The 72,089-nt window shown below is 34.6% G+C and overlaps 5 protein-coding genes across 10 annotated transcripts in view; 2 read left to right on the top strand and 3 right to left on the bottom strand.

Annotated features, from left to right (window-relative positions):
• Window positions 1-19,754: 19,754 nt before the first annotated feature.
• On the bottom strand, window positions 19,755-22,822 carry LOC149375528 (uncharacterized). Its single transcript, XM_089598717.1, has 4 exons — window positions 22,730-22,822; window positions 22,023-22,278; window positions 21,077-21,479; window positions 19,755-20,734 (listed from the first exon to the last, which is right to left on the bottom strand). Exons 1-4 carry the CDS (start codon window positions 22,820-22,822, stop codon window positions 20,236-20,238), a joined length of 1,251 nt encoding a protein of 416 aa, XP_089454843.1. The 3' UTR covers window positions 19,755-20,235.
• A 5,958-nt stretch (window positions 22,823-28,780) lies between these two features.
• Mcad (Medium-chain acyl-CoA dehydrogenase) lies at window positions 28,781-41,812 on the top strand. The gene is made up of 9 exons (XM_089598334.1): window positions 28,781-28,847; window positions 29,380-29,447; window positions 31,149-31,316; window positions 31,492-31,592; window positions 31,911-31,991; window positions 32,077-32,316; window positions 32,610-32,750; window positions 37,314-37,589; window positions 41,408-41,812. Exons 1-9 carry the CDS (start codon window positions 28,834-28,836, stop codon window positions 41,558-41,560), a joined length of 1,242 nt encoding a protein of 413 aa, XP_089454460.1. The 5' UTR covers window positions 28,781-28,833; the 3' UTR covers window positions 41,561-41,812.
• Window positions 41,813-44,649: 2,837 nt separating this feature from the next.
• Usp47 (ubiquitin specific protease 47) lies at window positions 44,650-57,625 on the top strand. 5 transcript variants are annotated; one of them, XM_023392443.2, is made up of 18 exons: window positions 44,650-45,348; window positions 47,899-48,114; window positions 48,257-48,538; window positions 48,665-48,866; window positions 49,368-49,540; window positions 49,608-49,779; window positions 49,839-49,960; window positions 50,035-50,228; window positions 50,622-50,833; window positions 51,474-51,679; window positions 51,800-51,970; window positions 52,105-52,503; window positions 52,669-53,017; window positions 53,104-53,547; window positions 54,402-54,646; window positions 54,732-55,088; window positions 55,169-55,320; window positions 55,643-57,625. In XM_023392443.2, exons 1-18 carry the CDS (start codon window positions 45,052-45,054, stop codon window positions 55,776-55,778), a joined length of 4,329 nt encoding a protein of 1,442 aa, XP_023248211.2. In that variant the 5' UTR covers window positions 44,650-45,051; the 3' UTR covers window positions 55,779-57,625. The 5 variants fall into 5 exon arrangements, with proteins under 5 accessions (XP_023248211.2, XP_023248210.2, XP_089454315.1 ...); XM_023392442.2 differs by having other exon boundaries at window positions 44,652-45,348; window positions 50,622-50,839; XM_089598189.1 differs by lacking the exon at window positions 44,650-45,348 and adding an exon at window positions 45,909-45,973 and having other exon boundaries at window positions 50,622-50,839.
• Window positions 57,626-62,342: 4,717 nt separating this feature from the next.
• Window positions 62,343-69,534, bottom strand: ppl (glycine cleavage system H protein, mitochondrial). Of its 2 annotated transcripts, none has more exons than XM_014354601.2 (3): window positions 69,009-69,534; window positions 65,348-65,491; window positions 62,343-63,068 (listed from the first exon to the last, which is right to left on the bottom strand). In XM_014354601.2, the coding sequence occupies exons 1-3, from the start codon at window positions 69,160-69,162 to the stop codon at window positions 62,839-62,841; spliced, it is 528 nt and encodes a 175-aa protein (XP_014210087.1). In that variant the 5' UTR covers window positions 69,163-69,534; the 3' UTR covers window positions 62,343-62,838. The 2 variants fall into 2 exon arrangements, with proteins under 2 accessions (XP_014210087.1, XP_023248208.1); XM_023392440.2 differs by having other exon boundaries at window positions 69,012-69,534.
• A 2,017-nt stretch (window positions 69,535-71,551) lies between these two features.
• Window positions 71,552-72,089, bottom strand: part of csul (protein arginine N-methyltransferase 5) — a 4,472-nt gene continuing 3,934 nt past the window's right edge. The window contains exon 12 of the mRNA XM_014354595.3: window positions 71,552-72,089. This exon is cut by the window's right edge and continues 142 nt beyond it. Coding sequence (XP_014210081.2) covers window positions 72,079-72,089 — 11 coding nt within the window. The 3' untranslated portion in view covers window positions 71,552-72,078.

Raw genomic sequence — 72,089 nt, 5'->3', positions numbered from 1 at the left:
CATATTAATAACGATAATAATTGTTGTGATAAAGATGATGTTAACTATGATGATAATTACGCCCAATAAAAAAAACCATATGGATTGATATGGATTTTTAGTATCGGGTAATGGTTATCATGGCGATTAGAACAATAATACTATTGATAATTTCTATAATTATAATTACAATCATCGCAATCATAAACATTATCATAGTCATTGTACGCCCGGACGTGTATGTGTGTGCATTTCAGTCTTAATAAATATTGTAATAGACATAACATATATTTCAATCATAAACACAATCATCATTATCATGTGATTCATTCAATTGCATTCATCTCATTCATAAGAATAACTATTATTACTATAAAAAAATCATAGTAATTAGTATCTTCATAATTTTATAATTATTATAATCGTTATTATCATTATCATACTCATTTCAATCATAAAAAGAATGAGCATGTTCATCATCATCATAACTTTTGTTACCACCGTCTAAACTGTAAAAATCATTATAATAATTATTATTATTACTATTATTATTTTGTTATTATTATAAATATTATTATTATCACAATAATTAAAAAATCAGAATAATCATAATTATCACATAATTATTTTAATGATGATTATAGTCTTAATTACGTACATGTATCTTAATAACCCTGGTTTTGAACGGTAATAATTGTATTTACAAGTAAAATCGTACTTATCTTAGTCATGATAATCATTATCATAATTTTGATAATTGTAATACTTATTACAATATAATATTTTTCTTACGTCAATTTGAAGAAAATCACGTGATTTATCACGTGACTTTTTGCTCGAAAATATCATGCTATGCATCGTGTGATTGATCACAGTTTAAATCACGAGATTTTTTACGTGACAATTCACGTGATGTTCGTACCATATTAATTAATTATATAATTATCCTTAAAATAATGTAAGACGCTGTAATATATTATTTTTAAATATTATATATAGAATTTAATTAACTTAAACTGAAGTGTATGATTATTTTGTACTTTTACATTTGTTATGACACAAAAAACCCAAAAAAGACACTCTGGAATATAGAAACATCATTTTTAACATGTATTAACTAGATTTTTAAACTACACACAACATGTAATTCATAGTACATTATATTACAAGGGACAACTTCTCCGCTCCGGCGGCGAAGTTGTCCCCCGAGGCGAAGCCGAGGGGTAAACCGCCGGAACGCATTATTAAGTAACGTTCCGTGTAATGTACACTGTTTTTCCTGCAGCTTCGGCCGAAAATTTGTGGTTCATTAACAATCAGAAAATAATTAGCTTCAGTAGTGGTAGGTTATGTTTAGGGCAAAATTAAAGAGCCTGTATCATCAAATAACATTTACGACCCAAGTGAAGCGAGGGTTGTTGGTAAGTGGATGTTAACAGGCCCGAAATGCGAAAAAGTCGGTCAAAACAATTTAATTTAATTCAAAATTCTTTAAATTTTATAAGGTACTAAATGATATCGTATAAACATTATTTTTGCTTATCAACAGTATTCAATCATTTATACGCTAATATGATTATTTCTTCGACTCTCGGCATTGGTTGCTGCAAAAGTCAAGAGTTAAATTTTGATGAGATTTTTTAACAATCATCTTATGATCGTTTCTATATTCAGATTTGTGTTAGAAATTTACTACGTTACACATTACCGAAAGAATTAACATGTATTGCACAACAAATTTATAATCACACTCGAGTTCGACACGTGCTCCAAATTTTCTCACAGCTTAAAAAAAAATTATTAAACGCTGCGTAGGTAAATACTTAATACTAATGAACATTTGCACTGCTGCTCACTCTCTCTACCTCTCTCTCACGCAAAGAAAAGTAAGGAGCAGGGAGCTTTTCTCCCGACCCCTTTATGCGATATAAATGTCGCATCGATAGGGAAGGGATATCGGCTTTCGTCCCTATTTACAGCCACCGAAACTCGAACTTTCGGGGGAGGTAGTAAGAAAAATATTTATTGTGATTAATAAACTGATTGCAGCTTCTGAATATAAAATAGAGATAACCTCATTTTCTATGTTTGTTTGTCGTATCCGATATTCTCAAAAATAGAAAAAAACCATGTGGTTTTACCACGTACAAAACCTTGTGGTAAACTACGTAGTTTTATATCATAAACCACGTGGTTTTGTCTAAAAATACCACATGGTTTTTAAAAAATCACATAGTCGTAATAAAACCACGTGATTTATGGAACCCTGTGTTAATTTGAAACAAAACCACGTGATTTACGATGTAAAACCACGTGGCTTACCACATGGTTTTTCCACGTAGTAAAACCACGTGATTTTTTTCAATAGAGGAACAGAAATCGCTTAGAAAACTGTAAAAGTATTTATTACAATAGTATATAACAAGACAAGAAAAAAATTCATCAATAGAACTAGGAAGAAGAAGGTAATATTTGTGAAAACTATTGAGCTTCTTAGTGAAAAAACCACGTGGTATTACAAAACCACCTGGTTTTATAAACCATGTGGCATTTTGAGACAAAAACTACGTGGTAAACCACGTGGTAAAACTATGTGGTTTACCACGTGGTAAGACCACAGAGTTATTTTCAATAGAGATATTGAGTTTCGTTCGCGTAAATAATAAACCTCGAGCCTCTAATGGATATGGCGCATCGCTTATACTATGCATATATACTTATGTCTTCCTTATATTATATGAAAATCAGAGGCATAGCCTGTAAGGAAAAGGCCAAAGTAAGAGTTGCAACCGTCGATGTTTACCTTGGCCATCAGTAGTTTCCTTGCGTGTCCCCTTTTTCCTCTCGCCCCGGGCTCCACTGTGGCTACGCTTTTTGACCCCGCATCCATCCATCCATACCCAGATATTTATCTTAGGTTTTCCTCTTGGATACGTCGAGTTGAAAATTCGAGACTTTCGATATGATATATCTCCTTCGGTGGTCAGCAAACAACCGCTGCAGGAAAAGCTGTGCCCTTCGGCTAAAGTACGATCGCGCTTATTTCGTTATTTCTGCCGCGAGTATGGGTATACCCCATGGAAAATGTAGGTAAATCAATTCGATCGCGAGGGTAAATGTACGTATTAGATGGTGAAGTTCCTTTTCTCACTGAAATATGTACAAGTGACGATCATTATAAAAGCCCCGTCGAGGAAAAATGCCTGAGGAATCGGTTAACAAGAACCCTCGGAGAGCCTCGAACGCTGTATATACATATATAGAAGTATAATTATAACGTACCATTCAAGAATATCGGAAGAGGAAACGAAGAAAACGAAAGAAGCTCAGAAGCTGGTCGCATCGAGTCAAGTCAATGTTCGTTTTTTCTCTCTTTTCTAATAAGTTTTCAGCTAATAGCCGTAGCTTGCCTGACTGCCTGTGCAGGACCTGCACAGACAAAATAGGCATTTTATGCACATGTGAGTTCAGGCTGTGCACAGTTCCTGAACAGGTCCGGTGCTCTTGCCTGAACTGACATAAACTGTCTGCTACTACAGTATAATCTTAACCTTTTTTTTAATTAAGTTACTCATTGCCATCACTTTTTTGCCAAATATAAAAATTATTTATCAAATGAACTCATCAAAAGCTGGGCTTTTTATTGGTGTCACTTGCTCCCAACATAAATAATTTATTTCTTAACTGAGCTAATAAATAGCTAAACTATAAACTGCCATCGCTTGCTCGCCTAAGAAGTTATAAATTTATAAAATAAGCTAATTAATTTACTTATTGCCACTACTTTTACTCGCCTAAGAAATAATTTGTTTATTGCATGAATTAATAAAAAGCTGGGCTATTTACCACCGACGATTTCTCGCCAAAGAATAAGTTTAACAATAAAAGGGATTCATGAAAAGCTGAGCTATTTATTGCTACTGCTTGCTCGCCAAAGAAATATTGTATTTATTAAATAATCTATTGAAAATCAGAGTTACTCATTGCCGTCGCTTTCTTACAAAAAAAATGCTTTATTTAATAAATGAATTCATAAATAGCTAATCAAGTAGTTGCCGTCACTCGCTCACCGAAGAAAAAATGTAGTTTCCAAATAAAATAATGATAAGCTCAGCTTTTTGTTTGCAGCTGCTTGCTTGCTAGAAAAATGATTTATTTAATAAATAAATTAATGAATAGCTGAGCTTCTCATTAACGTCGCATTCCCGCTATAGAGATATATTTATTTTTAGATTTTGTTTTATCTATTTAATAAATTAATAAGTAGCTAAGCTACTTTTTGCCGTCTCTTGCTGATCAAATAAATATTTTATCTATTTAATGAACTTTCAAAATGCTAAGCTTTTTCTTGCCATCGCTTGCCTGCCAAAGAATCATCTGAGTTATTGCATAAACTAATAAATAGCTGAGCTATTTATTGCCACTGCTTGCTCGCCAAAGGAATAGTTTATCTATCATATCAACTAATAAATCGCTGAATTTCTTACTGCCGTAGTTTGCTTGCCAAAGAAATAATATATTCATCAAGTAAATTAATAAATAGTAGAGCTACTCATCGTCGTCGCTTACTCGCCGAAGAAAGAATTGATTCATTTAAAAAAGTAATAAATAGCTGAGCTACTCGTTGATGTCGCTTGCTCACTAAAAAGTTAATTAGTTTATTAAACTAATAAACAGCTGAGCTTCTTATTGCCATCACTTGCTTGCTAAAGAAATTATATATTTATTAAACAAATTAATAAATAGCTGAGCTACTCTTTGCTTTCGCTTGCTCAGCAAAAAAATAATTTATTCATTAAACTTAGAAATAGCTGGGCTTGTTATTGGCATTTCTTGCTCCCCAACTGAATAATTTATTTCTTAACTGAACTAATGAATAGCTGAGCTATGAACTGCCATCGCTTGCTCGCCAAAGAAGTTATAAATTTATTAAATAAACTAATTAACAGCTAATTTACTTATTGCCACTACTTGCTCACCAAGGAATAAATTTATTAACTAAATAATCCATCAAAAAGCTGAGCTACTTGTTGTTGTCGCTTGCTTGTCAAAAAAAAAGTTTATCCATCAAATGAGCTAATAAATCGCCAAACTTATTGTTGGTACCGCTTGCTTGCCAATGAAATAATATATTTATTAAGTAAATTAATAAATGGTAAAGCTACTTATCGCCGTCACTTGCTCGCCGAAGGAATAATTTATTCATTAAATGAATTAATTAATGACTGGGCTAGTTATCACCACCGCTTGCTTACATAAGAATTATTCTACTTACTGTTAAAATCTCCGAAACAGCAAGGCTTTTTTAACGGGCGCTTTCTTTCCCAGTAAATAATTTAATTATTATTTAGAATGTTCTTGTAATTATATATTAATATATTTATGTAAATCTTGAGCAAATCTTACCTGGTGTATACATAATATTCATTTAACAGTTACCTGATTTTTTATTAAGCTATTGTTGAGTCCAACTTTTGCATATTCATTACCAGGTGCAGTTTTAATAGAGAAAGATTTACTGTGAAAAATGTGACGAAAAAAAAAAATTGTTTCCTAAATTAAAATCATTAAATAGAAAAAAAAAAAAAAAAAAAAAAAAAAAAAAAAAAAAATTGATTAATAACTGATTTATGGTAAATTAACGAATATACAATTTAATAACTCGACTAAACCTCTTATTCATCTCTACATTTACCTCTCTATTTTTTATTTACTCTTTAAATAATCTTGTCTTTGACTTTACATCATTTCTATAGGTGTAGATTTTGCAATTTTCTTTTGATATTTAACGTTGTGTATGATTAATGTTTTCTCTATTAATGAGCTCAAAGAAAAATTTAATCCAATAGAGAATATCGTGAAAAAAGGATAATGGAAAATAAGAGTAAGGACAGATCCAGGTGTAATAAAATGTTTGTTATTTCTAAAAAAAAATTAGAGTTTAATTTGTAAAAATGTTGAAATGTAACTAATACTTAAATTTTTGAAAGTAGTATCTCTTTAAACAATTTGGTCAATTGCAAATGCTTACTTTTTTCTAGTAGAGCTACATAAATTACGAGAACAGCAGTTGGAAGCGTTTTTAATTACAATTATTGAAGTAGTTGGAATTTATCAGTATGATCATGAATTTCAGGTGTATAGTCTGACTTAATTAGTATATTATTTGGTTCGGGTACTAATTTATTTTTGTTTCCAACTCTCATTGTTAGTTGAATAAAAGGTATAACTTCAACTATGGTATTATTCGCATAGTTAGCTACCATTAAACCAGAGACTGGGGACTCTACAGCATTATTTTCATAATATACTTCTGTTTGCATCATCGGTGAGATTTGTGGGAATGGGTCCATGCCAGGAAATAAATCAACATTTTATTTAACGTTTCAGCAGATCAATGGTTAGCTCCACCTTACAGAGAGTGTACTATTGCCTGGCCATAATATGAAGTAGTACTCACAACCGAGCAAGCTCTTCTAGGACACTAAGATACATTTAAGTTTCCATGATTTGTTTGAGCCAATTAGCCAACAATATCAGCACCCTTAAATAAGATTTGTAATGAAAAATAAGCATCACACAATAAAAAAACAGAGTTGCGAGAAAAATGTAACTGCTACGTACTGGAATATCGAAATTAGGATTCCAAGAGAGAATTCTATTGTCTTTTGCATAACTGAAAAGATCAGAATAATAAGGATTCCAGGCAATTGATATTACTTTCCTTCGATGGTTTTGGATTGTTTTTACGGTGTGGTTGCAAATCTCAAATCCCACAGTTCAATAATTGGATTTTAATCCTCTTCTGAAGCAAGAGACAGCTGTGTGACTATATATAAGGATGTCAGTGTACTGATTTCCATCTCACTTATATTTCAATAATGATGAAGAATTATTATGTTACAATTCCTGATGACAATGCTTATAGAGGCTCTTGAATTGGCATCGGTGAGTATTACCATGGCTTAATTCTTCTTCAAATGACACAACGCTGTGAAAATGTTAAAGCAAGAATGTGTTGCACAGTAAACAACAAAATGCTCTAATGTCAATTATGAATGTGTAAAAAAAAATGTTGCCAAGTAAGGTACCTCGTGTATTCCATGATTCATCTAGTACATCCTCAGGTGGTAAATTTTTTTGGAACTAGGAGACATAGGCTCATTTGTCCAATTAATATATAAAGTATAAATGTCACTATCTGTCGCACCAGTAGCTAGAAAATGAGACTGAAATGGATTAAAGTCCAGTGCTCTCACAGGACCTTTGTGTTTGTCGGGACTGCTAATCAAACAGTTGCTGTCGTTCTCAAACATCTTGTCAGCAAAGTGAATCATTATTTTTCCACAATCATAGCAACTCACAATAATGCCAGCTGGATTCGTTCCGCCAGCTTCCCAAATTATTTTGTAAAATCTTGATGGTAATTATAATTATCATACTAAATTTTTCAACACTACGAATATTTTAGGTACACATGAATAAAAAAAAGGACAAAACCTTTGATCACTTGGCACACTGATCTTGATGTACGTATCATACAGCCTGGCTGCTCCAGGTCAAGAGAATACACATCCAAACTGGCATTACGATACTAAAACTGGTATCCAACTGCTGAGCAACTGTTACTGCAGCCAGCAAAATTGGAAAGTTGGTGGGCTGCTGGACTGGAGGTGACCAGGTCACATCTACAGCTTCATGAAATTTCTTAACCTTCATAATTTACTTCATTTGAATAATTGTAAAGACCATCTGCCACAACTGTACTTTATGTTTGGAATATGATGAGCTGCGCACTTGTTAACTTTGAGCAAGTCTGAACTTCATTTTTAATATTAACTGTGCTATTAGCATCACATGGCACCAAGTTTTCATGAGAGCGTTGAGTGACTTTTCTCTGTACCTCCATTGTGAACAATAATTATTAAAAAACTTTTTACTACAGCCTCTAAAGCAACTGGAATTCACAGCCATTCGATGACTTCAGAGATTCAGGCACATTTTCTTGTCAAACTTCATCAGCCCTTGATTTTTCTTATTATCCTCCAAAATTGTGCTTGATAAAACTAAATTTTAACCTCTTGCTTCTTGATAAGTTTTTTTTTTGTTTTGGTTGATTTGATTGCAGGAAAAGTAAATCACAACTTTGTGACTGGAAACTTGTGGGAATTACTCATTTGTTAGCAATCCTACGTTAAAGTCCTGCTTGATTTATATACAAATTTAAGAGAGACAAAAAAATATACAAAAAGAGAATAAAAAAACAAGCACTGCAACTCACCAAACACTGTTGGGCTTATAACTGAAATATGCAGTTTACTTGTCAGATCTGCTTAGCAGCTACTTGTCAAACTGCTAGCACTAACAGTAGTATCTTTGCTCACCTCATTGTTTGACTTGGTGAAAAAGGCCACAGTTGGTTGAAGAGAAGTCAAGGTCAAGCCATTGGTCAGTACTTATAAGTACCAGCATTAACGTTGGCTTGGCTCTTGGTATCTCAGTTATCAGCACCGGTACAGGAGACAGGAATGACAGAACAGACAACACAGAGCACTTAACCACTATATAGCGCAACAATCAGCTGGTATAAATTATATACACACATGTATATATATAGCTACATCATACATGACTATAGTGACTAGTATTTGAGAACCGCTGTCGTAACAGACGACGCTCTTGGCTGTCGCGCAGCCGCGACCAAAAAGCAGTCCCCCTACCACTCTTCTTAGACGGGAGAGTAGTGGGGGGACCACTTTTTGCCATCTTGAAGCCAACACTGAGTCCCGGCTGTTGTTTCACTTACAGGTGTTTGCGTGCACTGTTGTATACAAAGTATGGCCGTAGCTAACTCGCCTTGTCAAATGCACGAGGGAAAAAGTGCGGGCGAGGGAACGAGCGGTAATTAAAAATTTCCGTCCTGGCGTTGGCAGGAGGAGTAAGGGTAAAAAGTGTTTGGCTCTGTTATTTATTCGTAAAGAGCTGTTGCCGGTCCCGTTTACTCGAAGAGCTGGTAAAAACAGTGTTTCTTGTCACGTGCATGCCTATACGAGCCTGTACAATACATCGTTTGTCCCGTCGGGTAATTTGGGGGAGTTATTGGTATGCACGTTTACAGCCTCGGTGTTTATTCTTTTGGAGGACGAGTTTTATTTGCTAGTTGGGTGACGAGCCGTGCACCAAAGTGCTCCGTAGCGCCGATTTTGTTTGTATTTTACTCGCTTAAAACAGAAAAGAAAATGAAGGAAAACGTTATTGTCCTACGCGTTCAAAAGTGGCCACCGTTTTTCCTCATTCCCGATTTCCAAGTTGCTACTTTTTTTTCCCCCCAAGGCAAAAACAAATTTTTTCACTTTGCGAAAAATCGTAACGAGTGTTATTTTGATATTATTGTACATCCCACGCCGATTTTCTTTGAAGAGATATCATTTTTACCTGAATTTTTATTGACTAGAAAATTTGCGATGTATATGATTAAAGCGGGGGGAAAAAGAACAATTAAAACGATATAGGTCGATATTTCTATAATTGTTATTATTTTTTTACAAAATTTTTAACAAATTAATATGTATATACACGTGTATATATTTTTACAAAAATCCGCATGGCACGAAAAACTATTTGTTCCCTCGCAATGTTTTATCACAATAACTCTCTCAGTTTTTACACACACTTGTATCGTAAAAAGCCTTTTCGTAACACAAGTAACAGTAAGGACATTTTACACTTGTTGTTGTTTATGAACTTCTGTATATGTACCCAAACAATCACCATTTGCGCGTGCAATGACACATCAAAGTATCAAAATATATTTCTCTTCTTCCTCGCGATACCTCGTGTCCGCCCCCAAAGTATAGAGGTAATGGCACACATGTAAGTGACCGTAATTCACCGCAACCTCGTAAGCCGTGGATCCAGCATAATTTTCCTGATTCCAATCACAGTTCTTGTTTTGCGCCAAGAGGTGAACGAACCGCAGCGTGCCATCCTCGGCTGCCAAATGCAAGGCCGCCTTGCCGGTGAGGTTTTCCGTCGTATTGACGTCCGCACCGGACTCCAACAGATGATGCACCACCGCTTCGTTTCTATTCCTCACAGCCAAGTGCAGGCAAGTTTTTCCTACGGAATAGAAAATGCACGGTTGGACGTGAAAGTGACCATGGGGGCCCGAGCAATTTTGCGGGTCTTGGAGAAAAATCAAGAGCTTGGAGGTAACGGTACCGACCTTGGCCATTTTTCGCCTCCAAGTTGACACTCGGTCTCGGCTGGTTTTCCACGCTCCCCTGCAGCGCGGCCAGCTCTTCCGGAGCAAAGGGCAACGTCAGGGCTTTCAGGCAGTCGAGGTCGTTGCTCATGCAAGCCAAGTGCAGAGGAGTGTTGCCGTCCTCGGTTATCAGCTTGGCGTTTGCACCGGAGAGCACGAGTTTTCGGGTGAGGGTGGCGCTGCCCAGCATGACGGCTAGGTGCAAGGCCGTGTGCACGTCCGAGTTGTACAGGTCCAGGAGATCGCTCCTCCCGCCTATGGCCTCGATGAGCCACACGCCGGCGCTTTCGAGACCCTGCCGTACGACCCTCGTCAGTTCACTGATGCAGAAAGTAAAATTATTGTTACTTCATTGTGGTGTTCATTTTAACAAATATAGTTTGGTCGTGATTTGAATGAATCGAGTAAATGTGAAAAGTACGTGAAGGCAAAAAAAAAAAAAAAAAAAAAAAAAAAAAAAAAAAAAAAAAAAATGAATCTGAAAGCAAAACGAGGACTATGCTCGATGCCAACGGTACTTGTAAATCACAAACGCAGGGGCGATTCATTTTGAACGAAATGCAAAACTGAGGAAAAATTTTAATTTTAAAAGAGCCCGAACGTCCCAATAAAGTTCAATAACTGAGCGAGGAAAATGTACTCACGTATCGGCGTTTTTGTCCTGCTTGAAAAATTCCTCAATGGACACTCCATTCGCGCGTATTTTACGGATCCACTTCCAAATTTTTTTGTTACTCGCGTCGACCACCAACTCGCCGACATCCATCTGACGTTGCACGGGAGCAACCTCCACGTTGTCTATTTCCATGTTATTTTCGTTCGGCACTTTGGGACTCTTGGTCAAGCTGCTCGGAGCTGCGTCATTGGTAGCACTTGGATAACTGATACCCATTTCTCCCAAAGCCTTGTAGGTATGCTTGTCGATCAGCGACGCACAAAACTCGACTCGACTGCGTGAGTTACCTGCCGCACTTTGATGGTAGCGAAGGAGACCGGGGAACTGCTCGGTGTTCAGCTGGAGAGAGTCGAGAGTGAACTGTGCTCCAACTGGAGGACCGGGTATACTTCCGGGCGTTTGGGACAGTAGGACGGCAATGGGGGGAGACCGTATGCGAAGCCGCACGAAAAAAGGCGAGGGCTACCGAGGCGCCCTGTCGGAACGTACATGACTCAACCTCTCGAGTACAATACTTACTGCGACTTTTTTCATAATTGCTTGAATAGGAACTCCTACGCCAGGGAATCCTACGCAAGTGGTCCAGCAGGTATTCAACGGTTGACTTTTATTTTAGTGTAATGTACCTTGAACAATCGCAAGATGTACGTTAAATAGGTGCATGGATGAAAAATATTGAAAAAAAAAAAAAATGGAAAAGAAAAGACAAAACACAAATTAAAAGCAGTACAAGTTACGAGATCGGAATAATATTAAGTTTCGTTCGCGTAAATAATAAACCTCGAGCCTCTAATGGATATGGCGCATCGCTTATACTATGCATATATACTTATGTCTTCCTTATATTATATGAAAATCAGAGGCATAGCCTGTAAGGAAAAGGCCAAAGTAAGAGTTGCAACCGTCGATGTTTACCTTGGCCATCAGTAGTTCCCTTGCGTGTCCCCTTTTTCCTCTCGCCCCGGGCTCCACTGTGGCTACGCTTTTTGACCCCGCATCCATCCATCCATACCCAGATATTTATCTTAGGTTTTCCTCTTGGATACGTCGAGTTGAAAATTCGAGACTTTCGATATGATATATCTCCTTCGGTGGTCAGCAAACAACCGCTGCGGGAAAAGCTGTGCCCTTCGGCTAAAGTACGATCGCGCTTATTTCGTTTGAGCAAATTCTGCCGCGAGTATGGGTATACCCCATGGAAAATGTAGGTAAATCAATTCGATCGCGAGGGTAAATGTGCGGCGTCTCACATCTCTCGCGCTTCAGGCTCTACTCGCCAGGTGGCCAAGCCCCTAATAGCCCGTTCCCGTCAAGCGGCGAAATTCCCGCACGATTACTATATAAGCGCGATCAGAGTCAATCTGAGCCCACACCTCTCCTGTGTCTAAGGCAGAGAGCACGTCATCAGCCTTACTGATGAGTCCTGGCGTGCTCTTGGGACGAAACACCTTTTTCTCTCTCAAGTAGGCGATAACTAATCGCTACAGTGGTGACCCCGACAACGAACAAGCAAAAATGCAACCTTCTGATATACTATCACGCATCTCCGCATCTTTCACGCTGGGTACACGCAACGCAGCTAATCCCACACACTTTGCTCAACGACGCACACATTATCGCACATCGCACAACTCGTGCACGCTCGGCAACATGCCCCGCATCTCTCGCAACGGAGCGTGGATGACCCGGAGATCCAACGAAGAACTTCTTAACATCTTTCTCCCTCTCATGCCTTCACACCCTCGACACTAATATCGTCACTTCCTCCCGTCGTGACTGGGCGGGGAGTGATGTGGCGTCTCACATCTCTCGCGCTTCAGGCTCTACTCGCCAGGTGGCCAAGCCCCTATTAGCCCGTTCCCGTCAAGCGGCGAAATTCCCGCACGATTACTATATAAGCGCGATCAGAGTCAATCTGAGCCCACACCTCTCCTGTGTCTAAGGCAGGGAGCACGTCATCAGCCTTACTGATAAGTCCTGGCGTGCTCTCGGGACAAAACACCTTTTTCTCTCTCAAGTAGGCGATAACTAATCGCTACAAATGTACGTATTAGATGGTGGAGTTCCTTTTCTCACTGAAATATGTACAAGTGACGATCATTATAAAAGCTCCGTCGAGGAAAAATGCCTGAGGAATCGGTTGACAAGAACCCTCGGAGAGCCTCGAACGCTGTATATACATATATAGAAGTATAATTATAACGTACCATTCAAGAATATCGGAAGAGGAAACGAAGAAAACGAAAGAAGCTCAGAAGCTGGTCGCATCGAGTCAAGTCAATGTTCGTTTTTTCTCTCTTTTCTAATAAGTTTTCAGCTAATAGCCGTAGCTTGCCTGACTGCCTGTGCAGGACCTGCACAGACAAAATAGGCATTTTATGCACATGTGAGTTCAGGCTGTGCACAGTTCCTGAACAGGTCCGGTGCTCTTGCCTGAACTGACATAAACTGTCTGCTACTACAGTATAATCTTAACCTTTTTTTTAATTAAGTTACTCATTGCCATCACTTTTTTGCCAAATATAAAAATTATTTATCAAATGAACTCATCAAAAGCTGGGCTTTTTATTGGTGTCACTTGCTCCCAACATAAATAATTTATTTCTTAACTGAGCTAATAAATAGCTAAACTATAAACTGCCATCGCTTGCTCGCCTAAGAAGTTATAAATTTATAAAATAAGCTATAATTAACAGCTAATTTACTTATTACCACTACTTACTCACCAAGTAATAATTTCATTAACTCAATAATCTATCAAAAAGCTGAGCTACTCGTTGTCGTTGCTTGCTTGTCAAAAAAAAAGTTTATCTATAGGCTAGCAGTAAAAAAGCATCATAAGCGTAGCGTTATTGGCTGACTCGTGATTCCCTGGTCGAATACGCACCAGGTGAAACCCGATTTTTCCTAACAAATAAATTGCTGAATTTCTCATTACCGACACTTGCTTGCCATAAAAATAATTCATTTGACGAATGAACTAATATATAGCTAATTTACTTATTGCCACTACTTTTACTCGCCTAAGAAATAATTTGTTTATTGCATGAATTAATAAAAAGCTGGGCTATTTACCACCGACGATTTCTCGCCAAAGAATAAGTTTAACAATAAAAGGGATTCATGAAAAGCTGAGCTATTTATTGCTACTGCTTGCTCGCCAAAGAAATATTGTATTTATTAAATAATCTATTGAAAATCAGAGTTACTCATTGCCGTCGCTTTCTTACAAAAAAAATGCTTTATTTAATAAATGAATTCATAAATAGCTAATCAAGTAGTTGCCGTCACTCGCTCACCGAAGAAAAAATGTAGTTTCCAAATAAAATAATGATAAGCTCAGCTTTTTGTTTGCAGCTGCTTGCTTGCTAGAAAAATGATTTATTTAATAAATAAATTAATGAATAGCTGAGCTTCTCATTAACGTCGCATTCCCGCTATAGAGATATATTTATTTTTAGATTTTGTTTTATCTATTTAATAAATTAATAAGTAGCTAAGCTACTTTTTGCCGTCTCTTGCTGATCAAATAAATATTTTATCTATTTAATGAACTTTCAAAATGCTAAGCTTTTTCTTGCCATCGCTTGCCTGCCAAAGAATCATCTGAGTTATTGCATAAACTAATAAATAGCTGAGCTATTTATTGCCACTGCTTGCTCGCCAAAGGAATAGTTTATCTATCATATCAACTAATAAATCGCTGAATTTCTTACTGCCGTAGTTTGCTTGCCAAAGAAATAATATATTCATCAAGTAAATTAATAAATAGTAGAGCTACTCATCGTCGTCGCTTACTCGCCGAAGAAAGAATTGATTCATTTAAAAAAGTAATAAATAGCTGAGCTACTCGTTGATGTCGCTTGCTCACTAAAAAGTTAATTAGTTTATTAAACTAATAAACAGCTGAGCTTCTTATTGCCATCACTTGCTTGCTAAAGAAATTATATATTTATTAAACAAATTAATAAATAGCTGAGCTACTCTTTGCTTTCGCTTGCTCAGCAAAAAAATAATTTATTCATTAAACTTAGAAATAGCTGGGCTTGTTATTGGCATTTCTTGCTCCCCAACTGAATAATTTATTTCTTAACTGAACTAATGAATAGCTGAGCTATGAACTGCCATCGCTTGCTCGCCAAAGAAGTTATAAATTTATTAAATAAACTAATTAACAGCTAATTTACTTATTGCCACTACTTGCTCACCAAGGAATAAATTTATTAACTAAATAATCCATCAAAAAGCTGAGCTACTTGTTGTTGTCGCTTGCTTGTCAAAAAAAAAGTTTATCCATCAAATGAGCTAATAAATCGCCAAACTTATTGTTGGTACCGCTTGCTTGCCAATGAAATAATATATTTATTAAGTAAATTAATAAATGGTAAAGCTACTTATCGCCGTCACTTGCTCGCCGAAGGAATAATTTATTCATTAAATGAATTAATTAATGACTGGGCTAGTTATCACCACCGCTTGCTTACATAAGAATTATTCTACTTACTGTTAAAATCTCCGAAACAGCAAGGCTTTTTTAACGGGCGCTTTCTTTCCCAGTAAATAATTTAATTATTATTTAGAATGTTCTTGTAATTATATATTAATATATTTATGTAAATCTTGAGCAAATCTTACCTGGTGTATACATAATATTCATTTAACAGTTACCTGATTTTTTATTAAGCTATTGTTGAGTCCAACTTTTGCATATTCATTACCAGGTGCAGTTTTAATAGAGAAAGATTTACTGTGAAAAATGTGACGAAAAAAAAAAATTGTTTCCTAAATTAAAATCATTAAATAGAAGAAAAAAAAAAAAAAAAAAAAAAAAAAAAAAAAAAAATTGATTAATAACTGATTTATGGTAAATTAACGAATATACAATTTAATAACTCGACTAAACCTCTTATTCATCTCTACATTTACCTCTCTATTTTTTATTTACTCTTTAAATAATCTTGTCTTTGACTTTACATCATTTCTATAGGTGTAGATTTTGCAATTTTCTTTTGATATTTAACGTTGTGTATGATTAATGTTTTCTCTATTAATGAGCTCAAAGAAAAATTTAATCCAATAGAGAATATCGTGAAAAAAGGATAATGGAAAATAAGAGTAAGGACAGATCCAGGTGTAATAAAATGTTTGTTATTTCTAAAAAAAAATTAGAGTTTAATTTGTAAAAATGTTGAAATGTAACTAATACTTAAATTTTTGAAAGTAGTATCTCTTTAAACAATTTGGTCAATTGCAAATGCTTACTTTTTTCTAGTAGAGCTACATAAATTACGAGAACAGCAGTTGGAAGCGTTTTTAATTACAATTATTGAAGTAGTTGGAATTTATCAGTATGATCATGAATTTCAGGTGTATAGTCTGACTTAATTAGTATATTATTTGGTTCGGGTACTAATTTATTTTTGTTTCCAACTCTCATTGTTAGTTGAATAAAAGGTATAACTTCAACTATGGTATTATTCGCATAGTTAGCTACCATTAAACCAGAGACTGGGGACTCTACAGCATTATTTTCATAATATACTTCTGTTTGCATCATCGGTGAGATTTGTGGGAATGGGTCCATGCCAGGAAATAAATCAACATTTTATTTAACGTTTCAGCAGATCAATGGTTAGCTCCACCTTACAGAGAGTGTACTATTGCCTGGCCATAATATGAAGTAGTACTCACAACCGAGCAAGCTCTTCTAGGACACTAAGATACATTTAAGTTTCCATGATTTGTTTGAGCCAATTAGCCAACAATATCAGCACCCTTAAATAAGATTTGTAATGAAAAATAAGCATCACACAATAAAAAAACAGAGTTGCGAGAAAAATGTAACTGCTACGTACTGGAATATCGAAATTAGGATTCCAAGAGAGAATTCTATTGTCTTTTGCATAACTGAAAAGATCAGAATAATAAGGATTCCAGGCAATTGATATTACTTTCCTTCGATGGTTTTGGATTGTTTTTACGGTGTGGTTGCAAATCTCAAATCCCACAGTTCAATAATTGGATTTTAATCCTCTTCTGAAGCAAGAGACAGCTGTGTGACTATATATAAGGATGTCAGTGTACTGATTTCCATCTCACTTATATTTCAATAATGATGAAGAATTATTATGTTACAATTCCTGATGACAATGCTTATAGAGGCTCTTGAATTGGCATCGGTGAGTATTACCATGGCTTAATTCTTCTTCAAATGACACAACGCTGTGAAAATGTTGAAGCAAGAATGTGTTGCACAGTAAACAACAAAATGCTCTAATGTCAATTATGAATGTGTAAAAAAAAATGTTGCCAAGTAAGGTACCTCGTGTATTCCATGATTCATCTAGTACATCCTCAGGTGGTAAATTTTTTTGGAACTAGGAGACATAGGCTCATTTGTCCAATTAATATATAAAGTATAAATGTCACTATCTGTCGCACCAGTAGCTAGAAAATGAGACTGAAATGGATGAAAGTCCAGTGCTCTCACAGGACCTTTGTGTTTGTCGGGACTGCTAATCAAACAGTTGCTGTCGTTCTCAAACATCTTGTCAGCAAAGTGAATCATTATTTTTCCACAATCATAGCAACTCACAATAATGCCAGCTGGATTCGTTCCGCCAGCTTCCCAAATTATTTTGTAAAATCTTGATGGTAATTATAATTATCATACTAAATTTTTCAACACTACGAATATTTTAGGTACACATGAATAAAAAAAAGGACAAAACCTTTGATCACTTGGCACACTGATCTTGATGTACGTATCATACAGCCTGGCTGCTCCAGGTCGAGAGAATACACATCCAAACTGGCATTACGATACTAAAACTGGTATCCAACTGCTGAGCAACTGTTACTGCAGCCAGCAAAATTGGAAAGTTGGAGGGCTGCTGGACTGGAGGTGACCAGGTCACATCTACAGCTTCATGAAATTTCTTAACCTTCATAATTTACTTCATTTGAATAATTGTAAAGACCATCTGCCACAACTGTACTTTATGTTTGGAATATGATGAGCTGCGCACTTGTTAACTTTGAGCAAGTCTGAACTTCATTTTTATTATTAACTGGGCTATTAGCATCACATGGCACCAAGTTTTCATGAGAGCGTTGAGTGACTTTTCTCTGTACCTCCATTGTGAACAATAATTATTAAAAAACTTTTTACTACAGCCTCTAAAGCAACTAGAATTCACAGCCATTCGATGATTTCAGAGATTCAGGCACATTTTCTTGTCAAACTTCATCAGCCCTTGGTTTTTCTTATTATCCTCCAAAATTGTGCTTGATAAAACTAAATTTTAACCTCTTGCTTCTTGATAAGTTTTTTTTTTGTTTTGGTTGATTTGATTGCAGGAAAAGTAAATCACAACTTTGTGACTGGAAACTTGTGGGAATTACTCATTTGTTAGCAATCCTACGTTAAAGTCCTGCTTGATTTATATACAAATTTAAGAGAGACAAAAAAATATACAAAAAGAGAATAAAAAAACAAGCACTGCAACTCACCAAACACTGTTGGGCTTATAACTGAAATATGCAGTTTACTTGTCAGATCTGCTTAGCAGCTACTTGTCAAACTGCTAGCACTAACAGTAGTATCTTTGCTCACCTCATTGTTTGACTTGGTGAAAAAGGCCACAGTTGGTTGAAGAGAAGTCAAGGTCAAGCCATTGGTCAGTACTTATAAGTACCAGCATTAACGTTCGCTTGGCTCTTGGTATCTCAGTTATCAGCACCGGTACAGGAGACAGGAATGACAGAACAGACAACACAGAGCACTTAACCACTATATAGCGCAACAATCAGCTGGTATAAATTATATACACACATGTATATATATAGCTACATCATACATGACTATAGTGACTAGTATTTGAGAACCGCTGTCGTAACAGACGACGCTTTTGGCTGTCGCGCAGCCGCGACCAAAAAGCAGTCCCCCTACCACTCTTCTTAGACGGGAGAGTGGTGGGGGGACCACTTTTCGCCATCTTGAAGCCAACACTGAGTCCCGGCTGTTGTTTCACTTACAGGTGTTTGCGTGCACTGTTGTATACAAAGTATGGCCGTAGCTAACTCGCCTTGTCAAATGCACGAGGGAAAAAGTGCGGGCGAGGGAACGAGCGGTAATTAAAAATTTCCGTCCTGGCGTTGGCAGGAGGAGGAAGGGTAAAAAGTGTTTGGCTCTGTTATTTATTCGTAAAGAGCTGTTGCCGGTCCCGCTTACTCGAAGAGCTGGTAAAAACAGTGTTTCTTGTCGCGTGCATGCCTATACGAGCCTGTACAATACATCGTTTATCCCGTCGGGTAATTTGGGAGAGTTATTGGTATGCACGTTTACAGCCTCGGTGTTTATTCTTTTGGAGGACGAGTTTTTTTTGCTAGTTGGGTGACGAGCCGTGCACCAAAGTGCTCCGTAGCACCGATTTTGTTTGTATTTTACTCGCTTAAAACAGAAAAGAAAATGAAGGAAAACGTTATTGTCCTACGCGTTCAAAAGTGGCCACCGTTTTTCCTCATTCCCGATTTCCAAGTTGCTACTTTTTTTTCCCCCCAAGGCAAAAACAAATTTTTTCACTTTGCGGAAAATCGTAACGAGTGTTATTTTGATATTATTGTACATCCCACGCCGATTTTCTTTGAAGAGATATCATTTTTACCTGAATTTTTATTGACTAGAAAATTTGCGATGTATATGATTAAAGCGGGGGGAAAAAGAACAATTAAAACGATATAGGTCGATATTTCTATAATTGTTATTATTTTTTTCCAAAATTTTTAACAAATTAATATGTATATACACGTGTATATATTTTTACAAAAATCCGCATGGCACGAAAAACTATTTGTTCCCTCGCAATGTTTTATCACAATAACTCTCTCAGTTTTTACACACACTTGTATCGTAAAAAGCCTTTTCGTAACACAAGTAACAGTAAGGACATTTTACACTTGTTGTTGTTTATGAACTTCTGTATATGTACCCAAACAATCACCATTTGCGCGTGCAATGACACATCAAAGTATCAAAATATATTTCTCTTCTTCCTCGCGATACCTCGTGTCCGCCCCCAAAGTATAGAGGTAATGGCACACATGTAAGTGACCGTAATTCACCGCAACCTCGTAAGCCGTGGATCCAGCATAATTTTCCTGATTCCAATCACAGTTCTTGTTTTGCGCCAAGAGGTGAACGAACCGCAGCGTGCCATCCTCGGCTGCCAAATGCAAGGCCGCCTTGCCGGTGAGGTTTTCCGTCGTATTGACGTCCGCACCGGACTCCAACAGATGATGCACCACCGCTTCGTTTCTATTCCTCACAGCCAAGTGCAGGCAAGTTTTTCCTACGGAATAGAAAATGCACGGTTGGACGTGAAAGTGACCATGGGGGCCCGAGCAATTTTGCGGGTCTTGGAGAAAAATCAAGAGCTTGGAGGTAACGGTACCGACCTTGGCCATTTTTCGCCTCCAAGTTGACACTCGGTCTCGGCTGGTTTTCCACGCTCCCCTGCAGCGCGGCCAGCTCTTCCGGAGCAAAGGGCAACGTCAGGGCTTTCAGGCAGTCGAGGTCGTTGCTCATGCAAGCCAAGTGCAGAGGAGTGTTGCCGTCCTCGGTTATCAGCTTGGCGTTTGCACCGGAGAGCACGAGTTTTCGGGTGAGGGTGGCGCTGCCCAGCATGACGGCTAGGTGCAAGGCCGTGTGCACGTCCGAGTTGTACAGGTCCAGGAGATCGCTCCTCCCGCCTATGGCCTCGATGAGCCACACGCCGGCGCTTTCGAGACCCTGTCGTACGACCCTCGTCAGTTCACTGATGCAGAAAGTAAAATTATTGTTACTTCATTGTGGTGTTCATTTTAACAAATATAGTTTGGTCGTGATTTGAATGAATCAAGTAAATGTGAAAAGTACGTGAAGGCAAAAAAAAAAAAAAAAAAAAAAAAAAAAAAAAAAAAAAAAAAAAAAAAAAAAAAAAAAAAAATGAATCTGAAAGCAAAACGAGGACTATGCTCGATGCCAACGGTACTCGTAAATCACAAACGCAGGGGCGATTAATTTTGAACGAAATGCAAAACTGAGGAAAAATTTTAATTTTAAAAGAGCCTGAACGTCCCAATAAAGTTCAATAACTGAGCGAGGAAAATGTACTCACGTATCGGCGTTTTTGTCCTGCTTGAAAAATTCCTCAATGGACACTCCATTCGCGCGTATTTTACGGATCCACTTCCAAATTTTTTTGTTACTCGCGTCGACCACCAACTCGCCGACATCCATCTGACGTTGCACGGGAGCAACCTCCACGTTGTCTATTTCCATGTTATTTTCGTTCGGCACTTTGGGACTCTTGGTCAAGCTGCTCGGAGCTGCGTCATTGGTAGCACTTGGATAACTGATACCCATTTCTCCCAAAGCCTTGTAGGTATGCTTGTCGATCAGCGACGCACAAAACTCGACTCGACTGCGTGAGTTACCTGCCGCACTTTGATGGTAGCGAAGGAGACCGGGGAACTGCTCGGTGTTCAGCTGGAGAGAGTCGAGAGTGAACTGTGCTCCAACTGGAGGACCGGGTATACTTCCGGGCGTTTGGGACAGTAGGACGGCAATGGGGGGAGACCGTATGCGAAGCCGCACGAAAAAAGGCGAGGGCTACCGAGGCGCCCTGTCGGAACGTACATGACTCAACCTCTCGAGTACAATACTTACTGCGACTTTTTTCATAATTGCTTGAATAGGAACTCCTACGCCAGGGAATCCTACGCAAGTGGTCCAGCAGGTATTCAACGGTTGACTTTTATTTTAGTGTAATGTACCTTGAACAATCGCAAGATGTACGTTAAATAGGTGCATGGATGGAAAATATTGAAAAAAAAAAAAATGGAAAAGAAAAGACAAAACACAAATTAAAAGCAGTACAAGTTACGAGATCGGAATAATATTAAGTTTCGTTCGCGTAAATAATAAACCTCGAGCCTCTAATGGATATGGCGCATCGCTTATACTATGCATATATACTTATGTCTTCCTTATATTATATGAAAATCAGAGGCATAGCCTGTAAGGAAAAGGCCAAAGTAAGAGTTGCAACCGTCGATGTTTACCTTGGCCATCAGTAGTTCCCTTGCGTGTCCCCTTTTTCCTCTCGCCCCGGGCTCCACTGTGGCTACGCTTTTTGACCCCGCATCCATCCATCCATACCCAGATATTTATCTTAGGTTTTCCTCTTGGATACGTCGAGTTGAAAATTCGAGACTTTCGATATGATATATCTCCTTCGGTGGTCAGCAAACAACCGCTGCGGGAAAAGCTGTGCCCTTCGGCTAAAGTACGATCGCGCTTATTTCGTTTGAGCAAATTCTGCCGCGAGTATGGGTATACCCCATGGAAAATGTAGGTAAATCAATTCGATCGCGAGGGTAAATGTGCGGCGTCTCACATCTCTCGCGCTTCAGGCTCTACTCGCCAGGTGGCCAAGCCCCTAATAGCCCGTTCCCGTCAAGCGGCGAAATTCCCGCACGATTACTATATAAGCGCGATCAGAGTCAATCTGAGCCCACACCTCTCCTGTGTCTAAGGCAGAGAGCACGTCATCAGCCTTACTGATGAGTCCTGGCGTGCTCTTGGGACGAAACACCTTTTTCTCTCTCAAGTAGGCGATAACTAATCGCTACAGTGGTGACCCCGACAACGAACAAGCAAAAATGCAACCTTCTGATATACTATCACGCATCTCCGCATCTTTCACGCTGGGTACACGCAACGCAGCTAATCCCACACACTTTGCTCAACGACGCACACATTATCGCACATCGCACAACTCGTGCACGCTCGGCAACATCCCCCGCATCTCTCGCAACGGAGCGTGGATGACCCGGAGATCCAACGAAGAACTTCTTAACATCTTTCTCCCTCTCATGCCTTCACACCCTCGACACTAATATCGTCACTTCCTCCCGTCGTGACTGGGCGGGGAGTGATGTGGCGTCTCACATCTCTCGCGCTTCAGGCTCTACTCGCCAGGTGGCCAAGCCCCTATTAGCCCGTTCCCGTCAAGCGGCGAAATTCCCGCACGATTACTATATAAGCGCGATCAGAGTCAATCTGAGCCCACACCTCTCCTGTGTCTAAGGCAGGGAGCACGTCATCAGCCTTACTGATAAGTCCTGGCGTGCTCTCGGGACAAAACACCTTTTTCTCTCTCAAGTAGGCGATAACTAATCGCTACAAATGTACGTATTAGATGGTGGAGTTCCTTTTCTCACTGAAATATGTACAAGTGACGATCATTATAAAAGCTCCGTCGAGGAAAAATGCCTGAGGAATCGGTTGACAAGAACCCTCGGAGAGCCTCGAACGCTGTATATACATATATAGAAGTATAATTATAACGTACCATTCAAAAATATCGGAAGAGGAAACGAAGAAAACGAAAGAAGCTCAGAAGCTGGTCGCATCGAGTCAAGTCAATGTTCGTTTTTTCTTTCTTTTCTAATAAGTTTTCAGCTAATAGCCGTAGCTTGCCTGACTGCCTGTGCAGGACCTGCACAGACAAGATAGCAGAAGATAGGCATTTTATGCACATGTGAGTTCAGGCTGTGCACAGTTCCTGAACAGGTCCGGTGCTCTTGCCTGAACTGACATAAACTGTCTGCTACTACAGTATAATCTTAACCTTTTTTTCAATTAATCTAAAATGGAGCAAAACCATTATTCTCGACGAAAGACGCGAAATAAATATAGAATGCAAATTATTCGTAAAAAAAAATTTCTGAAAAAAGAAAACCATACAGATGTAATGGAAATAATGAAAAAAAAAGCTAAACTTACCGATAATATTAGTGAAAACTTAGCTGTACAGTTTAATAAGCAAGAAATTTAGAGCGATATTCAGCAAGAAATTTTTTAAGAATTAAACACAACTAATGACAGTGCGTAAGAAAAAAAAAACAAACAAACAAACAAGTGTCAATATTGATGAAGTTCGTGATTTGTATGTACAACTTCGGAAATGGAAAAGAGTGTTTTATTGCAAATAGCCACATAGATAAAATTTTAAAAATATTGCAATATCACATTCCCAGCTTATCTGTATCCCATAAAACTTTACTGAAATCAACTTCTTTGTTTAAAAACATTTTTTTTTTATGTAACATAACCTTACTATTTAATTGTGTAAAAGTCAGTTTAGGACTAGATTATATTTGTCCAGGTTGCCTGTGCAAGTGTGCAGGAGCCTGAGCAGGTCCTGTGCACATCGTTGGATAAAATGCCATTAATGCCTTAGCAGGTCCTGCGCAGGCAGCTCAGGCACCTGTTCAGGACCTGTTCAGCGCCTGAACTCAATTTCTGTTCGGGCTATGGTCGCAACTAAGTATGTGTTGACTGACAGAGAACACAGTATAGATCTGCTCAGTCTGTTCACTCAATTTGAGTTTAGCGGAACAGTGGAACCCCTTTTTAAATATGAACGTTCACATTGTGTTAAGCAAAAAATGTCTATGTGAACAGCTCCTTTGCTTATTTCATTGTGAACGTTCACATTGAAAAGGGGGTTCCACTGTTCCGCTAAACTCAAAGTGAGTGAACAGACTGAACAGACCTATACCTCTTTTTCCATCAGGCAACAAACTTTGTCAGCTGCTGCTGCTGCTGCGCCACTGCTGCTGATGCTCAGAGGTAAACAAACAGCTCAAAGTAGGGTTAAACGGCACTCCGTATACGTTCAAAACGTTGTTTCAACCTTCATGAACGAATTCATCAAAGGAAAAAAATAACCACGTAACTCTCATTATGTCAGTAACATGGAATTAACAACTTTTTTAAGCTCAATATCATTTTAAGTGCAAAAAAAAATAAAAACAAGATTCCTCCCATAAGACCTGTGTTATTTCTCCTCTATATTAGTCATTTATATACTGAGGTCACGTGGTAGAGGCATAATCTCAATACACAAAGCGATGCATTTTTATACATGGGATAATAATGAACATAACAGAAAAGTGTTCGTTCTTTTGATCGTATAAGATGATGCAGAAAAAGATAAAGTTAAACTGCTTCAATTTACATCGAAAAATACAGAGAAATAAGTAACTTAGCACATTCGAAAATTTTAATCCGCAGTAATTGGGTTATTTATACCCTTAGAAATTTAAACTAAATGCTAAAGATAAGCGAATTCAAGGAATACTTTAGGCCAACTGTTGTCTCCATCTTTGTTTGCTTAATTTATATATGATACTAATAAGTAAGGTCTCCTTTATGCCCTTCTTCCTAGATCTTCGCATTGTATACATGTTAAAGTTGTTAGAACACGTATATGTTGAAGAAAAAAGTTAACTCCAAAGAAAAAATTAACAATACCTACGACTCTTACGAGTAACAAGAGTCTTTCACAGCCGAAATATCCAAAATACGCGTCCAAAATAGTCAAAGTGTCTTTTTTTACTCATAACCAACGGATACTGACCTAATTTTAGTTCCATCATGATTGGGCTGAAACATGATTAATACATTGTTTTAGCGCTCAACCCATTAAGCTTATTCGCAATGTAATTAATTATTTGTGTATTAATTTTAAATCACAATGGATGTTGATTTTTTTTACAATTTTGTACATAAATAGATTTCGATAATCTTAAAAGTATTTAGCCAAGGAGAAGTAGTATTATGATTTCACGTATAGGTACCCATCGCAGGGTTTTTACGTATCTTATGTCCCTAATCATTACCTCTCTTGTTTTTTTTTTCCATAATTACCCTCCTTTGCGCAGCGATTGTCTCAAGTACACCCCAGCTATTATAAAGATTAATAGAAAGATATTTTTCCAATAAACCATCCAATTCGCTGTCCCAACCTCTATAAAACCGATAGTGACTTTACCCAATGAGCTGGTCAGGTGTTGGCTTTCTTTCGAAAAGGAAGCCCCTGGAGGTATAAACATCACTAGAAAAATCGGCTATTTGTTTTAAAAATCGGATAAGTGGTGTTTCGGCATCGTGGGTACTCATTCCATCGAAAAAGCCCGAGAAAAATATCTCGATAATTTTTTATTGAATTAGAACCCATGATCCCTCGAGTATCTCCGGCTAGGAGGCTAGCACGCTAACCACTAAGCCATCGAAACTCTTCATTTAGCCAAGTAAAAAGTATGTTAAGTTATCAAAACTCAGCCTCAATAAAAGTTGAAATGAAACCCTATCGATTAAAGTAGCATGGTGTCCACCGTACCTGGAAAACCTGGAAAACCGGGAAATCTCAGGGAATTAATTTTGCTCTGGAAAAACCTGGAAATCTCAGGGAATTTTCAAATATTTCTGGAAATTTTATATAGAGTTTTTTACTTTACAATTAATACAAATTATCCATAACATTATATGATAGATTACTTAAATTACATATTAATATTTTAGAAAGAATAGTTAAGCCAGAGTACACATGCGAACCCAAAAATATCATGAAAATAAATTTACTAAATGAAAGTATTTTATTGACAGCAGATAAAATAAAAATTGGTTACGCAACTAAAAAATGCATTAAAAAAATTAAAAAATATTTCAGAGTTAGATATTTTGAGATTTAAAAATGATATTCGTACTATCATAAAATTTTTTGTTGACAAAACTTTTCTTAAATCCCCTTTGAAGTACCCGTTTGTTAGAGGTTTATCTTGTTTTGATCCATCTTTTACGTTAAACAAGAGCCTTGCACGAAAACGTTTATCAATAGTTTTAGAAAAACTAGTCGAATGTAGTATTGTACCAGCTATTACAGCTGAAATAATTGAGAGAGAATTCAAAGAAATTATATCGCTTGAAACAACTAAAAAATTATTAAAAAGTTATAAATCAGAAGACAGACTAGACGAGTTCTGGGTGAAAATAATAAATATTCACGGAGCTAGTAAATATAGTAATTTATTTGACTTAATAAAAATTATTATGATTTTTTCATACGGTAATTCTGAGCTTGAAAGAGGGTTTTCTATTAACAAGGACTGTATTGTGGAAAATCAAAAGGAAAAATCATTAATAGCTCAAAGAATGATTTACGATGCAATTAAATTGAGTCAAAAACCTTTGCATGAATTTGAAATAAGCAAAAAGTTAATTTCTAGTGTTCGCATGTCATCATCTTTATACAAAGAAGATTTAACCAAAGAAAAGAAAAAATGTGATCAAGAACTAGAAGAGAAAAATGCAAAAAAAAAGAAAAATATTAGCTTTAAAAGAATTAGACACTAAAAAGAAAAAAATAATGGATGACGCATTAAAAGAAAGCGCTGTAGTAGAGAAAGAAATATTAAATTTGAAACAGATATAAGTTTGGTTTGTTAAACAGATAAATATTCTTTACGTAATACATGTTTTATACGTTTATTATAAAAAAAAAATTGTTATTAGATAATGATTGACTGACAAATAAAAATTATAACTCATATTTGACAAACTTTTATTATTAAACAACTCCTGGAATTTTAAAAATTAGGCTCTGGAAAACCTGGAAATCTCAGGGAATTTTTTTCAGCAGATGCGGTGGACACCATGAGTAGATATTTGTTTAATTTATATCACAAGTTACAGCAGTTTTGAGATAAATGGATTTTTTATAAAAATCTTTGAAGTCTCACTTTTAATGACTCCTGTTCTTGTTTTAAACTACTGTTATATATATATAATTCCAAATAGAGGCTACCTCAACATTCCTTGTACACCACCAGACCAGACCACCTGTGTTGGTGTAGTATAGCGATGTAATATATAGGTATATGGTATATATATATATGTCGTGAACTAGTACGTCTGCTACCCACGTGACCTCCTGACCTCTTGGACACTATTTATTTATTTCCATCACAAATATCTCGCTAAAATGGTCCTTTATCCACAATTTTTAATACAGCATATTACAGAGGAAGACTTCATCTACAAAACGTATATATTCAGTCTGCTGGGACTTTTAATTTAGGTTTATTATAAACGAAAACAAATTGTTTTTCACGCTGCCCCATAGGAACACGTGCTAATAGTTACAATTTTTTTTTTTTAATTGAAAAAGTTTCCCTTAATCTTCAATTGAGGCTAAATCAGAACATTTAAAATTAAAAAGTATCTTATCAAATACACCTCAGTGATAAAAGTATTTTTTTTCGGATACTTACTAAAATTGACCATTTCAAAATGTTCTATATTTTTCAACAATAAAACTTAGAAGTAAAATATATTCTTAATTACTTGGTATGGAAATCATTTTTATTTTTTAAACACATTTTCAGACCGGTTCAGCAGAATCAGTCACATATAGTATACATTATGTATGTGTTGCTGCGAGAGAGAAAGGAATCATTAGCATACGAGTCATTCCACGAAAACTTCGTTCTCCCTTGTTTAAATTGTTTAAGTAATCGCATTGAACTTTTTTATACGGAATAGGTTTAAATACCAAGGAATACTTAAAATAAACTAATTATTTCTGACTGTATGTTTCTACATAAGATCGAAATAATAAATGGCACTAGCATGAAATGGTAAAACCAGATACGTTAGTACCAAAAACTTGTTCATCATAGTGTAGTTTTAAACTATCACGTCAACTTATTCAGTTTTAAATCATTTTGTTGTGGCCTTAGAATCGTAATTGCCGTGGTGAATTTTAACACAGAGTTTCTGAAGTAGCAACAGAGACTAGCCCAATAGTTTTCAGCTTATTTAAGTTCTACATAGTTTTAAATAATGCAAAAAGTGGAAACACTAATTTAAGAAATATTTTCTCACGTATAAAAAAATTGCACTTTTTGTGAAATGGCCCATGTACATAAAATTTGCAAAGTCACTGTACTCGATTGATTCGCAAGATCACATCTCGCTCGCTTTCGCCTGCCTTCCACAGTCAACCTTTGGTCATCCAACGGCAACATGCTTCGAAAGATAAGTACCTACTGATATTATGTGCGGTTGAAAAATTTTTAATTAAAGTGTACTTATGTACCTGAACTCCGAATACATTGGGTGTAAAATCAACTTGCACTTTCGATCATTATTGGTTTATTAGTTGGAAACATGTGTGATCAACAAGCGATAATTTTTCTTTTTTCTTTTAAACTGTCAACCAAGTCAAGATACTCAAGATCGCTCTCTTGCATTTATTTATTTATTTATTATCGTCATTAATTTGTAAAACAACCTTCGGTTCATTGAGAATTATTTGCTTGCACAGCAATGAGAATTGAAGCTTACGGGGATACTTATTCAAATTATGAAATCCCCATTCATGTAATCTCATATAAAAATTGAAGTCACAAATCCTGCTCGTTGACCGGGAATTTACATTATGAACTTTCGAGTAAACAAACCCAACTAAATGTCACAGCCTGAAACCATTGATCACTTTTCTATCATAATGGGACTTTTGTATTTTAGAAATTTTTTACTTTATTATATTTTTGTTTTGTATTCTTAGATCGCGCCACTGCTCCGATCTGCCAAGGAGTCCTTTTCGACGACCGCCGCCTCAAAGAACATTTCTTTTGGTTAGTATACACTTCACATTTTTCTCTATGATTAGCAGGTATTAACTTATAGAATATTGATAAATAAAGAGGAAAATTTAAATCTCAAAAATAATAGATAAAAACACAACTTTTTCTCATCTTATAACCTTGCATAATTTTGCGGAATCACGTAATCAATGTTAAAATCATATCCGCCTAAATTTTCAAATTGTGTACTTTCGTATTTATGTATACATGTCATTCCACCAAAAACAGTCTATTCAGTCGATTACAATGTCGTGTAAGAAGAAATCGATCTGAAAGTAGTTTTCCTAATGAATGAAGCATAAAATTTAGATCATAAAAAAAGTATTGATCTAGTTTGAGGTGGAAAACAGGGGCTAAATTAGCTTTGTGGCTAATGTTTCACTAAAAAATTTAGTTTTGACGACGCGGACGCCTGGGAGCTACGGGTTTTTATTTTTTCGGCGGTATAGAATCAAAGTTAGTTACGTAAACAACATTTACATACACTTTTGAGAACCAAAATAATCGTATCGAAAACGGGATGCTGTTGTACTCGCCAAAAATGCTCTCACAAATGAACGAAATTTAGTTTGGTTTCTCCAATTCGAACATTTTATATTTTACAGATAAGATTGCATGTGTTGCAGAAATTTTTTCCGATTTTTCCATCACAATTGGCCAATACTATAGGCTCCCAAATTCGTATGGTCAGGCATCCCCCGCCACTAAAAAAAACTAAGAACCCGTAACGCTGAAAAATGTCATGTACATATTCGCAAAGTATTCGGTTATTGACTCGGAAGGTGATAGATTAAAATCTAGCTAATACATGCATGCAACACAAGTGCAAGAACGAAGTTAATTTTTATTGGGTGCGTCGAAATCTCAATTTTACGATTATTTTATAAGAGCTCGTAACGCTCTTTTTTATCATGAGCCCGTAATAAAAGCTGACATTGAAAAATTATTTTCCAGCGCACCCCAAAAAATGATGTTTGTCCTGTTTGGGTTAGTAACAATACCAAGAAAGTATGAGGAAAATTAAAAACCCTTTTTTGTCTTTGTCCATTTCAGCCTTTGAAATAATCTATTTTTTGCAGAGTAATCCATGTATACATAATTAATAATTATAAGGATAGATTTTTATTTTAAACATTTTGTCTGCTTAAGGAGGTTCGATACAATCTTTCAGAGGGGAGGCGAAGTGGGGTCAGGGGTGTGGGAAGCTTATACAGTTTATTCCATACATGACATACATGCATCAGTCTTATAAACCTAAGCAAAGTTTTTATTTTTATTTTAAAAAATCTTTAATTTTCTCTCTAATTAGTATGGATACTGATGAAAATCAGAGCATCTTATAAATCCTCAATATTTGAAGTATCGAAATATATATTTTTTTCGATTTTTTACTATAGAAAATTCGTTATTAGAAAAAATAGTGTTCGATACACAAATGTCACCCAATCGGGGCCACCTTACAGACCCTCGGACCGCAAAATAGCCTCGGCGGCAATAGCACTTCTATGCCAATTATGCCAAAAATTTAATAGAATTAGTTTCCTTTTTTAAGTTCTTATAGAATTTTTTTATTCCTTATAAAACCAACATTATATGTTATATTTTTTCATAGGATTTTTCCAGCATCTCAATAGGATATAAAAATAACCATCCTAATTATTTAAGTTAAAAAAAATTATTTTTTTTTTTTAGAATTGAACGACACTCAGAAAGACTTCCAAGAGCTTGCAACGAAATTTACCAGAGAAGAAATCATTCCAGTGGCTGCAGAATACGATCGTACTGGAAATTACCCCTGGGACATTATTAAAAAAGCTTGGGGACTTGGTCTTTTGAATCAGCATATTCCCCAGAGCGTTGGTAAATCTCTGTACTATTTTTATTTTCAATATTACTAATGTTGCTCCAGCATCAAAGTAATACAAATATGACAAAAATAATCAATTATTATTTTGTGATTATTATAAATATATTGAAGGTTTTTAAGTCATAATGACTCAATCATCATATTGTACTGATAAATTTTTTTTTTCAGGTGGACTTGAATTGAGTTTATTTGATTGTTGCATTGTCAGCGAAGCTATTGCTTATGGTTGTACAGGTATAGAAACTGCTTTGGAGGCATCAGGTCTAGCGGTATGTATACACCCATGCGTCCATATCTCTGAAAAATCACGAGTTAAGAAGTAACTGCTTTTCGAAAATTATTTTTTTCTGGTCTATTCATTCAGGTTTTATTATCCAGTTGCATCGGTGGCATGTGTTGCCAGCCCTCATTCTCTTCGTTTAGCCTATAGCACACCCTTTTTTTAATATCTTAGAAAAAGTTACGTCGAAAACAATTACGGAATTAAAATATCGGTGAAATTTCGAGACAAACGAAAAACAGTTCTCTTAACAACTTTACTCATAGAAAAAAATTATTTTAATACTTGGCAAAATTTATTTTTGAAGCAAACCCCTGTAATTTTGGCTGGAAATAAGAAACAGCAGAAAAAGTATCTTGGCCGATTAATTGAAGAACCTATTGTTGCGGTTAGTATAAATTGTTATTTACATGTTTTAGTGCTACAACTGGATATTATTATGGGTTTTTTTTACTCGACTTTTCTATGTATAGGCATACTGCGTGACAGAACCAGGTGCGGGATCGGATGTTGCCGGTGTCAAAACCAAGGCCGAAAAAAAAGGCAAGGAATGGATACTAAATGGAACAAAAGCGTGGATCACTAATGGAGGTGTTGCAAACTGGTATTTTGTCTTAGCTAGATCAAATCCTGACCCAAAAGCTCCAGCTAGTAAAGCTTTTACAGCATTTATTGTTGAACGGGAATGGGAAGGGGTGCAGCCTGGGCGCAAGGTATGTAAATGAATTGTTTTTCTTGAAAATTATCATCTTCATTTTAACAGCTATTTTAAGTTATATAAAAGAAAGGGATAAATTTTTAATAACAAGCACATCAAGAAACCCCTGAGTTAATTTTTTTTTTAATTTTCTTAAATTATGATTTGATAATTTTTTTTCCTTATGATAATCAGATATTTAAAAAATTAGTCTTATGTAGAGTTGCTCTTTATAAATTTCTTTGTATCGTAACACTACACGTGAAAACTTAAATAATAAAACGAGTGCTTATGTTCAACTGTTAATAGGAAATAAACATGGGTCAAAGAGCTTCTGATACTCGTATGGTAACGTTTGAAGATGTCAGGATTCCAGAAGAAAATGTATTACTTGGAGAAGGGGCTGGATTCAAAATTGCCATGGGAACATTTGATAAAACCAGACCAGCGGTAAATTATACAATTTACAATAGATATTCTCAAAAGATGGATGTTTATTAATTTTAATCCAATGAAACGTCTTATACGTAGATATAGAGCTGTCACTCTAATGCGCGTAAAGTTCGTACTTACGTACAATAAAACCCTATAAGTGCAAGTTTTTTCTAAAGAAACATTTTTTTATATTGAAGTTATACTTCTATAGGCGTGTTCTATCACACAGAGTAAATCAACGATTTCAGATTGGTGACCTCGAGAAAAAGTGTAACGGGAGTGGATTTCGGTTGATTCTACCCTCTTCGCTCCACCCCTCTTGTGATATTTCCGGTCCCCCTACAACACACAACGCCACCACACCGCACCGCACTACAGGACACATTTTTTTTTAAAAGTATTTATTTTTCTTTTGCCAATTTACAAAAAAAAAAAAAAAAAAAAAAAAAAAAAAAAAAAAAAAAAAAAAAAAAAAAGACCCCCCGATCACTTGCACAGTAGCCAAGGCCCCTACGCACTCTGCTATGAGCGGCCCCAACAATTATTATTAGTATTAACAAACATTTATTTACTTAGCATGAGTTTGTTACTTTTATAATAAATAAATAATTGTATGTACAATTTTTTCACATATTTTCATAATTTTCATGCAAATTTTTAAAATTAAACATGTGAAAGGGGGTACAACTAAGCGATCGGCAATTTTTTTGGGGTAATTATTTATATGGTATTTTGAGCATACTTTTTATGCTTGAAAGATCTCTATAAAAAAAATCATGGCACGATGAACATTCCTGAAAGGACATTCACTGGCATGTACTACTATGCTATTAAAGAAAGCGATACTACAGGATGGTTTTTCTTAATTTTTTAGATACAATTATATTTTGGGTATTAAATATGGACTAGGAATAAGTATGTGAGCATGACGTTAGAGATGTAATTAGTCTAGGCAGTAGGAAGTTGTTTTGAAACAATCGGAAAATTAGATTAAAGTGCACAGTCTTGTACTGGCCAGCCTCCATACTGTTTGTATTGTATTGTGCCAAAATGTAAATTTTATAATTGTTCAGTTATAAAATACTAAAATATTTAGTCGAATTACACTAACTAACGTAGGTATACCCATTTCATCGATACAATTGTACTTCCTTTGTACAAAATATCGTTTTATAGAAGGTATATTTACATTTATAACTATATTATCTGCCATATAATTTTTTTTATAGAAGTGTAACATCTTACTTGGGTACCTATGAGCACCCACTGTCCACTGGTTTTTTTTCTTTTTACTTCAATGAAACTTTATACATTTCATGATATCCACCTATTTTACTTTTTAAATATACTATTTATATAAGGGGCAGTTCACGTGTTATAATGATTGTTATGATTATGCTTCGTTCAACTTGCACATCACACTCCCCTAAGAGATAATAATTTTTGTCAGTTTTTCGCTTTCTGAATCCTATTATAAAAGGGAGATAACGATTAGTATCGAATTGAAGGTTCGGTTATATCGAATTAAACCCGAGATTTTATAAAATGTGCTGAAGTTAGTTGTAAGATTAGTTGTCAAACTAACCTTTGCTAGTCGTACGGCTTTCAAGGCTAGTTTTTATAAATGAATTAAATCTTTACAATCTTTCAATTGAAATGCCACAATAAATTAATCAACAAACGATAGTTACATCCAGTCGCGCGGGAGTGTTACGAGGTAAGTTTCAAAAAAAGGGACGAAGCCTCGATAACCACGCTACTTTTTAATCAGATTATTCGCATACTCAAATTTTCAAATGTCAAAAATGAATTATATTTTTGGCGATATGCCTAACAGTTTTGTCGACGAATAAGTATGGGCCAAAAAGTGGTTAGAATAACGGAAATAAGACACGTGGATCTCTAAATTCTCACACTCACATTTCTACCGGTATAACGGCTCTGCATTATTGTCTTACTATACATATGTATGCTATCGTCATTGGAATGTTAAAAAACTGCCTCAGATTTTATTGTGATATTAATCACTTACTCAGCAATGGAGACATCTTATTTTACATGGCTTGGTTTCTGAACCATCGGACCATTGTTGAATAAACGCTGCACTTAAGGAGGTTCAATCCCTCGCTATTCTCGCTCTCCTGTGGCAACATAACCTTTTGTAGTTTTTATCTTAGTTATTAATTAATGTCTTTTCTCACTAGTACCTTCGAGATGTTCAATAAAATTAAATACAATCATTAGATATTTTTTTATCATTGATAAAATTTTCATCTAAGGTTCATTGTTAATAAATGAGGTAAATACAATAGAAGAGTTTAAAAAGACGACAGCCCATAAGCCTACATGTAAAAATTAGCTAAATATAAATATTAAATACTCGGCTCCGAGGAACCCTTGTGCTGTCAAATTTTGACAGAGTCATTGATATGACTGTATTCATTAGTACACAAATTTACATGAAATTCTCATAGTTAATTCGTTTACCGACAGAGCTACCTTAAGAAATTAGTTTCCCAGAGGTGCGAGTCAAGTGAGTAAAGAACGGTTCTCGAATTCGTGAGCATGTGTAACCAATTCCACGAGCATCAAGAACCGTAGTCTAAACCACTGTGCTACCGTCGCCGCGTATGTTCTAATGCTCCAAGTTTTTTTTTTTTTTTTTTTTTTTTTTTGAATACCTACTTGCGTAGTGTATTTATTTTGAAAGCTTTATTAAGTCCTTAAAGGCTTTTATAGCTGTACAGTAATATTAGATGTTTGAAATACATTGGGTTGAGAACTGTGTCTTAGAACTTAAAACTAATTCTCAATTGTAAGTCGGTGTCGGGCATTGGATTTCGGAAAAGACCATCAGAAAAATTCTGAGTCAGGAATCGAACCCACGACCCCTTCAGCTGTGTTGTATCATTGGCTAGCACACTAACCAACTGAGCCAATGACGAGCTCGTATGTTTTATGTTCTAAGGGCTCGGGCATATGGAACCGTGTAAAGCGTAAAGCGTATCGCGTATCGCGTAAAAGTAAGGAAGGTCAGGTATATGCCACTTAGTGGTCACATAGAAAAGGCGTAAAAGCCTCGCGTATCGCGAAGTGTGAAGAATAGGGGAGTTGACCAATCTGCTGTCTTGTCAACAAAAAAAGCTTTCGAAGTTCTCACCGCAAGTGAATTCTAACCTGCGTACATTTCAAAAAAAAAGTTTTCAAGTATATACTTCTTTTTTTCTTTTATTTGAGAGCCTTTAATACATTTCATACAGCTTAATTACACTTCTCACTTTTTTTTTGCGATATTGGGTCATTGTATAGGTCGTATAGACTTTCCACAATTTGCCCAAAGTTCTTACGATTTATTACACAATTGATACTGTAATTGTTGTTGTTGACATTAGCTGCTGACTGTATTTACAGTTTGCATACTTTATTTACGCTATACGCAAAAAAATTTGTCATCGCGCACATGGGTACAAAAATACGGACGTAACTTTATTTTTGCCATGAGTGCGAGCGAGATAGCATATGCAAAGCTAACGAAATACTCGCTGTGATTGATTTAAAAACACTTACGCGCGTATTTTTTACTCCCATGTGCGCGATGACAAATTGTTTCGCGCAAAGCGTACCTTACCTAACTTTCCCTGATCCTATAATTTTACGCGATACGCGATACGCTTTATACGCTTTACGCGGTTCCATGTGCCCGAGAGCCCTAAGTCACAGCAGACAGCACGCAGCGTTGAGACTGTCGTGTGAGATCTCTCAGTAAAGAAATGGTAGAGCGCTTGCCTACCACCTAGAGGATTCGAGTTCGAGACCTCACTCCGCCACTTTTTCGCGAGTACCTCTGTGGTGTTTTTATGTGCCTTAATTACTAATATGGAACAGTAAGAATCAACGGAGCCTTAAAAGAGGCGTGAGGATGGACGACCCTCGTTATTAAATAAATAATCCCATAAGTTATCACGTGACAATCAATTTTTAAGATAGGAATGTGGAATAAAAAAATTCAATTGACTATAAATTTTCAACATTCGAGTAATATTTGTGCCGTACCTTTTAAAGACATAGCTAAAAAATTTGTTGAAATATTTCAATAGTAAGCGAGAATAGTGTGAGTATTTTATGTTTTAGTAATCTGATTCTAACTTTGTAATAAAGTACGTAGTTAAATATTTTAGCAATAATCGTAGTAAAACAACTAAAGTAAGATGTTCTTGGCCTTATTGTCTGAAAGCTTAATTTTTCGCGCTTTACAGACGACGCCTATCATTTCAGAGAGCTTCTTGAATAGTATAATATGCACCTAGTGAGCAAGGTTAAGAATGTCTTAGATTTCCAGTGAACAAACGCGATCAACGTCAAATCTATTTCTTAACCTCCGAACGTGATGCGTATATTATTTTTCTAGTGAAATCTTCGACATTCTTAACCTCGCTCACTAGGTGCGTAACATACTATTTGTTTTCTTCAAGTGTGTAGGATGAAGAAAGTTTTCGAGCAGAATACCGTAAAACATAGTTTATGTCTCACATGTAGGTATATGAGAAAAATGCTTATTGTATAATTATCTGATTCAAGGTCGCTTGTGGAGCTGTTGGCTTAGCTCAAAGAGCTTTGGATGAAGCAACAAAGTATTCTTTGGAGCGCAAAACTTTCAACAAGCTGATTGCCGAACACCAAGCAGTAGCTTTCATGCTGGCGGACATGGCGATTGGTATCGAGACGGCGAGACTTGCCTGGATGAAAGCTGCCTGGGCTCTCGACAATAACGACCCAGCTAAAAGTATGTTGGCTAGTATTGCAAAATGTTACGCTGCAGATGTGGCTAACAAGTGTGCAACCGATGCTGTTCAGGTGATTGAAACTCATTTAATTTTTTTACAGATTTTCAACTATGACCTCGTAAAACAATAGTTGGATCATTTCATGAAAAAATTCCATTTAGTACGTCAGATGGATTTTATCATCGAAAAATATTTGACTCGTACTTTTTTTTTTTTTTCGAGTGTATGATGTCACCAAGGTTATAAATTCTACTATTGGCATTATGCCTCTACCACGTGACCTCAGTATATATATGACTAATGTAGAGGGAAAATAACACAGGTCTTATGGGAGGAATCTTGTTTTTATTTTTTTTCGCACTTAAAAAGATATTGAGCTTAAAAAGGTTGTTAATTCCATGTTACTGACATAATGAGAGTTACGTAGTTATTTTTTTCCTTTGATGAATTCGTTCATGAAGGTTGAAACAGCGTTTTGAACGTATACGGAGTGCCGTTTAACCCTACTTTGAGGTGTTTGTTTATCTCTGAGCATCAGCAGCAGTGGCGCAGCAGCAGCAACAGCTGACAAAGTTTGTTGCCTGATGGAAAAAGAGGTATAGGTCTGTTCAGTCTGTTCACTCACTTTGAGTTTAGCGGAACCCCCTTTTCAATATGAACGTTCACATTGAATTAAGCAAAAAATGTCTATGTGAACAGCTCCTTTGCTTATTTCATTGTGAACGTTCATATTGAAAAGGGGGTTCCACTGTTCCGCTAAACTCAAAGTGAGTGAACAGACTGAACAGACCTATACCTCAAAGTAGGGTTAAACGGCACTCCGTATACGTTCAAAACGCTGTTTCAACCTTCATAAACGAATTCACCAAAGGAAAAAAATAACTACGTAACTCTCATTATGTCAGTAACATGGAATTAACAACCTTTTTGAGCTCAATATCTTTTTAAGTGCGAAAAAAATAAAAACAAGATTCCTCCCATAAGACCTGTGTTATTTTCCCTCTACATTAATCATATATATACTGAGGTCACGTGGTAGAGGCATAATGCCAATACCTTTAATACGTTTGTATTTTCATCAATTTTTCTTTATGTTTAAAAAGGAAAACTACGTGTCCAATAATTTTTTTTAATAACCTACCTGATTAATATAAAAAACTGGCTTTTTCGTAACACCCCATTTTATTATTTATTTATTTTTGTTGCTTACTCTAAGAGATAGCTTTGTAATAAATATAAAATAACGTTAAAAAATAACTGCACATTATGCTTATACGTTTTCTTAATCATAGAGTCAAAGAAAACTTACTGGCAAAAATATCCGTCTATGTACGTGTCTATGTCTTCATATGTATCAATTATACTACAATACTTGCGACCGATTTCGATTGAACATAGCTTATTTTTTTGTTCTTGTTTTAATACATTTATCATCACTGAAAAAAAAGATTTTGGTTTCAAAGCTGTGATTATTTTGTATTTCTTCATTTTGATTTTTACGAAAAAAAAATAATTTTCCTACCTCGGGCGTTTTTGAGAGGCTGGTGTGCCCTCGGTAGGAAAAATAGCATTCGCCACATAAGCGCTATCGCTCCGTGGCTATCTTACGTCTCTCGGGCCCTGCTTCGCAGGTCCCTTGGGCCGCAAAATAGCCTCGGAGACGATGGCACTTATCCGACGAAAACTACTATTTTCTGCTTTTTATCGCTGTTTCAAGACATTTTATTTTAAACAATCTGTTAAGATCATAAAAGTAGTAATGAATTGGCCGCAGTTTTTATTTATTTCGCAAAAAAAAATTTCGAACTATAATATTGAAGATTTTTATATTCCTTGATGCACTACGACTTTACAAACATTATTATAAATGTTGTGTATGATTTTTATTTTAAAACTAAGGAAATCTACTAAAAATATCCCGTTTTAATCCCCCCTTTAAGGAAAAATAATTTTTTTTTTGAGGGCACACCCTTGAAACCGGACTCATTTTACTCATTTACTCATAATGCCGTGTACTTTGAGTGAGGGAGACACCCTTCTTCCTCAATTTACATGTTAAAATTGTATCCATACACATTATCTATATAGATATAATAATAGCATGTAAATCGCAGAAAAACGGTGTCACCCTCACTGAAACCCGTGCTCAAAATTTTTTCTCCATAGTGTCTACATGACATTACGAATAAAATAAGTTCAAAAATGGGATATTTTTCGTGGATTTCCTCGTATATTTATGAACATTTTTAGCACTAGTACAAAATTTAACAGTCGTACCTCAGAGGCGAAAATTTAAAATTTTTATTTTGCTCATGTGTGAAGTTTTACGAGCCATGCAGATTTTTTAATACATTAAATTGGATAAAAACAATGTCAAAACTAATGACATTGGATACCAGTTATTTTTTAAGTGGATTAATCCGTGAATGAGCTAAAATCATATTAACAGATATACAAGTGGTTAACAACACGTTTTACCTATGTATACAATATAAAATGTTACTGCAAGCCTAGTAAGTTTGTGTTGTTAGTATGGTAAAATTAGTGTTTCGACCCATAAAATTATGACTAGCACGAAAAAAATAGTGTAGTAGTTTAAAAGCATAGTAATAAATTAACATAGAATTTAACAAGTAGAAATGCCAGCAAAAGCCCCTAAAAAATGGACAAAACATGTTTTCCGCATCTAAAAGAAAACTGAAGAATCGCACGTAAAAAAGTGTGTCGTAAAAAAATGTGCAATTTCAAATAAGCAAAATTTAATAACTCGCGTTCTACACAATATTCAAAGCTAAAATTCTAACACAAGGTGGATATTATGGTCCTTCACTTACAAACAAAATTACACACAATTTTAAACTCTTCGGTGGTAAAAACAAACGGCATTTTAGGTACTTGTGTAGTAAATATAGACAAAGCGAAATACGTTTGGAAAATATCCCTATATTAGCTAACAACTTTTTTATGGCCATTTTTGGAGAGGACCTATTGTCGGTTTTTGCTGCGATTTGCGAAGAGTTTAAAACCGATCAAACTGAAAGTTTGTGTGTATGTTAGGGACTTTAATATCTACCTTGTATTGAAATTTTAGCTCTTAATATTGTATAGAACGCGAGTTATTAAATTTCGAAAAAATGGCTCAAATTGCAATTTTTGCGATTTGCGAAAAAATGGCTAAACTGATTTGAACTCAACACGGCTTCTGATGTTGGTATTAAAACTGTGCATTTTTTTACACAATTTTTTTTTATGGGTGATTCATCGGTTTTCTTCTAGATGGAAAAAACACGTTTTGGCCATTTTTGCCATTTTTTTGGGACTTTGGCTGACATGTCTACTTGTTAAGTTCTGTGACAACTTGTTACTATGCACTGAAATTACTACCATATTTTTTTCGAGCTAGTCAGAATTTTCGGGATATCGATATGATTTTTAGCTAATTCTACCATACTATGAATCGATTTTTCCAAAAGAACTACACATTCGTGCTTTGTTCGTAGAAATTTGTAAAAAAAAAAATTGGTTTTATATATTTGCCTTTGAGCCTCGGAGCACCCGGAAGTGCAATTCGTCCGTGGTGTGACTATTGCTTTTGGCTAGGGTTAGTTTTAGCTCCATATATGACCGCCCAAGATATTTGTTACATGTTTAATGAAATATTTCTGCAAACAACCGGTTTCATCAATTAAAATAACTAATCGAGCTTATTGTAGAAAATGATTACTAGAATTTTTTACGAATATATTTATTTTCATATTTCGTGAATAGGGAGATGTATTAAGAATACGTATGATTGATTACAAAAAAGTTCATAAAATAAATACTTGGTTCATAAGCAAAAATTATGCCCAATCGACTTTGAATCATTCAATTACAATTGCATTGCAGGTGTTTGGCGGAGCTGGCTTTAATTCAGAATATCCAGTAGAAAAATTAATGAGGGATGCCAAAATCTATCATCTTTACGAAGGAACTGCACAAATTCAGAGACTGATCATTTCCAGACAGCTTTTCTCGAATTTCATACAAAAAGAAAAATAAACATAATTTTCTTTTAAACCTTGATGAATATACCTATTAACTGAAGACTTATAAATAAAATTATTGAATATTTTAGATTTAACTTTTTTTGTAATAAATATTTTTTAAAGACATTTTTCTTTGTTAATATTATTTTTATAATGTTGTCAAAAGAATTGTCTTATATTTATTGTATGATAATAAATTAAAGGCATCTTCAAAAAAATTGTTCAAGGAAGTAAGAAGCCTGTAAAAAATCTGTAATGTACAATATATGGCACTAATTAAATAAAAATAAAAAATTGAATATTTTTCCAACTAAGTACCCATAGTTTTTGCCAAAATTCAATAAAAGCAATCCGATTAGTATTCTTGAAAAAATTTGTTACCAAAAATCGAAATTATGTTACAAATGTTTAACCATGAAAATTAGATCAAAATGACAAACAAAATTTTAGAAGCTAAAGAACCTTCGAAATAATATTTGCTCCTCGATTTGGAGTCAGCGACGAAACTCCTTGTTGGTAATCTGTTTTCAAAAAGTATAAAATATTTTGGTCGAGAGCTCAAAAATAGTCCAGAGATGTTTTTTGATCGACGCGTTCGCGCTAGAAATGTGTTAGTTAATCAAATTCACCCCGTTTTCGAAGATTTATTCGTAGTTTAGGCGCCAGGTAGGGTCCCGTGGCCTTTTCAATTAGAACGGACCCACCATAGTTTTTCAAATGTATTTTTGCCTGCTGAACACGATTATCGGTGGTGGGTCGCGATCCGGATGGATAATTTTTTTTTATCAACAAATTTTATAAACAAATAAAAATTATTCATTTTTTGGAAAAAAAAATTTTTTTCCCATTCTTTAGCTCATTTTGAACAAAAAAGTTTACATACACCATATGCCTAAACCCAATACTTTTCCCGTAAAAAATTCGACAACTTTCAAAAAATGCGTTTTTTGCTATTTTCAATAGCTTGCTACTTAAAGCCCGATTAATATTTTTCAACTCAACACCTCTCAAATTGTGAGCCAAACATAGTATTTGATGAATACGTAAAGACCAATTGATTTTATTTGGTTGTTCTTATCCAGCGAGCTTGACGGTCTGTGCCTTTTTAATGTGACCGTACGGCCTCGGCGCAATACAATATATTCTGGCATTAAATGTTTGTTATCTGGACAGCCATACATAGATTGTTTTTTATGTATTTTTGCCTGCTGAACATGATTATTGATGGTGGGTCGTAATATCGAAGGTGATCAATGTTTTTTTATTAACAAATTTTATAAACAAATTGCAAAAATGTAATTTTTTCTAAAAATAATGTTTTTTCCGCTTCTCGAGCTTATTTTAAACAAAAAGTTTTGTATAATGTACATCTGTTAAGCCCATACTATTTCCGCAAAAAAACGTGAACTGTAAAAAATTCACTTTTTCCGTTTTTCACACAGCTGCAACGTGGGGCTTTTATTATAATTTTTTACTAAAAAGTTTTTAACTCTCCAGTTCATGCAGGGGTTTAAGAATGTCTTATAGTTGATTAATTTTATTCGTTTGTTATTTTTGTTCAGTGAACTTAGCAGCTTCATGCTTTTTAACTCTAAGTAGAAAAATGCAAGACAACCCAACGTCTTTAATACTATCCCCTTCTTTCGTCAAACTTTTTGTCTTACAAAAATCGTTCAAAAACAATTTATTTGTGTTACGTATACAATCAATTGACTACATAGCTATATATATACTACCAAGCCCCTATATAAACTGGAGAATTAAAAACTTTATAGTAAAAAAATATGATAAAAGCAAAAACAACATTATTTTTAGAAAAAATTACATTTTTGCAATTTGTTTATAAAATTTGTTGATAAAAAAAATTATCCATCCGGATCGCGACCCACCATCGATAATCGTGTTCAGCAGGCAAAAATACATTAAAAAAACTTTGGTGGGCCCGTTCTAATTGAAAAGGCCACGGGACCCTACCTGGCGCCTAAACTATCGGGACCTTTATTTTTTTTAATCAAAACAGATGGGCCGTCATATATATGTTCAGGACTCTATTTAGGGTGAGATTACACAGAGTCTGGCAGTCTGCAGACTGGCAGAATCGCGCTAAGTTTAAATTATGTTTAAATTATAACATCTCAGAATAATTTAGTAAAATAAAGAAAAAATTGTAATTATTGTCATAACAGAATAAAGGCTTAGTTACAATCAATTTCATTTACAATAAAACGTGTCAAATGTTATTTTATAACTTTTTTTATAGATTTATGTTAACATCGCACAGTCGGTCAGTAGGGTCACTGATGTAACCTGGTATGTACAACAATGTGCAACTGTGACATAACGTTTTTCGTCGCCTTTTTTTTTCATAAATATTAGTTAATACAGAAATGCAAATGTATTACGATAATTATTTCTTTGCTTACGTAACAGGTTTTAAATATTAATATTGAAACATATTTTAAACTTAGCGCGATTCTGCCAGTCTGCAGACTGCCAGACTCCATGTAATCTCACCCTTAGAAACTTTACATATTCTATGCTCAGTGCTCACACAATGACATGTTGATGTATATCAGTTATATCACTCAAGACTCAAGATTCAACTTTTATGAAGCTCACAGACATGAGATTCCGAGCCAGTAATTGGCTGATTAGGATTGTGTGCGTTGGTCCTGAAAATGGCAAATGGCACTTATATGGCAGAGCCAATCAGAAGCTCTCGCATCGACCACACTGTCCATATATATCCGTCATTGTAAGTGTGAATACCTCCAGATATTAAACTAGCAATAAAGAATCAATAAAAAAACTACTTAGATACTTAATTGCCTACTTATCGTGAAATTGACGAACAAATTTTACATGATAACGGATTATGATTCATCAACAAAGGCCGGAGACCTCTCTGGTCAATGTCACTGCAGTTGTCACTGTTGTAAGTGAGCAAGAACTCGATTGTTTATGCATGTATAGCATGAAATATGTATAATATAGATATGTATAGCGCCTTTGCAAGAATGAGCGAGAAAAGGTACGGTAACGCCTGCCTGCGCCTGCACTCCTCGCACTCGCAGCTATTGCAGTTTTACCTATGGCCCTCGCAGCGACGACGTCACAGAGAGGATCAGACGATCAGTGCACTATTATCCACAGTAACTCTCGGCTCTCCCAAATTATACTTAACTTACGTACTCTGCTAAGTAATACCTGTATGTCGACCTATTGTTATCAGCTATCAGCTCTATGGTATCATCAACCAGCGCGATAAGAAAGCGATAACTGATAAGCTGTATCTTTATAATTGTATAGTACATCTCAGTAAAAATCATCGTCATCGGCATCTGCAGTATATATATATACTATTATGACGGCGATGTGATATTAAGTAGCAAACGTTGCAGAGGACGCACAACCGGACAAACAAGCCTTTTTCTGTAGAGTCCGGAGAAAAGTCCAGTAATATACCTACCCCGTGCTCGGCGCTGTTGCAGCGGCAGCATATCCATGAGTAGTGAACTTCGGCGTACAGCTGTCGTCACCGCGTCAGCAGCAGCAGATTCCTTAAACCAGACGCACGACCGAGATAGCTCTTCAACTGATGCTGATGACGACGATAACGAACAATACCTTCGTAGTATGACGAAGGACTTGACACATAAGGTTAAGCGAAGACTTCGAGAAAGGTCTTCTACTGCAAAACTCTCAGCCGCGAAAGATCAGGTCGACTGTCTGCAGTCTTGGAGATGGAGAAAACCACAGCAGGAAGTGCCGGGAACTCATGAGCAAAAGGTCAAACCTTTGGTAAGTACACCATGTATAGGTACAGCCTTTAACAGCAGCAGCACAACTTCAACCTTCAACCTGCATATCAATTACTTCACGATTTAATCTACCCCAATTTAGGCAACTTAACACATACCTATAGTCTACTTATATTTATATAAATTACTTTACTTGTTACATGTATACACTCATGCATACGTCCTGAAATTTTTATGAAAAAAAAAAAGAGTATCAATTGAAAAATGAGAATTGAAAGAAATTATATTGTGAGAGAGATGGATGTACTAATATGTATTATATTCTTCTATTGTGACTCGTGAGATATGTGAGAATGAGACTACTTAGTAAAATTATTGCGGAGAAAAGGACCAGCAGACGAAAGTTCGTGACACTCACGTATATATAGCGTATATATAAACTCACCGTGCAGATTATATACTCACTACTCACTAACTCACTATCACGTCATCACGTGTTGCGTGAGAGGGAAAGAGAAAGAAAGAAAAGAGAGCTGATGATATATATAGACGGCAGCACGTCACACACGTCATCACGATCACGTCCAACGGTCCAACGGGAGAGTACGAACCTACGTCCTATACGAACGTCCAAAGACTCCGAAGTCCGGAGTCGGGAAGTAGTGGTACGGCTGCTTCTGTAATGCTCTCCTCGCGCGGGGGCCGAGACCGAGACAGTACCTACATACCTTACCTTGTATTCTCTCTCTCTCTTTTTTTTTATTTCTTTACTGTTGCTGCTGCTGCTGCCCGCCGGCCACACGTCCCGCGTGATAAGTGTAGGTATATAATAAATAATTCTTCCGAGTTCTCTACCCATGACGTCGTCGTCGTCGTCGTCGTCGTCGTGTGCTTTCTGCTTTCGCCTCGATCTTCGCCTTCGCCTGGGCCACCACCACCACCTCTCTCTGTTTCTCTTTATTTTTTTTTTTTTCTGGTGTATAAGAATAAGAATACCCACACTGCTCTATACGGGCATCGTGCGTGAGATTAATTAGTCCTCGTCAATGCTGCACCGTTGTAGGCATAGCCTCTGCCTGAGTCTCGGCTCGTGCCCTTGGATAGTCGGGTGGACCTATTTTTGTGGCAGTTGAGTATGTTATCCAAAAGTGCAAAATAACGTTTGTGCCTCGTTGAAAATCTGCGCTTCATTTGAGCTTACTAAGGTATTTTGCCGTGAGTATGTATAGGTATATGCCCAGTCGAGGGTTAGGCTTCTAGAGATGTGTGTGTGCTGTTTCAAAAACTTGAATCATTGGGAATTGGGATTCCTCGTTTACTTACACTTAGGTACTTTTGTTCACTTTCATTTTCGTTGTTCAACAATCGTGCTTAAAATTGGGCAAATATGTCTGCTCTTTTTTTTTCCTATTGAAAGGTTTATTCATACTCCATCATTCTTCTAACAGAAGACATTTTTTATTCTCATAGAATGAAAGTCAAATAAAGTGTTGCCTAATTTTTAAAAATATGCATTATATATATGTATACATAAATGTATATGTGATACTTTTGTGTGTAAGAAGTAGATTTTCGTTTTCTCTTGTCAATAGTATATTTGAAATACAGGCAAATTGCATAACATTTTCTAACGATTGTAAAAAAATAAATTATTATTTGCAGATTATAGTTCGGGGAAAAAAGGAAGGGGTGATTGTCGTGTAGAGAGCCACTTTCCAAGTCTTGGTTTAGACTGTCTAAATATAGCTGCAGGCTCCACTACTTTTCCGTTTCGTACCATGCTATGCCTATGAGCATCCTGCTCTATTGCGTAGATATCTCTCGTTTTTTATTTCACTGTTATGGCAAATAGCCAAATTTTCAGTCAAAATTTTTAAATATCTCATTAAAGTCTATGAACATTGAATAAAGTTTTTAGTTTTTGCTAATTGTAATACTTATTTCATAATCCAGTGCTATAATAAGAGTGTGACTGATCACAGAACATTGCAAGCAAGCTTTACCTCAAGTTCTGTTAGTCATTTTACTTCAATAATAGATAGAGCTTTGAGTCTCGTAAAAAATCTTACTGTGTTTTAATTCTAACACTTTTGTAACTATTTAGTAAAACTAGTTATTAGTCACTATATGCATCTTTCTGAACAGTTGAAAAATCTGGCTTTTTTTATTATTATTTTCCATTTCAAACGATATTGTTTTTGTAGTAACAGGAAGTTTCATAATTTATAAAACTTGAACCATTCAATATTTTTTAAATATTGGAATGTAAACATGATTTTATTGTAATCTGAAGTTACTTAAACTTGCATAATATTTGTAGCTTTTGATGATCGTCTTGTGTAAAGTTGCGTTTATTATGTAGTGTGCCAATTGCAAAATAACTTCTTACACCATAAAGCAAAATGTTTACTTTGTACTTGAATATTTTTTACAAACGTTACTTGAGTTATTAAACTACAATTTTTAAAGCTAGATTTTTTTAAGGAAGTACTTTGTTATTTACACTCAAAACAAATTTCAAATTTTTCAATTTTACTTGACAATGTCATACTCATTTTTAAATACTAATGCACTTATAATATTTTTACAGATATCCAGTGATACTTCATTATTATTAATATTCCACTCAAAGTTTCTTGAAATCGACTCTCCATCGACAAAAGACAGAGTTCAACATTTCTTACTGGACTCGTATGACTTTAATGAGTTATGCGATTATATTCAGAAACTAGTTATAGCTGATATTGCAGACACTAATTATGAAATTAAGCATATTTTTATAAAAAACAGACTTGGAGATGACACAGTGAGTATTAAAAATTTTTAAATGGGTTATGAAATATAAAAAATCGGCAATACACTTGGTTAAAATATAACACAAACTTCACATTATACACATAAATTATTTTTTCTTTGCATTTTGTGATTAATATTTTTTTCCGCTACAGATAGATATTTATAAAATCATAACAAATCAAGAACATCTTGAAGATTGTAATAAAGTTATGGAGTTGACCAAAACAAATTCTGAACTAAAGGTAGTAGCTGAATATATTCCTGCAGCTGAGAGTACCGAGATCAAAGTATCTGCTACAGTTGAAAATTTAATGAAAAAATTTGGAGAGTCGAATTGTTTTAAAATGATGGATGAAGCAAAAGCAACTACCGAAGTTGATGAAGCCTTAATTGGTGATGGTTACAAAAATAACGATCCTTCAACTAATTCGAAAGTAAGGCCAATAGATAAACAAACAGTTGTTGGCATTAATTTTTGTGAATACAAAGGAAGTGCCACAAAAAAACAATCACACAATCACGAAGATTTGAATAAAAAAAATTGTTTTGATAAACTTCAGGATCAAGAACCAGACTTTCAAGAACCAAATGCTTTAAGTTTGATGAAACAGAAAAGAACTGTTGTCATGAAAAAATCACTCTGTACGGATTTGTCAAACACTACTCAAACAATGGTGGGACAAGACAAGTTTTTCAAAAATTTTGATAAGTATGAAAGCGATGATTCGATTTTTGCCAGTGACACTGAATCTTCAAAAATCCGTAAGTATTTTCAATCAAACTTATTGTACATTATCTTTATTTTTTAATTTTTTTAATACATATATATATATATATTTTTTTTTCTTGCATACTTAATAAGCCGACAGCTGAAACATGTATTTACTTATAAAGATTTTACTTCATTGCAAATTGTAAATATCGAAATCATAAGGCTATCAAGTCTCAGTGATTCTTATGTTATGAAAAATTATAAAAATTAATACAACATATTTAGCACTATACTTTGTTGCTAAACATTTTTAACTTGTTTGAATTATAACTTGCATTATTATTGCGACAATAATATTAAAAGTTGTTAAAGATGAAATTTCAAAGTAGGATTTCTGAAACTACTAAATATTTTGAGTTTAAACTATAATTTAATGTAGGAAAAAAAGAAATTAAAGTTTGAACATACATGATTTTATAAGTACACAGTTAAAACATATTTATCTTAACGATTGTATCATATTGTTACAATCTGAACTTGTGTTGTTTTAGACTTTGTTGGCTTAGTAAATCAAGCAATGACATGTTACCTCAACAGTCTTTTACAAGCGCTATACATGACACCGGAATTCAGAAATGCTCTGTACACATGGGAATATACAGGCACAGAAAAAGAAGCAACAAATATTCCGTTTCAACTACAAAAACTTTTTTTGAACTTACAGGTATTACAAATATGGTTATTTTAAGTAAGTTGATTTAAATAGACCTAATCAAATTCTTCATACATAGACATCAGGAAGGTCGGTTGAAACAACTGCACTAACTCAAAGTTTTGGATGGGATTCAACGGAAGCTTGGAATCAGCATGATATTCAAGAATTGTGTCGTGTTATGTTTGATGCCTTAGAAAAAACCTTTAAAACCACAAAACATCCTGATTTCATCAACAGACTTTATGAGGGTAGGTCATTTATATGACACATTTTTTTACTCATATTTCACATATAAAATTATTTCCAGGAAAAATCCTTGATTATGTTAAGTGCCTAACATGTAATTTGGAAAAATCTAGAGAAGATTCTTTTCTTGATATTCCTTTACCGTTAAGATCCTTTGATGGTAGTGTCACGTACGGTAGCGTGGTATGTTGTGATTCCTCCTTTAAAACAACATACACACTAAAAATTGATTGTATGAACAAATTTTAAATTTTTAGGAGGAAGCATTAGAAGCGTTCATTAAGTATGAAACACTAGAAGGAAATAATCAATATTTTTGTGAGAAATGTAATAAGAAATCTAATGCGCATAAAGGACTCAAGTTTTCTAAATTTCCGTATATTCTTACGTTGCAATTAAAACGTTTTGACTTTGACCACAATACTTTTCATAGGATCAAGTTGAATGACAAGTAAGTTGATGATACATTTAAATTTAGTGATACCACGTTGTGAAAAATTCTTTCGAATATTATTTTCGTTTAAAACAATTATTTCAATAAATTTTTTATGATTAATATGTCGCGTTCACTATTTTCTAACTAGGTAAGATTAGTCAATGCTTTAATTAGTGCTTAAAAAGAAAGACATCTCCTTTGAAATATTTTGAGCTAAGGAAATGACAAAAAAATTTTTTGATTAAAAAAAAAATCGTGATAATGTTTTTTACTACATAATAAAGGTATTATAAAAATCCGATAATTCAAGCGTCATTAACTACTAAGAACTAAAAAATGAATCATGCAAAATAAGTTGTTTATTGTTTCATCATCCTTTTATTAATTGATAAAATTTTTTTTTTTTAGAGTAACGTTTCCAGACAAGTTGAATTTAAATTTGTTTATCGCATCCAATCAAGAAACTCCTAGTCAAGACGATGCTGAGAGTAATGGAAAGGGTGTCGATATTGCTGCTGACGAAAGTAGCACTGATGCACGCGAGGAGTCGAGTAATATGCCATTATCCAACAACAGTAATCATTTGTCAAACAGCAATCACGATCAAGATGATGATGAAGGTGAAGGTGATGAAAATTATATTAAAACATGTTTCCAAGATTTTCCAAATATCTTTTTACTTTTCTCTTCAATGTATGTATATAAAAAAAATGAAGAACTTCGATGGCTTCGTGGTTAGAGTGCTAGCCTCCTAGCCGGAAAAACTCGGGGGATCGTGGGTTCGAATCCCATCGAAAGCTATCGAGATTTTTTTCTCAGGCTTTTTTGATGAGATGAGTACCTATGATGCCGAAACACCACTTATCCGAATTTTAAAAATAAATAGTGAATTTTGCCTTGTGATGTCTGGACCTCCAGGGGCTTCCTTTTCGAAAGAAAGCCAACACCTGACCAGCTCATATGGTAAAGTCACTATCGGTTTTATAAAGGTTGGGACAGCGAATTGGATGGTTTATTGGAAAAGTATCTTTCCATTAAACTTGATAATAGCTGGGGCGTGCTTGAAACAGTTGCTCCACCCTGTAAGACTCGCACACTTTGGGAAAAGAGTCATTATAAAAAAAAAAAAAAAAAAAAAAAAAAAAGGTATAGGGACATACGATACGTAAAAATCCTGCATTGGGTATCCGCGGAATCTTAATAACTACTATATAAAACAAATTGACTGATTTTACCTCAACTTATTTTTTCTAAATGCAGGTATCGAAATGTGCAATGGATTATCGGCTTACAATGACATCGACAAGATGCGTGAACATTATGCGAAAGCGATAGGACCGTACATCTATGAGCTTTTCTGTATTATGATTCATAGTGGCAGCGCGAATGGTGGCCATTATTATGCTTATATAAAAGATTTTAGAAATAATAAGTGGTGGTGCTTCGATGACCAGAGAGTTTCGCCTGTAAGTCTGCTTCAATAAAATTTTATGTAGAAACTTTTATTTCCTAAAACTTGACAATATTCGTAACTTCGAGTTTTAAGAAATTTCAACCATGGTAATGTATTTTTGGTTTTAATTTAGATAACAGAAAAAGACATTCAAAATACATATGGTGGTGGAAGTGGCAGAACTCTATATTACAGTAGTCAATATCGTAGTAGTACAAATGCATATATGCTCATGTACAGGCAAATCGATAACAAACGCAACGTCTTGCCGATCGAAGCGGAAAACTTCCCACCACATTTGAAGGTAATAAATTAATTTTTTTAACAATCACGCTTGTCACTTGAAATAAGTAGGCAGAGTCTGGCAGTTAATTAATAACTTGATATCTCAGTATTAACAATAATAGCATTGACCAAGTATTGTGATTGTGTTTACAGAGCTTGGTGGAGAGGATGACTCTTAGGTGTGAAGGGGATAACAATTATGGAGAGCTAGAGACCCATGAGCAGAAAATAAGGTTAGACATATTGTTCCGCCGGCCTGAAGATCAAGAGCTTGATCAGTTAGAGCTTGTAGTCAGCGGACCGCTGATTCATACTGTTGGCCAGATAGCTGCGATGGCATTCAAAAAAGCCGACTTTAAAGGCTCACCTGATCCCGATCGTATACGTATCGTTTATTACAATAAAAAATATAATCTCGTTGAGCGAGTGCTGCATTCTGACATGCGGATCGATACATACATGGACCAGTATCCGATCAAGGATCTGATGCTGGAAGTAGTACAACCAAACGAAGAGTTCGAACCTCATCCGTCCGATCCCATCGTCACAAAGGTAACTCGAGCTTTTTAACTTACAAAATACAATTTTAAAAGGATCTAGATTTTAATTGAGATCATTACTTCTTTTTGTTTTAATCATGTCTACTTGCATAAGTAGTTTTCAAAATGAATTTTAGTTTAAATTGCAGTAACTTATCCGTTTGAAATGTTCCAACAGGTTTACTTGGTAAATCCTAAAGAAAATGAATTGATCGATGGTCCAAAATACGTAAGAGCATACGCTGAGCAATCTATTCGAGAGTACAAACAACAGCTAAAAAAATACTTTAACATAGATCCAGAAGTTGTACAGTTGATGATTCCGGAAATTTTGCCGAATGAACTAATGAAGGACGATGAAAAGTTTGAAGGAAACATTAGTAGAACTTATCCATATAAGGTGATTGCTACGGAATTCTACAATACTTGTAAGGAAAAAAAATTTCAGTATTCAGACTATTTAGATATGAGCTCGCGCCTAATAGACACCGTCACTATTTATATTGATTCATCTAACGTTTCGGAAAGTGAGTACTGCTTGATTAAACTTTGTTGCCCATTTGATTTCTTATTTATCAGCATTCATTACTGAACATTGATCATGTAATTACAGAAACTCTCAACTTGTTGAAGATTCCATCACTTCAAAATTACTATGTAGAAGAAAAGAGTCGAGACAGTGCTTCCAACCACAATCATCTTTCCGAGGAACTCTCAAAAATTCACGTTTCACCAGACAAAAGTAAATCAACTTCGTGCGAGGGTATCGACGCAGTGAGTAGCCAATTTATACTTCATGACAAAGACAGGGGCAACTTGTGGAATTTCAATTATGGCGAGCCGAGCAATAGTGAGGATAGTAGTTTGAGTGATAGTGACAAAACGATAGTGAACGAAGACGTAACTGAAAATGCTGTCATGCTCGATGAAGAAGCGCAATCTTACGTTTCTACTAAAAGCTTTGATACTCAACAGCCGTTATTTAACAAAACGACTAATGGTGCACTTCCAGCGTGTGACGTCATATTTAAAATTGAGTATCTGAAAAAAGAAAAGCGTAAGTATTGGTACATCAAAATTCATACAATCTTAGATGAAATTTTTTTTTGTTGAATATATTATGTTACTATTCAAAGAGCTTTGTTGAGCAATTTACTTGTATGCCTATTTTTCTTGTTTCATAACATGTTTTTATAACTTTTTTCAATTCGAAATCCAAATTGAATGATTACATTGACATTCTATACAATACTTATGAATTCGTTAATTCATTTAGTTATCGTATTTCATGATTTTGATGAGCTCTAAAAACCTGTTCCGTACTGTGTTACTACTCTACATTTGTTGCATATGATAAATATGTAAGTTTTCTTTCTATCTTAGTCTCAAGTATATAACTCATACGAGTCTTATGCTTACGTTACACCTTTTTCAAGCCACTGTCTTTCTCAGTTTGCTATTCTTATCTTTGTAAACGCGTGCTTTTTGTTTTTGTTACCTCAGTGGTATGTTTCAATCATATTACTTATTTTTTTGTACAAAATAAAAATATAAAAACTTTCTATTATTATCATTATCATTATTCTTATTATTATCATCATTATTGTTATTGTTATTGTTATTGTTGTAACCGCACCATCAAGCATTTATAGTTTTTCCATATCATACATTTTTACGCTTTATACTTGTATACATGTATTTTGCAACTAAGCTCTAGCTCATTGGTACAGTGGTTGAATACATTTGTTAATTTGTGTTAATTTTAGGGCTTTATTACATGAGTTGTTACAACATATAGGCTACATGATGTAGGATATAGGACATAATTTGACAAAAGATATAACTGTAAAGAATACATTAATTGATGAATTATAACAGTCCTCAGTATTTTATTATATGTTTTTATTTTAGTGTGGCTTGTTACAAAGGACAAAGAAATGACCGAATATGAGTTAAAAGAAAGATTAGAGCCGTACATCAAGGTCCCTAAGAATTATTTCAAAGTTACTGTATCCCCACCTGACAGCCCATATTGCTCTCAACCTGGTGTAACGGTATTCCGAGATGATCGAAAATATACAATTACTCTGGGACGAGTACTTCAGCCCAACGAAAATTCTATAGAGATTTTTGCCTTAAGAATGGGTGACTCGCAGGTACATGTGTAATTTTAACAATTAAAAGCCGCGGAAAGTTTTTGTGTTGAAAAAAAGCTTAAGAAGAAATTTTTCCCTTTCACAGGCTCTGCAAAAGTTACTAGAAACTGGAGTAAATATGAATTGTAGCATTAGATTAGCAAAGCACCAGATATACTCGGAGCTACGAAAAATCGGCTGTGTTGACGTGCCTTTCGAAAGGTTACGCTTTGCCGAAGTCAATGGAAGCTGCACAGTGAGCGAGGAACTAAAAGATTCCGAAATGCCAGTCAGATTCATAACCAACATATGCGTCCAAGTGTTACCACCTAGTGACAATCATGAGTCGTCGAATCATGTTCAAGTTTACGTGAGACGATGGAACCGCTCCAAAATGCAGCTTGATGATCCCCAAGAGATAAGTGTTCCCAAGAGCACGTTTAGCAAGGATCTGATCAAGCAGGTATGTATGCGTACACAGTACAACTCGTTGTACTCGTAATTTTTTTTTACATTGTTACACAAATAATTTTTTGCTCGCAGGTGTCAGAGATATCAAGCATCTCTGAGGAACGTTTGGAATTTAATTTGCAAGTTGTAAAAAAAGAACTTACGCTGATGAAAATGGATAACTTTGAATGGAAAACAGAAGTTTTGCTGCCAGAAGTAGATTTTAGGACTTACGTCATATACAGGTATACATGTCAACTTTTACTGCATTTTTTTTAATTTTTCAACTTTTTCAAACAAATCTTAAAGTTTTGATCGTATGATTTATGAGTAAAATTTTTACGTTAATACTGTCGATTATACGTAGTAAAAAAAATTTTGTTTTACTATGATTCAAGTAAATGATTTGATTATGTAACTGATATCAATAGAGAATTGAATTTTATTACTCTATCGTGCGATGATGCAATTTTAAATTTAGTTTGAATTACGTTAAAAGTAAACATAAAATCATTTTCATTTAACAAAGCTAAAGTATTGATAAAACGTATGTGATTAACTTTTTAGGGATTCAAAGGAAATTCCGAAAGAAGAAAACGATAAGACCGATTGGTATTACAAACGAGAGCGTTATTCCAACCCATTGACTGGTGTTCCCTACGCGAGAAGGGAAAAAGCGCTCAAAATTCACGTGGATACATGATCCTCATACGTTACAATTTATGCTGAGAGGTGCTCTCAGTATTAAGCTAGTTAGTAATTGTTTCGAAAGAGAAGTTATTTTATTTTTCAGCCAAATAAAAAACAATCGATGCATTATGCATATTGCAACGAAGCCTGACCGATAAAGAGTCGTTATTTTGTCATCATGAACAATAAAAAAAAGCAAAAAAATAAACGAACGAAATCCTTTTGATGCCATTCAATATGAGCAGTCGCGAGATCGCTACACAATAAAAAATAATCGTGCGAATAAAGTACAGTTTATGGGAAAGAAAAGAGAGTTGGAGAAATACATAACAGATTAATTTCTCGAACTCTTTGTTTCATGTTGAATTTTTAACTGTTTCATGTTTTTTTTTTTTTTTTTTTTTTTCCATGTCATGCAAAAAATAGTTTAAATCGACTTTTTATTATTACTAATTATTTCACACTAGTTTTACTTTACCTGTTTAGCTTTTTATTTCAAATGAAAATTATTCAAAATGGCCTTTTGAAACAGCATACTAAAAAAAAAAAGTTTTGCCTCACTCCCACCGGTACACACACATTATTCCAATTTTGTTGCTTGTAAAAGTAAGAAATCTTTGTTTATATCCGTATGTATAATAAGAGTTCGTTATGCTTGAAATACATATATTCGCACAATTGTAAATTAACAAAATCACAGAATTCGAATGACGAAGAAATTTTTACACGAGCTATGTTATACCAAGCGCAATTTTTGAGACTTTTTCACGTAATTAAAAATGACACTTTATTTACAAAATAGTTCTCATGTTTTATTGTTAAATGTAAAATATTTGTGCATTTATCAATAGTTGCGTGCGGCATTTGTTTTGCTATTCCGAATAAATAAAAAAATAAAAAATTCGGTATTAAAAATATTGTATGCAAAATTATTTCCCAAATTCTTTCATGACAAGCAGTACAAAATCATCGCTACCTGTAATTTATTTGATCTATTCAAAGGTTATTTTTATGCGCTAAATAGACAAATTCAGGAATCATTTTTTTGAACATGAACTTACAATCTTTGAAAATCTGAAGTGTATGCTTTTTTACTTAAATTTTAACAATTTTTCAATATGGTTAACCATCACTAACTTTTAAAAAACTGTAACTTAAGTAATTTTCCAAATTGATGTTGGTATCATATATTACTCGATTTGAATTCAACAAATAATTACAACCCACGGAAGGAAACGAAGAGAGCCTCAGATAAAATTTCTGTCACCCTCGGCTTTACCTCAGATGTCAGATTCTTTTACCATTGCAATATATGTTTTTTTGAGAACAAAATCAACTAACAATTATCCCTTTATCGACTCACATTACGATATGTTTGACAAGAAAGTGAAAGCTGTATTAAAAATTTTCACGTTATCACCGAGAAAATATCTGTCTGTATCATACACTGTAGTTATGGAACAAATTATATTTATAATTAATAATGAAAAGTTTATTTTTGTGTTTCGCCTTAATTGCATGTCAGCGAGCTCTGACATCTTTTACCAACTTCCAAATTCGAATTTTAAGGATACTAAGGTTTGTTATTTAAGAGTCAACTTGTTGTTTTCGTTTAAGTCTTTTGATGCTTTTGTAATGAAAAAAAGTTTTTAAAACGCTTACATCACCCAGCACTTTTGTGAAGAAATTAAACACGATTTAATATATTTATCAAAGCCACATCTAAAGTAAGGAATACATAAGTAGTTGCAATTATATGTGTACAAAAAAATTACCTACTTGTATCCTTTTTCAAGAAAACTAGTTGGCATTATTTATACTAAAAAAGAAATTGTAAATACTTTTAATACTTTTAACACTTTTAACACTGCAAAGATACAACTGTAATCTTGTCTCTCTTGAAATCAAGATCTTAGTTATTCAATCAAACATTGTATATTTTTTTAGTACAAGTAAAAAATTTTCACGGCTCAATTTTTTAATTGAATACCCTAGCTCAATATTCATAAATAAGATTTGAAAAATGTACAGAATCTACGAACTAGTACTCATAGTTTTTTCTCTACACGTGTGTATAAAAAGCGATTATCAATTATATTGTAAAAACTTAATATTGTTTAGCAAAAATAGCGTGATTCAGGCAGTCCCTTCAGATTTGTGAAGTGTACATACAGTTACCGTTTTATAACTATATCGCTTTAAAGTTGTAACATGACAAAAAAAAATTAATAACTTAAACTTCGCTAATTTTGTGGACTTCATATATTATTTATTAATTGATGAATCCCTGAAATTTTCAGCAGAACATTAAATATAATTCACTCTGAGTTAATAATTTTTTTAATAAACCGTGAAGTTGAAATCAGCTACGTTTGACCTATACGGATAGCCGGAACCCTCCAGAATCTATTTGTTACAACGTTTATTAAGTTAACTTTTATGTTTTAAAGTAAGTAGTAGCACAAGATTTTTACTTATTTTTAAATATTTAGTAACGTCTGATGCGGTGCTGCGTACATTTTTTTAACGATAACATGGAGGCTGGCAGCTGCAGTTGCAGCAGAGTCGGCTAGGTCGTGGATTGGCACGCGGGGAGACCGTGGTTCAATTCCCGGCCAGTGCGACTTTTCAGGCAAGTACCTCTGTGATTTTTCACATGAGCTTTTTCACCAGGCAATGCTCCTCAAGGAGGGTTTAGGCGACCTCCTCGCAGCAAAATTGCCTAATTTCCCCCTACCCCAATCGGAGGTCGGAGGCCTCCCATCCCTTTTCCCTTCCTTCTATCAAGTGCTAAGTGCCCATCATAGTATACTCGTGCACGAGTTTTTCTCTTTTGAGAGTCTTTTGACTCTGCAACCGAGTGCATGCTATGTAAGTAGGTAAATTTTATTCAATTAAATCGTGGAACTAAATGCTCATTAATTATATACACAGACTATTGATTTCAATACATTATTTTTTAACTCTCCCGTACTCTTAACATTCCTAAATCCATTTATGTATTGAAAAAATATGTAGCTTCAACTATTTTTTAAGGTTTTCAGTACAGCTTTAACCATTAATTTATTAATTTTACACATCCTAACTGTTGTAAACTGTAGGAAAAGCTCCGGAGGATATCCATAAACATATGTGACTTCAAAAGAGGTAACTCCCGATAGCTAAGATGGTTAAGGCTTATGCCCCATCTGAGATTGTTTTGCACTTAAGGGTTCAAAATCCACTTCATGGTAGATATTTTTTTTTTTTTTTTTTTATTCAATTTATCATTTTGTCTTCATTTCTTTCATTTATGTTTCGTTAAAAAAAAATGTGTATATATATATATATATATATATATATATATATATATATGACGTCAACATTTTTTTTCGGATACATCAAAATAAATTAATATTGTTATTTTGATACTTCTTGTTAGCAAGGCAATTCTATAATTTTATAATACTAAAATAACTTATAAGGATTTTATCATAATTGGTGTATCTTAAAACTCCTAAGAAATTGTGAACATCCTATTTGCGACAAAAAAAGCCGAAAGCAGAAGAAAACTCATTCTTTTACTACGAGTATTTCAAATATGATCATTACCAGTAAAGTTCAACTTACATCCAATTATACGTGGATATTTATCTACGTACATATATTATACTTTTGAGCTTGTATTTACATTCCTTATCAATACCTTGTGGTTATTGCATTGACAAACTTCGTACTACATATATACATACAAACATGAAAGTAGATTCTTTAGTCTTTATAAATAGTGCGTATTTTAGATTAAAGAGTCTAACAGAAACTGAACTAAGGTTTTTTCATTCAAGACATATGAGTTTCAACAACTTGTAACTCGGAGTATGGATTTAAAAAAAAAAGTTGTATTTTGTATAAACAATTAACCTTTTACCAATTAACTTTTTACCTACAATAAATTGTTATTGTCATTTTTGAGAAATATTTACCAAAATTTTTTGACAGTGCGTAAATCATATACAGTTAACAAAAATTTTTTTCCTCTGTTTTGAAGGTGGCACTATATATATATATTTTTATAGATAAATAACTATACAAAATATTAAAATTTCACAATTTAAATTGCTCTTTTAATTATCAAAATCGATCAATTAATTTTACATTGTATGCAACACACAATGATTCGCATAAATTTATTCGATTGTTTGTAGTTGATAAGATAGACCATCAAAAAACATCTCTAGCCATGCAACGCAAGGCAGCTAATTTTTTTTTTTTTTTGTAGTAACAGTCGTATTATCGGTATCTTCAACCACGCGACATAGGTTGCTTTTATTAAAAAGCTCGCTAAACTCTCACGACGAGTAGCTTAACTTTAAAATCTTTAAAATGCCTTTTTCATAGCTCCACATATTAATTTTTGAGAATCATAGCTGAATTAATTTATCATAAAGAAGTATGCACTTGAATACAGTAAACAATAATAGTTTGAATACTTCACGATTTTAAGAATAAAATGGAAAACTAGAATAAATAATTGGTCGATTTTTTCAGAAAACTGTAAATTTTTTAAAGATTTTGCACTACAAATGTGTATGTTGATACTATTTTGAGGGGGTTGTCATGGTACAGTCAATTTCAAAATTGAATTTTCGTGTTACAAATGTCTTTGATGTGATTATTCTTAACAAAACAGGTGAATAATTTAAAAATTAGGTGTATGGAACAGAAAAATGCCCAGGAAAGTAAACACAAACGTTAAAACAACAAATTAACCTAACTTTCGTCTCGGACTGTACCACTATATAGGTATTCTAGTAACGTTGTAACTGACTTTCAACTGTTATATTTTAAAAACGGTGAAGCTAGGCTTCCCCAATTTTAGTTTACTTATTTCAACTATAATAAACCCTAACATATTAATTTTTAAAAAGATTCTTAAAAAAATTTCAAGAGTTATGAGTAAAAACGTGCATTTTCCGACAAGTCCTTCTTAAAAGCATGTGTATAAGTGGCCAACTTCGCGATTTTATTTCTCAAAAACGGTGAATCTAGGCTCTTTGAAATTTTAATATGTTATTTATGATACTGAAACATACCTATACACATTTTTTCAGAAATTTCCTAAAACAATGAAATATCACAACATCCCCCTTAACTCTTAATCGAAGTTTTTGCTAGCAGAAATAGACCCAGACTCAGGTTTTATTAATATATAAATTTGTAGTTAAAAAATTTATAGGTCTCACAGTTCCTGATTCTAAATAATTTATCACGTTAGCATAATAAAGAGTCTTTCCAGAGTAATAGGCGTAAAAAAGCCTTTTTAAACTGAATATAAGAAAGAGCCTTTAATTTTTATTTCTCCGATTTTAAGTTGGTACTACATTTATGTGTGTATATATATAATTGATCTATAAAAATATATACAATACTACCTTATAATAGAAGCAAACAAATTGGTTAAAAAGGCATTGATGTCTTTTTTGTTGAACTCCTCGTTTTGCTCTCCAGTATAGAATAAATGTGTGGATTCGTACAGGGGTACGAGACCAACCGAGAGCTGGGTGAGGAGCAAATAAGAACTCAAAAATGTCGAAGAATAATCTTGAGCGACGTTTCGTTGGGCTTAATTATACCAATCGACGCCGGCTTAATACACCTCAGTGCGAGTGTACCTCTGTATAAAAAGGCTTCTTCTTTTAGTTTAAGAAGACTTTCTTCTGCCCAAAAATTTAAAAAGGCTCTTTCTTGACTTTTACTCTAAAAAGACTCTTTCTTGCACTCACCCGATGGTATCATTGTTAAAAGTATTACGATGCTTTTTCTGCATTGAATATAAATGATTAAACTTCCTTAATAATCTACAGCCTAAAAATATGTTTATTACAATCATCACCCTTAAAGGTAATTCATTTTTTTTTATTTTTTTTTTTAACAATCTACTGCGGTATTACAAATGTTTTGTCTCAGAATCTTGCCGAATAAATTTTATTACTTATTCATCGAACTGTTTCATTTATTATTGACTTCTGGCCGTCTAAAAATAAATAAAAGTAGCACACCTTGTTAAAGATTTTCAAACAATTTTAAAATATTTACAAAACTATTTTTTATTGTGTTTATCAAATTTATTTACTGATTAAAATTTCAACATTAAGTAAATAACAGTAGACGGGCGGCTTTTTTTGTCGTGAAAAGGATGTTCATAATTTCTTAAGAGTTTTAAAATACACCAATTATGTTAAAATCCTTATAAGTTATTTTAGTATTATAAAATTATAGAATTGCCTTGCTAACAAGAAGTATCAAAATAACAATATTAATTTATTTTGATGTATCCGAAAAAAAATTATATATGTATATATATACGTATATATATATATATATATATTCATAAACTATTTTACGTTTGCAAAGATGTAGCACGAAACGTGTGTGGAAAAATATTCATGTCGCTGTTGATGGAGCACGCTGGACACCCACGAGGAACCCAGAGAAAAATAATACAAGAATTTTGTACAGTTTTTTTAAACACGAGCTCCGAAGACGTCCAGCAAATACACGAGAAAAAGTAGGCGATGATATGAGAATAAAAAGACCGTTTTTCGAAAAATACAACAATGTTTTAATATAAACAAACGCATGCGCATATTGTACACACACGATTGGAAACGCAACTAAGTATATATACATATATTTTACTTTTTTCCGTATCTCAAAACTTACAAAGTATATCTTTTTTTTTTACATCAAGATGTATGTATATAATCGATACACGAGACGAGACAAATAATATATAGCTTTTACATTATCAGTTACACAACTGAAACATTTTGCATGCGCTCAAACGATCTTCAGAACTTTATTTTTTGTTTATTTATATTCACCCTACGTGAGTATTGCTTTGGACTCGTGATGGCACGATTAGGCACATCCCATGCAATATTATCCGTACGCTTCAAATATGTTTGGCTGTGTGCAATGTGGTTTTTCTCTACCACACAGCTGAGTAAGTATATACGTATACGATTCCCCGGATGTTGGACTACAAGTATTTATATGTATAATATTAACTAGCAGCAACGCATCCCTGGCAGTTAGTGCGGATCGGTCTTGAGGAACTCGTTGTACGCGTCCTCGTCCATGAGGCTCTCGACCTCCTTGGGCTCGCTGAGCTCGACCTTGAAGAGCCAGCCCTCGTCGTAGCAGGACGAGTTTATGAGGCCTGGCTTGTCCTCCGCGGCCTTGTTTTTCTCCACCACCTTGCCGCTGCACGGGCTCATGACTTCCGAGGCTGCTTTCACCGACTCCAGGGCGCCGCACTCCTCTGCAAACCATTCAAACAATTTTTATTTCATTCGTTTGGGCCGGGATGGCTTCCAAAAATGTTTATATACTGTTCTTTTATTTTTTCATATTTTTGTATGCCCCAAGCTTTTGATCATTTGAAAAATTTTACTCCACTAGACACGAAGGGTATCACATATGTTATTTGGCACAAGCTTTTTCAAATTACTATTATTTTCCGCTATTTTAATACAGTTTTCATCCTTTATTTCAATTGGGATGAAAAAATCTCAACACATATCTTGTAATCGTATGAATTTCCACTTATTTTGTTTCTTTTCATTCTTGGAGACATAAAATCCATTCATATTTCTTGTTTAACTGTACTTACTTATCGACTAAACCAATTGTTTTTTTTTTTTTTTTTTTTTTCAAAAAAAAATCTTAGAATATAATAATCGTCCAAACGCGAAATATACCAAAGTATGATTGTACAAAAGCTAACGTATAGGTATCAAGAAAAAAAATGTTAAAAACAAAGAATGATGGGCTATGCACAAAAAAGGACACAAGAAATTAAAAGCATCACCAGTCAATAACCCGGGGAAGGGGGGGGGGCAATATGAAGGAAAAAAAACAATATATTAACAATAGGCTTACGTACGTACAATAAAGGAAAATTTTTAATACAAGAATAGTTTTTGAAAAATTATAAATACTTGAAAAAAATTATGCGAATCTATAAATATGTGAGCTGGTACCACCTCCCCCCCAGCTTTGGTGTTGCCGTTGCAAGAAATCAAATAAATGGGACGTACTGGTTTAAAAAAATGTGAGGTCAAAAACGTCATTAGGAAGGTGGAGTAAGGAGTAAAGAGAGCCATAGAAAGTCCAAAACTTGACTCAAAACTGTAAAAAAATAAAAAGTTGCCAGAAAAATAAACGAGAAGACAGGAGAGAGTAAAAACAAAAAATCCCAAGAAGAAAGTGATAAGGTAGGAGCAAGTTGAGCTTAAAATAGAAAAGCGATAGAAGTTACTATATTCACCATACATATAAGATTGAAATAATCAGTTGGGGCAATTGTTACAGGCGGGAAAACTGTGGGACGAAGGAATCGTGAATCAGCAATAAAAGTAAAACCAGAAAAATCGACTATTAGTTTTTAAAAATCGGATAAGTGGTGTTTCGGCATCCTGGGTACTCATCCCATCGAAAAAGACCGAGAAAAAAAATCTCGATAATTTTCGACGGGGTTTAAACCCACGACCCCTCGAATATCACCGGCTAGGAATCGTCATGAGACGCGAGGGAGAGGTTTCAGTTCCAGTTATTGGCGCATGATGCTTTTTTACATTGTAGAATGGCGCTAAATTTTCGCGGTTTTCTTTTGAACTCGTAAAATGGTAGAGGTTTTAGTTTCAACCTTAGCCACTTCATTTACTTTTGTAAGGATTCTTTGGCGCTAGTAGTTGCCTCTCATAACGAATGATAAAGTGAATCGCGTTTGAAAAATGGCCTTATGTTGGTTACAAAGTTTTCTAGAGGATCTTTTTTGATTTTCTCAGTGATTTTTGAAATGTTTACACCCTACCATGCCGAACTGTAAGGTGTATGTTAAGGACGAAAATACCGACTTTGGAAAACTATCCTTTTAATTTTTCTACGTCCTACTAGAAATTTTCTTAACATGAGGGCTATTCTGCCACTAGAGGCACTCGCCATCACATGGGGTACATTAACATGGCTTTTCATTGAGAAAGTAATAATTTTTTTTAAGAAGATGAATAATTCTTGGAGGAAGAAAAAATTTGGAATAATTAAGGAGTACAGCTCATTCTTAATTAAATCGTATTTCCACTATACCACGCAGAAGAGAAAAAAAAGTACAATAAGAAATTCATGTAATTGGGATGTATATAATGTATAAAAAAGTGAGTTAAAACAAAGTTTGAAAAAAAAGACTACGTTTATTCGATGCAGTAGTAAAATTTGATTCTTTTTTATAAGGTGAAAAATGAATAAAAAAAAGGAGCAAAAAATATACAACATGTTAGAGCTTTTGCTGAATTCGGGTATTCTGAACGTTATTCCGAAATTTCCACGAAATTTGAGAGTCAAAAATTTGAACTAAATAAGTTTAATAAGGAACAAAATTTGAATTGCATACATTAAATGTAAAATTTTCAAGTTTTTAGAAAGTTGTGTGGAAAAGTTATTAAGTAGTAAAAAAATACGATAAGTACAAAATAAAAATTAATCAATTATTTAAACGTTAAATTTAATCGGTATAGCTGAAACTATGCAAATCTGACCTACCATCTTTTTTGATGAGTGTCCCCACGTCTGGTAATTGTGCATAAACAACGTCACCAAGCGCATCTTGGGCGTAGTCGGAAATTCCTACCGTACCAATGTTACTGCTGACCGTCACCCACTCGTGCTTATCGGTGTACCTCCTCTCTGAAAATACAATGAGTTTAGCCTATTAGTAATGAGTGATGTTGCAAAAAAATAAAAAATTTAACTCAATTGTCTTTGTGGTTACGATAATCAATTTTTTTTTATTTTGACAGTATTGTCACATTGTCAGGGTTGATATTAATAAGATAAAAGCTTGTTGTTTTTACAAATTTAAACGGGCAACGTCATCCATGCGATTATTAAACTACTATTGAAGATTTCTGCTCTGAAATGTTGAAATTACTAATCTCAGTAGTATTACGCAAAATTTTATTTATCAGCCAAGGCGATGGATGATATTTTTGAGATTCTTCGAAGTGCGTCATGCACGTAGTGTTCGGATTCGTACATCTGTGTTGGTAATGTTTCTTTTATAGTTAGTGCAATCAAATGATAATAAGTAAGTACTTAATTTAGCATTTAACCTTGAGAAACTCTAAGATTACTAATTTTACACAAGTCTTACATATTGTCCCAGTAAAATGATGTAACATAAATTTTACACAAAAACTTTGATTTTCATTAAATTAATTTTTTCTTTAGTGTTGTCATACATATGTGATCTCATTTATGGAACTTACATGGATTTTCAATACCATTAATGACTTTATTAAAAAACCATATAAGAACCATATATCAATAGAAGTAAAAATCTTTACCAGGTCGGAAGTGACAAGGCTAAACTTATTTTTCATTTCGTACTTTCAATTACTTATTATCAGTACAAATTTCATCTTATCTTACTAATATATAAAGGAAAGTCACTCAAACCGTTGTAATCGCTAACCGCGAAAACTACTCAACCGATCTTGCTGAAATTATGCACATTGATTATTGACACTTTCTAGATGGTTTTAGTATAGTTTTTATCTTGAAAAAATTAATAGCAATAGATATAAATAAGCTCAGTTTTGCAAAAATACGCTAGCTTTTCACGTTAGTTCAGTAAAATCCGCTAGGTGGCGTAGACATAAAATCGAAGCTACCTGCAATATAATTAAATAAGTGTGCTTATAATAGACCCAAGCATCTTTTCGAAGCCCCCCTTTGTTCACCGGCAGTACATCAAGATTAGAGTTATGAGTCATGCAGCTGGGTATGTGGGTATCAACGGCCCTTTAGGACCAACGATTATTTTATGGCATAAGGACCTGAAACGCACGGTACTTTTCAGCATAATTATATTTTTCTCGCTCTTTACAGCTTTTTATTTGACCAAATAAAATGTATGCATCCCGAACAAATATGTTTTTAATAAGAAGATTTTTGTACTGAGAAGTGTCAGAAATAGATGTAAAACTTTTATCTGAAAACGTTTCACATTACATGTCAACACACTACGGTATTCTATTTAGTGAGTCTCGGGCGAAGCCGAGACGGGGGGCCGCTAGTTTTAGATAAGTTATCAATAAGGCTGTATAATCGAACACTACCTTGACACTTAGATACATCAATACTTCTGTTTATGTATATATATATATATGTTAGTTACAATATATATACATACATACTTTGATGGGATATTCGTGAAGGCAGACGACTAAAAAAATTTTTTGTGGAAACCTCTGCCGATTGACAGTTCTTCCTGAAAAAACTGTTCCTTCAATTTTTTAAGATTTCCAGAACCATGTCAAAACCAATAAAAGTTTAAAATTTTTTCTTGGACCCAATTTTTTTGAATTGTATGGTTTGAAAATTAAAATTACTAGAGGTATGGTTTTTTAGATTTTTTGAGGAAGAATCACTTAAAAATATTTTCAAAAATTTTTGAAATAATGTTATTTTTTTTGTAGTTTAAAATTTTTTTTTAAATTAATGAATAAAACCAGATACATTGACGTACATTTTACGTATGGAGGTACAATACATAAAATCTGCAAGAAGTTTTCATACAAACCTGTGCGCTGACCTAGTTAAACTTGAGAGCGAGAAATATAAAGTTTAATGACTAAAAATTAAAGAAACACAACTTATGAATATATAGTTAGAACTAATTTAACTATTCTTGATTATATAGAGTGAAGCGTACGTCAAATTTCATGTTAAAAAATTCTAATACGTATACCAGTCTTTTTAACTGAATTTTTGTAACTCAATGACATCGTTTGTTTCTAATAAATTAATATTTAGTCATTTTTTTGTATTATTACTTATCTTTTGTATTACTACTTGCTCTTTTTCGTGACATTTTCTGATTGTAAACAAAGCATATTGTGCTAGACGTAAACAAACAAGCAGACCAAAAAAAATAGTTTCAAGTGCCAAAAAGAAAAATGGAAATAACAGCTTTACTGCTAGCGGGATTGCGCGGGATCACAGCAAAGATGTCACGAAAAAGAGCAAGTAGACCGACGTTGTCTGCTTTACTGCTGGCGGGATTGCGGATCACATCACCAGTAAATCGACAGTAGCGCCCCCAACCACGCAACGTTGTCACGTCCTCACGTCTTCCATATGTAACTGCTAGCGGCGATTGCGGATCCAAAGAACTCGTGTTCATTTATAGATTGCTCGGAGCACCTCGGTGCGCTCTAAGGTGGATAAATGAACAAATCTAATAGGTTGTACATGAAGCTATGAATTAAGTAACAAATAACTATTGAATATGTCGGCCCGTAAGCAGACTACAGTTGACACTATTCATGTTACTTTATTACATTATATTATTAAGTATCATCGATAACACATTTGGTCACTAATGAACGAGTTGATAAATAAAAGTTAGTTTTGTTATATTACAGATGTACTGATTACTTTTAAATATGTTAAGAGTAAAATAATTTAATCTTTATTTATTAAAATTAATTCGTTCAATAAATTACTGTTTTTATGTATGATTTCAAATCATCACCATTCTATTTTTTAACTTATTACATAACTTCTACAATATAAATGTCAATATTTCTTTCCACCATAAATCTCACGCTGAATAATTCACAGCAACTACATCCATTTTTGATCAATTATCTGTCAGTACAGTTTTCAGGATCCATTACTGATCCAAAATTATGGACACATTGATACAGCCTTGATCCATTTAAAGGATCCATGCTGGATCCAACGCTACAGTATACTGTAGATGGATGACTGTAGGTTCATTTCTATTCGCGAACGCAGCCGCCGGCTAGAGTACGTTAGTAGTAGTGTGCGTTACACCGTAAATAAGGTCTCTAGTTTTAAAAACTGACGTCACATTAAGATTTGTTCAAGCCACTTTTGGTTCGGTTTGGTTCTCTGAACAAAATATACTTATATACACAGAACCAGTTATGTTTGGTTTCCTATAAATGTAGGTATACTTTGCTAAGAGAGCCGGACCGAACCAAAAGGGGCTTGAACGAACCTACTATAACACGTAAATAAATTCAACGTAGAACTAGATTTAGAGAAGTTCTCCAAGTTACAAAATTTCAACCACGTAAAGCCTATATAATAAAAGCTCCAAGCAACCCACAACGAATACAAACTGCTGAATCGAACACAGCTTAAGTATATATGTTATGTGTGCGGTACGTACCACCGGCATGCAAGCAGCAGTGGGTGCTGAAGAAATTTCGCGCAAGAAAGTTCGACGTTATTCGGGTAGATACGGAACTGGTAGTTTCGTGATGGCCAAGTAGCTTTGCCGATCTCGTGACGCATTTCGCGATCTGGGCTGCTAGTCGTGACATCGTCCTCTTCGGAAAAACACAACAGTTGATGATGCAGCTAGGCACAATAACTTAACGCACCAACTCGATGTGATGGTTCGGAGCCCACTATACAATCGAATGCTCTGATGTTACCACTTTGAACGAACTGTGGTGACTGGCGTGAGAGACCGTGAGATGGGAGCTGAGAGCGCTGCACACGTGGGAGCTAAAGCGAACACGATCACTGATATGTACTAAGTAAAAAAGCGCGAGAGCCCAAGAAAATAACCAAAAAATCCAAGGAGGCAAGAATGTCAGCAACCGAGCTGGCGGTTGAACGAGCAAAACTATCCCATGTATAAAAGTGTATAGGTATACTAACAATATTTTCCAACTCTAAAAATATGATAACGTAATCATCTCGCTCTGCTGTCTGCTACTCTCCCTCTCTCCTACATGAATTTGTGTCGTCTGCTAGGTCCATGCGCGGAGAGAACCAGAACAGAACCAGAGAACTCTTAAAAAGTTATATATCCTACAGTGAGTATATAAGTAGTGATTCCGTCGAATGCGTGAAATGCATGCATGTCAAAAGTTGCGCTCTTTCATTTCCAATCACAAAAAGGAAGACCTTTCGACCCTCACCGTGCGAACATACCTACACCGCAGCTGCGGATACAAGTCAATAACTTTGGGGTATTGTTGATCTATCGTCATCAATATTGCCACCGAATTCCTTCATTAATAATCCTAGACGTGTACATACATTTTGGCTCTAAAATATGGTGTGAAAGTAGTGCATCGTACTTTAGGCCTTGACAAAAAGGTTCAGCAGTTCGATGCCACTGATATAAAAACATAGAGGTATTACTAATATCCCTCTGTATAAAAATGGATTTTTTAACTGTAGCATACGAGTAAACAATCAACAGCGCCGTTATCAATCCGTGTTAGAAACTTGAACGCCTCGAGGGTTCGAATTTTTTATAACGTACGCGGGTAACAATTTCTGTCTTTTCCGTCTACCTTCATCACGCATCTCGTATAATTTTTGAGGGTATCATTTTATTCAGAAAAAAAATCCACATTCTATCTAGGAGGTATACGAACTTTTCAAAGCTTAAAACGTCTTTTCCGTCCACCTCGATAATAAAAGTATCTCTTTTTCACAATTTAGGGTAACGGGTTGCCATTAAACTTGTTTTTCATTACTGTTGGGCGGAAATATCGGACAAATGTCTTGGAGTTTGTACAAATAAGCTTTTTTTCTTGAGATCCATCTAGTAGGTAATGGTAATACTGCTTCGAACGTTAGTAGCGAAGCGGTACATTATTTTAGGAGGCCCTAACTTGGCCTAAATGAATTAAAGAGAAATAACGTATTTTCTGCAAATATACAAAATATCTCATTTTTAGCAAGTTTCATTGCTCTTCTTTCAACCACTGTAATCTTTAATTTTTAAATTATTTTTTTAACTATGAATTTTTTAAAGTAAATTAGAAAAAAAACCATTTTTGAAGTTATTTTGAGCCATGTTACGGCAAAATTACCCGTATACATTAAACTAATAGTTATAGGGTACATATGAGACAAAAAAATACTTGCCGTTTAATTAACAAAAGTTGAGAAACTTTACGATTCGTGGTGATTCAAAGTGTTTTCACGATTCGATTTCGCTGTGTAGAGTTTGAAGAGTTATATCGGTTTAAAAAAATTGCTATATGCACAAAATTTACACCTGCCGTCGCCTGGCCCAATGAATAGAGTACAAAAAGTTGTTAAAAGAAGTGACATTAGTAAACTAATTGGAACTTATCCACTACTATAAAATCGACTATCAAGTGAATGGACCCCCCCTTACAAACAAAATACTTACCACCAAACGCGATTATTTGTACTTAAAACTATAGTGGCGGCAATTTCGGGACTAAATAAGGGGATGGGGGTGAGAACAATTATTTTTCGCCAAACTATCCCCGATTTTTGGTTATTGAATTCGAGCATCATTTGACTAGCTGACTAAAACATTTATTAAAAATTTGCACTTCGATTAAAAAAAAATTTAAATTAAGTTTACAGGCAAATCATAGTAAAGAAAGTCTCAGATCGTCCAAGACGCAGCCGATATTATTTTAACGATTGATGGTTTTAGGAACAACAATAAACGTGGCAATTTTAAAATAGGTGATATTTACAATAAAAACGTGTTTTTTGTAAAAAAATAATAAAATTTATTTTTTTATTTTTTTTTACAATGTCAGTTATTCTAGAAGTTTTTTACATTGCATATCATTCGTTTATTTTTAAATTCAGATGAAATTCGTCCAAAATAATAATTATTAAAACTTAACTAATAATTGTTTTTGAAAGAAAAAGTTTATATATATATATATATATATATATATATATGTATATTTTTATCAACTGTGAAAAAATGTAAAAATAAAAAAAAAGATTTTAACTAATAAGGTTTAATGGTAGTATTGAAGAACAGTGCAATTTTAGAGTATGAAACTGCACAAATATTAATTTTCTTGGATCACGTGAGGCCAATAGGTCATGTAACACATCGATTACGTTACAATAAATATTTAAGTATGCGTAAAACGATAACCCGCGCGATCATGTTATCAAAAGATGTTACGACTTTCGTGACCTCGATGGCAATACAAGTAGGAAAAATATTTAAAAATACAAGCCTTCGAATAAAGGTTTTTAAATCAATATGATCCATGATAAAAAATTTTCAAACGTTGTTTGGTGCAAACAATATAGTTGATTTTATTGATAAATTGGTAATTGTTTGCATTCAAGTTCATTATAAACCTGCTGATGAGTGATTTTTTTTTTTTCTGTCTGAAAATCTATACACTTGAAAACTGATTATTTGATTAAGGTTTTAAAAGTGAATCCCTTTTTTTGGTCATACGGAACACGAAATCATTGTGCGATCATTACAGTCCCA

The sequence above is a fragment of the Copidosoma floridanum genome, unplaced genomic scaffold (genome assembly GCF_036245765.1).
Source record: "Copidosoma floridanum isolate Cflo_tuat_1 unplaced genomic scaffold, Cflo_Japanese_pri ptg000006l, whole genome shotgun sequence".
NCBI lineage: Eukaryota > Metazoa > Arthropoda > Insecta > Hymenoptera > Encyrtidae > Copidosoma > Copidosoma floridanum.
Note: the sequence above shows the minus strand (reverse complement) of the source record. Positions and strands in the feature narration are given on the sequence as shown.

What these genes read in the sequence shown, in the direction of transcription:
- LOC149375528 (XM_089598717.1), bottom strand. Translation starts at nt 22,822, where the DNA reads ATGTTAAGAAGTTCTTCGTTGGATCTCCGGGTCATCCACGCTCCGTTG. An exon ending in GGGAACTACTGATGGCCAAG is followed by an intron (nt 21,480 to 22,022) that starts GTAAACATCGAC and finishes CCGGTCCTCCAG; the next exon opens with TTGGAGCACAGTTCACTCTC. An exon ending in CAGGACAAAAACGCCGATAC is followed by an intron (nt 20,735 to 21,076) that starts GTGAGTACATTT and finishes TTTCTGCATCAG; the next exon opens with TGAACTGACGAGGGTCGTAC.
- Mcad (XM_089598334.1), top strand. An exon ending in TTGATAAAACCAGACCAGCG is followed by an intron (nt 32,751 to 37,313) that starts GTAAATTATACA and finishes ATCTGATTCAAG; the next exon opens with GTCGCTTGTGGAGCTGTTGG. An exon ending in GTGCAACCGATGCTGTTCAG is followed by an intron (nt 37,590 to 41,407) that starts GTGATTGAAACT and finishes ATTGCATTGCAG; the next exon opens with GTGTTTGGCGGAGCTGGCTT.
- Usp47 (XM_023392442.2), top strand. Translation starts at nt 45,052, where the DNA reads ATGAGTAGTGAACTTCGGCGTACAGCTGTCGTCACCGCGTCAGCAGCA. An exon ending in ATCCTTCAACTAATTCGAAA is followed by an intron (nt 48,539 to 48,664) that starts GTAAGGCCAATA and finishes GATAAACTTCAG; the next exon opens with GATCAAGAACCAGACTTTCA. An exon ending in AGGATCAAGTTGAATGACAA is followed by an intron (nt 50,229 to 50,621) that starts GTAAGTTGATGA and finishes TTTTTTTTTTAG; the next exon opens with AGTAACGTTTCCAGACAAGT.
- ppl (XM_014354601.2), bottom strand. Translation starts at nt 69,162, where the DNA reads ATGTCACGACTAGCAGCCCAGATCGCGAAATGCGTCACGAGATCGGCA. An exon ending in CTGCTGCTTGCATGCCGGTG is followed by an intron (nt 65,492 to 69,008) that starts GTACGTACCGCA and finishes TTGTATTTTCAG; the next exon opens with AGAGGAGGTACACCGATAAG. An exon ending in GACACTCATCAAAAAAGATG is followed by an intron (nt 63,069 to 65,347) that starts GTAGGTCAGATT and finishes AATGGTTTGCAG; the next exon opens with AGGAGTGCGGCGCCCTGGAG.